General features: G+C 42.5%; 1 protein-coding gene across 1 annotated transcript; it reads left to right on the forward strand.

Moving 5' to 3' along the window:
• The first annotated feature begins 16,115 nt into the window (after positions 1–16,115).
• aig1 (androgen-induced 1 (H. sapiens)) lies at positions 16,116–49,734 on the forward strand. Its single transcript, XM_030721474.1, has 6 exons — positions 16,116–16,256; positions 22,151–22,306; positions 31,204–31,305; positions 46,206–46,321; positions 47,147–47,313; positions 49,154–49,734. Exons 1-6 carry the CDS (start codon positions 16,116–16,118, stop codon positions 49,171–49,173), a joined length of 702 nt encoding a protein of 233 aa, XP_030577334.1. The 3' UTR covers positions 49,174–49,734.
• Positions 49,735–55,754: the final 6,020 nt, after the last annotated feature.

The following is a 55,754-nucleotide window of genomic DNA, read 5'->3' on the forward strand; positions in this document are numbered from 1 at the left end:
TATATATATATATATATATATATATCTATATATCGTTCCTTAGAGATTTATCACACTGCTGGACTGCCAAGAATGCTTTGGGCACATGACTTACTGAATTCCCTTTGGCAGAAAATGAACCTGTTCCCGCATTTTTCCGCTTTCTATCACAGTCAACTGGATGTTTTGCCCCTTCCCCTACTTACAGTTTTATGTATGTACTGTATAGATGACAGTGAGGAACGGGAATGAAACCCTTTCTTTGAAGGCTTCACCTGTAAACTGTGACGGTTTCCTGCGTTCGGGCTTCTCATGCTGGCTCCAGTACTAAGTGGAGCAGTGCACAGATAAACAGGACACCTCACTATTGTTCAGCCTTGTTAGCTTTTTTTTTTGCAGCATGAGTAAGAAAGACAGACACAGTGATTTTCTTTGTGCTTAATGGCACTGATGCTGCTGGCTATTGTTATTTCAGCTGTGATCCCTCACTTGTTCATAGATTGTATGATTTTCCATCTTTCGACCTGCGTTATGAGTGCTTGAATCCCTCAATCACAGTTTTCACTGAGTATTGGCGTCGCCATTTCTGTGAAATTAAAGTATTTGATTGTAAGACAGGAGGCTCGTCGTGCTGCTGCTCAGTCTTTCAGAGAAAATTGCAGTTTATTGACTTTAATGTAAGACTGGCACCCACGGATCTTTCACATGGACAGTTTGGTCCACATAAAACCTACAGCCAAACAATAGAATATTTTTATTAATCATTCTATTTAGTCAAGCAAAATAAAGCATTCTGGTTACAGTTGTAAAAGTAAGTTAGCACACAGGCCTCAGTATGATAGCTACTGGTGGAATGGGGCATGTAATTAAACAAATATATGCTGATGTAAAAGTAAAATCATGATTTTTTGTTCTTGCACACATTTCTACAAGTCACACAGAGCCTGCTTTAAGGCTTAAGTGTCATGGTCTGCCACCAGCTGGTCTCACTGTCACTCTGGGCCAAAGTCTCCCACTCCTCAGCTGTGCACCTTATTCCATCAAGCCCCATCAAGCCCCATCAGCCGCAGTATTTCAGGACCAGCTCAACCATCCAGTCTCTGCCAGATTATCTGCTTCCTCGGAGCGACTGGACTCTTCTCCCTGCCTCGGCGTGGACTGCTTCTCCTTCCCACCTAACCTCTCCTGATGCTGGACCAAATCCCCTTTGGACTCAACTGTAGGCTCACCTCATTAGCATACCTGCCTGCTCACCCTCCCTTGGCACTTCTTCCCTTCCCTCAGTCAAAGATCAGCTAGTGAATCAGGACCTCTGCACTCTGTCAAAAAACCCAACCTTGATACCCGGACCTGCAAATCTTGATCTACCCCTGTGTCCCCTGACTTTAATCTCTGACCCCAGTGTATAAATAAAGAGCTAATGGTTTAACGATAACTCCTCCTCTGTGGTCTCTTGGTTGTGTCTAGCACGTGAGTTCAATGCCCCGAGTTCAGCCAGTTTGTGACAGAAAGTGACACTCGGGCTGGATTAAAATCTGTGGCCTATTTTATGGTCATTCTATTACATTATACTACATTTATTCACGAATGATCGGTATTATAAGCTACATTTAAATTTACCCAAGCTGTTTCTTAAATTCCTCTGTGAATTTAGTTGGAACATTAGTGTGACAGCTTGTAGAAAGTGACTGAGGGAGCAGAGAGTGTGCACCCATCCTACCTGTTCTACCAAAATCATCTATGTGCTCAATTAAAACATATTTATCAGCCTTCCTTATTTCTTCCTCGTTGTCTCGGTGGTAAAAGAGTGAAGGCCAATCACCTGGTTATGAGAACACGGAGCAAAGCATGTTAACAGGCTGGAGGAGTGCAGATATTTCTGATATGTGACATGTGTAAATGGATTATTCTCAGGAATTTATATGTTTGTAAATAAATATTTTTGTATTCCTCGCCTGAGACAGGCAGGTCATAAAAGGTTCTTGCTTTCAGGACTGGCTGGCGTTAGTGTGCATTTCACTGAGACCTGCTTTATGTCACTGAATGCCACAAGTTGGTGCTTGAATTTTATTTCAGTATTTATTTGTCAAAAACCTGGTAGCACTAAAAAGTTACGGTAGGGAATCATTTGCACTGAGTCATAATGTCACCATATCACCACTGACAGGATGAAAAGCTTCTGTTTAAACAGTAAAAATAAAAGATTTTCCTCATTTCTGACTACCCTCTAACTCATTCCATCCTAGTACCAGGCCTGTAGGTGGCCCATGCAGTGCTTGTCTTATGGTACCGTATGGTGTCTGTTTGTGTAGGTGTTTGACTAAGGAGAGACTACAGAGAGGGGTTTTCAACCCGTGCAGTCTATAGCTTGACCGTGCGTGGGCTGAAAGCTGATTGGTTGATGAACCGACCCAAACAGGGAAGGGAGCGACAGCAGAGTTCACTGGAAACAGGAGAAGCATAAAAAACATCAACAATAAAAAAAACTACAGCATGAAAGCACAGACGGTGACTGCAGTGGGCACTTCTCATTGTTTTCAACACTCGGTTTTACTTCAGCTCCTTGTATAGCTTCACTCTTCTCTGCGGCTGGCTGACAGACCAACAACACCACAAGTAAGAGTAGTCCACAGACCAGCTGTGCCACATACACTGGACACAGACGCTCTCTGCAGGTAGACGGTCTGCTAATGTACGGCCAATGGAGAACCATACTGAGCCTTTAAGGTGTGCCTGTGGTTGAATTGAGGCAGCTAGACTCAAGTCAGTGGGTCAGTGCCCTCAAATGTGGCCGTAAGAATTGCAGATGGACCAACAATGTATTGCTATGTGAGATTTGCTGTCATAGGGTGAAATGAGTGGGCATGGACAGGTCACAGGAGAGAACAGCGAAGTGTTCTGATAGGATAATATGATCCCATGACATGTTTAAGATATGATTTTGTAGAAATCTTGGTCTTTACTTCAGGACAGATTGAAACCAGCCAGTCCTGCTGCATCAAACACTCAGCTAAGCTGACCAGATCTTGGCTGTAGCTCCATATCTTGTAGCATTAAACTTATCATATTCCTAAAAATGTTGAACTGTTTTTAGGGTTTGATTATGTCAGCTTATTTTGAATTTTACAGCTACATATTCCCAATACCCCACATCACATGCAACTGCAGTTTTAGTTAGTATATTCTGGTTTTAGTTTGGAAAATAATCATAATGACCCAAAAAGAAAAAGAGACCGTCTATTTATGGTTATAATCATGTAACTTTTCATAACACTAAAATAAAAAGAAGAAAGTGAGTGCAGCAGCCGTGCAGAGACTGCATCCATGTGGTAGGCTGCACTATACTTTTAGGTGGACCTTAGTATTCACACAATACCTGCTCTAGTTCCTTTCATGTGTAAAACACGTTTAGGCAGCCCTCCTGCTAATAAATTAGGCTTGTTAAAGCCCCCCTTTTTTTGGAAGTGGCTACCTCTTTGTGCTATTAAGTTACATTAGGCTGTGCAAGTGCCTTTCAGTAGCAGGTGGCAGATTCTGTAATTGACTGGACACAGAGCACCTTGTATCTGCAGCCTCGCAGGTTTGATGCCTCTGACAGGTACAGCATGAGCCAAAGACATGGCTCTGACGTAACCATTCACTCTGATAATAAACAGGTCAGGTCTTTTGCGCAGCCCTCAGACGTCTTCAAATAGCTCCCATTTTACCTGGGAACACATAATGACACATAATGGTCTGATAATTGTCTCAATGGCATCCGTCCTTTGAGAGAAGTTACCCAAGGTGAGAGCGAGAGAGGGAGAAAGGGAAAGACGGAGCCATCGGTGGAGCAACCAGACAAACGAGGACTTTTTCTGGTTGAGGTTTCACTGGTGAGCACAGCCTGTAACACCCTTTAGTTTTATTGCAAAGGGTTTTATTTGTGGCATTATTATTTCAAGGCTTACTGTGGCAAAATCTAGATAAGACTGTTCCTGAGTCAGATTTTAGCCATCAGAAGAAGCAAGCGATTTTTTTTCCCAATGTATTTTTCAGTGTTCTGGGACTTAGTGTTTGTCTGGAGTGATGCAGGGTGTGAATCCCACCTTCCGCTCACAGTTGTGATGCCAGTTTCTTCCCTGTGATTCCAGCTACTCAAAAAACACTTGGACTCTGTACAGAATCAGTCTGAGATGCAGTGTTGTCAATATAGACTCATTTGCTAGTGACAGTAATCAATCAAGATAGGCCCGCCTTTTCATCCCCTTTGACACCAGTGGGGAACGTGACGTGAAGTTAACATGATGCTGTTGCACTTTTCTAGAGTAACTTTATGTGATTCAGTTCCAGATAATCCTTATTTAGCTTTTACAGACCCCTCAGGTTTTCCTCTGTCTGCAACAACTTGTTGTAGCCCCTCCCCCTTTAAGATCACCCTCCCATCAAGTCAATTTTCTTCTGATTGGCTGCCCCTCGCAAACAGAACACTTTAAACAGCAGGAGGGAGGGGCTTCTGTGGTCAGTACCAGAGCTTTATCTATGATGACCATATTAGTGAGAAGCCTGAGCTTTTGGCTTGCATACGCTGGCCTCGATACCTGAAGCTTTGGCCGTGTTTACTATCATCATCGACCCTCCCCACCATGGGGCGGGGGGGGGGGGGGGGGGGGGGGGGTGTCATTACTCTCTCCAAATGAAAACAATAGCTACAGTCAGCACATGTTATGAAAGCTATATGATCAAAATGTCTGATTCACATTTTTATTAGTATTCATAATTTCGCAGTCATGTGACTCGTGCAGAGAGATGGAAGGAAAAAACCTGTTCCCACAAAGTGAGCTTTAAATCTCGGGGCTCTCTGAAGGTCTTTATTTTTCTTTGGACACTGGCTACTTTTTCACTCATTTTCAGTCCAGTCCTTGTACCTGTTTGTTAAGCCACTTAACACTGAGCTGTGAATCACTGGAGCATAGAAAAGGCTCCGAACTCAAGGGGTGAACCAGTATTGTGTCTACACATAACAGTCACCTTGGCAAAGAGCCCACTTTAAACTCTATCTTTAGGAACGTTGGTGCTGGGGAAGCTGTGGCTCAGGAGGTAGAGCGGGTCATCGCCTAATTGGATGGTCAGTGGTTTGATTCCTGACTGCTCCAGTCTGCAAGCCAAAGCATCCTTGAGCAAGATACTGAACCCCACAAGTTATTCTCCAATGTGTGAATGTTAGATAGAAAGCACTTAGATGTAGGATAAGATGCTGGTGTGAATGAGGCATGTTGTATTGAGTTCTCAAGTAGGAAAGAGCTGTATAAGAACCAGTCACAGCAGCCTGTCACAGAAACACATTTGCTCCCATTTCTTTAGTAGTTAGTTAAACACCAACGATAACACAGTTTGTGAATCTGTGATACACGGTGGAGGCTCTGTAGTGGTCTGGGGCTGCCTTTCAGCCAGTGGGGTTGGAGATCTTGCCAAAATTGATGAAATTATGAACACAGAAATGTACCATCAGAGTTTGATCCACCATCTGGAAACCATCTGATCGGCAATGATCCCAAACACACTGCCAGTGCGGTAAAAGCATACCTGGATAGAAAAACACAGAGTGATGGATCGGCCTCCCCAGAGCCCGGACCTCAACGTTAATGAAGCAGTGTGGGATCATCCTGACATAGATGACATCCAAAGAAGAGCTTTGAACGTCCTTCAACAAGCCTGGAGAACCTTTACTGAAGAAATTACAATAAAGCTGCCTCAGAGAGTTCAGACTGTGGTGAAGATAAAGGTGGTCATATAAAATGTTCACTTTCAACTGTACAGACTCTGTTATTGCCTTACATACTATATTTCCATGCATGTTTGCACATGTTCTAATAAAATGGCTGCACCCATTTTCCTTGCAAAAATCTAAAGAAATGAGGGTTCGTTAAAGACGTTTGCACAGTGCTGTAAGTCGGATAAATATTGATTTCCAGTGGCAGTTTCAATGACCGAGCATTGAACTCTCAAGGGGGGATTTGGCAGATGGACTGAGAGACGTATGTTCATATACCAGCTTTGTTCTCTCTTTGCTAACAATTGTAAACAGAGTGGCTAGATGTTAGTGTGTCTGATTTAACAACTAGCCAGCATTTGGCTGAACATGCTGTACCAGGTAATAATAGCTGGCAGGCCTTGCTCTCCGTGTTGGCATTCCTATAACGATGTGACATCGCAGGAAAACCACAAATTGTTTACTGCCACACACACACACACACACACACACACACACACACACACACACACACACACACACACACACACACACACACACACACACTTCTATCTATGGACACATTTCTCTCTTGGTCCATATAAGTGCTTATTCTTGCTGTGTGTATTTGTGTGTGCCTGTGCTGGCTACAGATAAGTGGATTAACGTCTGCCATCTCCCATAAGAGGCTCATCGAGATGTGACCTCATCACCACTGACCCCGGAGTCCCCATGGCGACACCGTGGTAACTCAGCACCATGGCGACAGGGAGCTGCAGCAGCTTCTGATGTGGCAATTTACATCTGCTTTTCATACGAGGCCCAGCGGGAAGGTGCATGCAGACCTGAGGACCATACAGTGTTTTTCAGTGTGTACTGTACAGATACTGTATAAGTACAGAACTGTAGGGTTTCAGGCCACAGTACTGCACCAAGAAACACTTACTAGTTGACCTCTAACAGATGCCTTTGTATGACTCACAGCTTTAAAAATCTGTATTTCTTTCAAGCTCCCGAGCCTCAGTGAGGAGACTTTCCACATCCTACTGAATAAACTGATACACAGCAAAGAAGTGCAACATGCAGAGAAATGTCTGTAGTGTACTGTAGATGCTACTTTCCAGCATGAAAATCTTTTTTTTTTTTTTTTTATCAAAGAGCTAAATTTATGCTCAAGAAATCTTTCTGTTGACATTTCACAGCGAGCTGAAGGTTTGTAGTTTTGTTATGAAATTCTGAAGTTGAAGTTTTGTTTTAGCTTTGTTTTGGTTTCCATCATTTATGGAGAAAACAAATATCATGCTTTTATCCCACCAGATTTATGCCTGTTTTGCATTAGGGTGCATATAGAGTGCAAGCTCTGTTTCAGAATCACAACAACGACTGCCCTCACAGATTTGGGGAGAGCAAACAGAGCTGCAGCACATTCATCAGACAGAACTTTTGGTGATCTCGGTGGCTAAATGAGTTTGGGGATTCAAGACTTTCAGAACAGCTGTACGACCTTTTAAACGACCTTCTGGGTGTAAAAATAATTACAGGTTAATTTTATTTTTGAGACCATTTAGTACTGAGTGTAACGTCAGTTCAGGCAGGCCACAAAGTCAAGTTCAGCCCACAGTCACTGCTTCCTCTCCAAGCCACTTTGCAACCCAACCCAATTCCAGCTCCTCCTTTCGATGCCATGTCTGACTTATTCTACGTCATATCTGTTGTCACTGATCTCTAAGAAGTATAAGCAGAGAAGCCCAGACCTCCTCCAGCTCATCCAGGGGACACCAAGTTGTCCTCAAACTAAGATATATAATCTCTCCAGCGTCTGTCTGCTACAGCGTCTCATTCCCGTATGACCTGCCTGAAACACCTCACCTAGGAGGCATCCAGGGTGCATTGTGGTTAGAAGCCCAAACCACCTCGCCTGGTTCCTATCAGTGTGGAGGAGTAGCAGCGCTACTTCCAGTCCCTCCTGAATAACTGAGCTCTGTCTCTAAGCAAGAGACCAGCCACCCTTCAGAGGATGATCATTTCTGACACTTCAGGATCTTTTGGTCACTACCCAAGAAATCATGCTGCACAATCTCCTGCTCCACTCTCTCCTCACTCAAGAACAAAAATCCAAGATCCTTAAACTCCTCCACTTGGGGCAGCAAGTGGTCCCAGGCATTCCCCCCTTTTCCGGCTGAGAACCATGGCCTCAGACTCATCCCTGTTGCTTTGCACTCTGCTTCAAACCACCCCAGTGTGAGCGCCACATGATGAAGCCAAAGGAACCAGATAATCTGCAAAAAGCAAAGTAACTCAACAAAACCTATGCACACACTTCTTGACAGCCTGTACCTCACAGCAGTCTGTATTATTTGTAAGATAATTCCATTAATATGCTCCAAAATGCACCAAAAGTCCGAACCGGTGTTGGCACTCACACACTGACTTTTTTTTTCAGATCCTGGGGTAGCAGCTTGGTCATAATTCTCTGTGGATACACACAGGTTACTTTTGATTAAAGTTGATATAAGAATTCCTGAGTGGAGCTTCATGAAAAATGAGATCACTGCACACAACTCAGATGAAATCAGCCGTTTACAACTACTTAGCATTAGTGCCCACAGCGCCTTCTATGACACAGAGATTGATTTGGTGCCAATCCTCTCATCACACCGAGTATCAGGTAAAATAGCAAACATGGCTACAATCCCATCAGGTGAGTCATTTATCAAGCTTTAATGTACTGGTCCTAGTCCCAGACTGGAACTCTTAATCCTCTCTATTCACGGTCTGTATGTTCTGCACAGTGTAAAGAAAAACAACCGTGAACAGGGAACCTGCTGACTGGTTATGGGAAGTTGTGAATAATCCATTACATAAGTGAATACACACACACACACACACACACACACACACACACACACACACACACACACACACACACACACACACACACACATATGTAGACAGTCGGGTTGTTGCCTCCAGCTTTGTGCTTGACTTGAACTGTAACACTTTGCAAGACAAAGCACTTCTGTGACAGCTGAATGATTACTAATGCTTACTCATACAAGCATACGCACATTCACACACACACACACACAGCAGGGCCGCTCCCCTCACTACCACACCTAGTTTCTCACAGAATGACAGTGAACATTTGCCTAGCACACACACACACACACACACACACACACACACACACACACACACACACACACACACACTGGACTGTGTATCTTGCTGTCTTCTAGTCACATGCAGGCACTTGGGCACACTTACATTATATTAAGGCGTGGCCTAAGTGTTACCTGAAAGCTTGGGAGGGCAAAAGTCAAACCACCTGGGCCATATCGGTTTCAAAGGGGCATCTCAGCGGCAGTGTGATAGAGGCCACCTTACTGGAGATTGAAGGGTTAAACAGCGCCCCTTGCTGGTCAGCATTATATTGGCACACTCAACCAGTGTCTTCGTTATGAACTTGTAAAAAGGGATTAAAAATCAATGTGATTATTATTAATAATGCTTAAGATGTGAATAACGTTCTCAGCTAATATTCTATTGGCAATTATTTATTTTTCCTGATGCTTCAGTATTCATTTTATTATAATATTTTACAGTAATATAAGCATTGTAGCAATTGTTCATATTTCTTCATGTCTCACTTTCCCTTTTTTAAGCTAACCTGAAGATTTCTGATTCTTTCCCACTTTATTTTATTTTATTATGCTCTACAGCAGAATTTTGTTTTTATTTACTTTCTTGTGGTGAGCGATAGCTGGTATTTCAAAATAAAAGCCTGGAAGACTGAAGGTCTCTGCAGAATCATGCACACTGTTTGGTTATAAAAAAATCATTTTATGCCCTCAAACTTATCATACCTGCTGGCATCAAGAAACTTCAAAAATACCAGCAATATTTTTCCCCCTTTTTTTTTAATCCCCTGCTATATGTGATTACTGTACCTTCATAAAATTAATGATTTTTGGAAATGGTCCTTTAACTACAGAGGCCACTGAGGGGATGCTATTATTATCATTATACTATATGCATTCAGCTGTGAAAAACTAAGTACCCTCTTACTGCTTCCATAGGAAATAAGAGGGTAGAAGCCAGGTGCTGCTAATCAAACTCACTCGATTAACTGAATGTCAGCAAGTGTGAGCACCTCCGTAAAAGCAGACGTTTTGGAAGCTTGCTGGTCTGGAGCATTCATGTGTGTAGGAAAGACATCAACAGTGATCTTAGGGAAGTAACTGCTGCTGCCCGTCAGTCTGGGAAGGGTTATAGGCCATTTCCAAACAATTCAAAGTCCATCATTCTACAGTGAGAAAGATTAGTCACAAGTGGAAAACATTCAAGACAACTGCCAATCTTCCCGGGAGTGGATGCCCCAGAAAATTCACCCCAAGCTCAGACTGTGCAATGCTCAGAATAACTGCAGAAAAACAAACGAGCTGCATCTCAGACTCTACAGGCCTCAGTTAGCATGTTAAAAGTTAAAGTTCATGGCATTTCAATTATAATAAAGACTGAACAAGTATGGCTTATTTGGAAGGGTTGCCTTCTCTCTAAAGAGAACGTGGCAGCGTGACTTAAGTTGCATCTGAACAAACCAACAAAACTTCTGGTACAAATTTCTTTGGACAGATGAGACCAAAGTGGAGATGTTCTGCTGTAAAGCACAGCACAAGCACCATGTCTGGTGAAAACCAAACACCTTATACCAGCTGTCAGGCAGGGTGGTGCAGGGCTAATGATTTGGGTCTGGTTTGCAGCCACAGGACCTGGGCTCCTTGCAGTCATTGAGTCAACCACAAACTTCTCTGCATACCAAAGTATTCTGGAGTAAAATGTCTGACAGCTAAAGCCTGGCTTGAATGAGGTCATTTAACAGGACAATAATCCCTAGCACACCAGAAAATGGGGAAAAAAAGACAAGAATCAAAGTGTTGCAATGATCCAGTCAAAATCCAGACCTGAACCTGACTGAAATGCTGTGGCAGGAGCTTAAAAGAGCTGTGCATAAATGAATGACTGCAAACCTCAATGAACTGAAGCAAGAAGAGCGGGCCAAAATTCCTCTACAATGATGTGAGAGACTGATAAAGTCATGCAGAACTTGGTGCGGCTAGTTCTTTTTCATGGAGTGTACTTAGTTTTTTCTCATGATTGTAACCACTGCAATATGTTGACTTGCTCTTACTTTCTCCCTCTTATTCTTCAGCAGTCGGATGAATTTCCACACTGGAATATTTTGGAGAAAGAGGAAGAAAAGAAGAAGGAAAAAAAGGGAAAGAGGAAGCAAAGTAAGCAGCTAGCTCTATGGAGACCGTGCATAGCTTATAAAGTGTGTCTCCACAAGGCTGGAAACTGACATCCTGGTACAACTGACTTATTTCCACAATGGGAAACTCACATGCCCCAAACATGCTGACAGAAACAGGGCTGTCTTTGTGAGGACATGTACTGACATAGTTTCCTAGCCCCTTACTCTAAATTAAGCAGTTCACCTAAATGCCACAGCCTACCCGAGCAACCCTCCTGTAAGCCTAACCTAAATTCAAACATGAACCCTTCAGCGGGAGCTTCCTATTATTCCTCTTTAACTGGGCACCTCTGCAGCCCATCAGTTCATTCACAAGCCTTAAATGCACACACACACACACACATACACACACCAGCTTTTTCCAGGATTCTCAGGGATCTACGAGGGTCAAAGTATTCCATCCAATCATTCCGGCATTTTCCACAAAACTCTTCCAAAACCCAAAACAAGCTGTATTAAGATCTTTCTCCCACGGCAGCCATGGTTACCGGTTTGACTCGCCAGTCGGAATAAGACACTGTTTTCAGTCACTCAGCAACCGCGGCTGAGGTGCCCTTTAGCAAGACACTCTATCCTTAAACATCTCAAGTGGAGCTGTCTGGGAATCTTTTGTGTTTACAAAATGAAAAAGTTTTGAAAATTTACACCAAAACCATAAAAGCAAACGTGGAACTGTGGACAGATTTTTACCCATTCACACCTTGTTATTGCGTCCAAAGTAATCATATATGTTACATTTTAAGTGGAACTGATTATCTGGATTTGGAAGTGTCTGTCTTCATGTTATGGTCATCTAGCAATAGAAATCCCAAATCTTTCCAAATCTGGATCATCACCAAAACATTGCCTTGTTCCAAACTCTGCAGGCAGACAGCTGGATGAAATCATAATTACTCTGGCAGGACTAAATAAATGACTCGGTAGGATTCAGTAGAGGGGGGACTAGTTAGTTTGAGCTTGACCTACATTAGGGAGTAGGGATGTATTGATTCTGGCCTGTCTCTTATGAGTTCCCCAACTTAATGGAAGCACAAAATTAAATTACTGCTCTTAGAAATGTCACAAACTGAGTCTCCTCCTGCTGGGTCAGCTCAGACATCAGTCAGTCAGTTAAAGCCAGAGACGGAGTCCAAACAAGGCAGGGAATGAAAGGAACAGAAACGGCAGGTTTGATTTCCATGAGCAACCCTGTCCTAACCTTCTAGCCACAGTAGAAGGTCAGAACTCCTTCTTCTTGTGGGGTTTTATGTCTCTCTGATAAGTGGAAAATGTTTGGTGATAAAATGAAGTTTCAGCTGAAGTATTTTTATTGGGGTGGCCAGGCTCGGAGCAGGGCCCTGTACTCTTTGTCACTCAGTGTGATTGCCTCGTAGAAGTACACCACGAGGACTCCTATAAAATAACGTTTTACGTCTCCTGGAGTTTGTGCTTTTCTCACTTCTATTACTACTCAGCCCACAGCCAGTTATAGCAGATGGCTGTCTTTCCCTGATCCTGTTTCTTCCTCCCCACCATTACCAAGTGCTTGTATATAAAACTGAAGGGGGACTTTTTCACATAGGGCAAATTAGGGCTGGATCAGGTGACCCTGAACCGGCCCTTAGTTATGCTGGTATAGGCCTAGGCTGCTGGTGGGGTTCCCATAATGCAATGTTTCTTTTCATTGACCTCATTTACTCTGTTTATACTCCACTCTGTATTTAATGATTAATTATAATTAATCTCTCTCTCCCCCCTCAGCAGATGACCCCCCCCTCCCTGAGCCTGGTTCTGCTGGAGGTTTCTTCCTCTTAAAGGGAGTTTTTCCTTCCCACTGTCATCAAGTGCTGCTCATGGGGGGTCGTTTTGACCGTTGGGTTTTCTCTGTATTATTGTAGGGTCTTTACCCACAATACAAAGCGCCTTGAAGCAACTGTTTGTTGTGATTTGGTGCTATATGTCAACTGCACATCCAGCTGACAAATCTCTGTAGGTTCATTGCTGACATTGAGTTTGTCACATTGTTTTCATATTGATCCTCATCCAAAGCGTGCCTGTTTTACTCAAGGAGATACAAATTTTACAGACCCTTTGCAGATGCTCCACCAGTCCACTGAGCTCTTATTAAATTAAGTTTGGTACATTTTGTGTAGTCTTGCTGGCAGACAAACAAACAGATGGCTCTGAAAAGCAGAACTCTACCACAGCGTTTGCCCTTTGCAGAGGAAGCCAAAAAGGGAGATTTTTAGGCCTAGAAGTGTGTTCTCGTTACTGCATTCACGCAGGAGGCTGCTCAGTCACAGGCTTGACTTACGTCGCACTAAACACGCTGAAACGCATTACATGACAGTCACAAGAGACTTGTGTAAGCTCTATCTGTTCGTGTGCCCATCCATCCGTAAAACTGTAAGTGCAGAGACGGCGCAACACTTCTGCCTGAGTAGCTGTTCAGCGTCACCATGGCAACAACATCACCTCGCCGCTCGCCTGCAGAGCCTCCTCAGATACTGTACATAGTTTAAATCGGATGATTCTTATTTCAGCGATCGCTTTATTGAAAATATGCACGTTTCCCCTCCATCATCAAAACACGTTTAGATGACACACATTTAGATTTATTCTCTTTATTAAACCTTTCACGCTCTCACACTCGATATCGCAAGTGCACGACAAACATTTGAATCCAGGCCACCATCAATCTGGCAAATGGTCGGGAATACTGAAAGAACAAATTATATAATACCAGAAAATACCCTTTACTGTGTAACCACAGTTAACAAATTCATATAAATTACACTCAGTTCTGCCTACAGGTAAATGTACCTGTGGAGTTTTCTAGTGTTTATATTTATTGTAGATTAGCAAAATTAAATTTAGAGTATTTGCCAAAGAAATCTGTTGAATGTATTTTCCATGTTTAAAATATCCCACATCAGGTACATTGCTACAGTGCTCTGCATGCTGTTACTGTCAGTTGTGCTTGTGAGGAAGATGTGAAAGCATCCAAGTATGTGTCCATCAGCTGCATATTATAGATGAATTTGGGGAACAAAAACTCCACTGAGTGGCATTAATACACCGCTGCAGGAAGCTGTTTACCACTCCCTCTCCCATTGAGTCAACGAGCCCAACAATGAGAGCAGGTGATGTTAGTAAGGTACAGCTTAACAACTTGCACATATAAAACATATTCCAGCAACAGAGAATCTATATTGCACTTAAAATATGCTGTAAATAAATGAATTGTGGTGCTTCCAGCTGATTGTAAACCAAAACTCAGAACATATCAGCATAATTCAACATAATTTAACCAGGTAAAAAGAGAGCCACTTTCATGACCCTGAAATCACTGACTTTAAGCTGGATGCAGCTCACTAACCCAATCATGGTTAATCCTGTTTCTCCCACATCCATATTCTCCAACATCTTTGGAATACTGCCAAGAAATTAGACTGCAAGTGATCCCATCCAACAATTAGAGAAGTAAATTTAATGTGATGCTGGTGATTTTAAACCAATATGGACCAAAATCCCAGAGGAATGTTTCCAGCACTTTGTTCAATGTGGTCCACGAAGACTTAAGGCAGTTCTGAAGGCAGACTGGGGTCCAACCTGGTATTAACAAGGTATACTTGGTTTAATGAAGTATCCCTTCCTGCAGAGACAGGCACCTGCAATCAGCATAACAGTAAAATTGCACAGGAGTGATCATATATGGTGCACATGAAGAACAGAGGTCACAGGGTGCCGTGACACGGGCACAAAATTGGGTGGCATGGTGGTGAAGTGGTTAGTACTGCTCTTAGAGGATGAAGATTCCTGGTTCGAATCCTGGCTGGAGCCTTTCTGTGTGGAGTTCGCATGTTTCCTCCCAAAGACATGCACTTTAGGTTAATGGGTTATTCTAAAGTCACCATGGATGTGAAGAAGATAAAGTGCTTTAAGTGTGTAGAATAAACTGCTGTATGAACGTAAAGTAAAAGTATGACTTGTTGAAAGAAAATAATCCAACAATAAACACATTAAAATCCATTTATTTGGATTGGGATTAAATTAACTGACATTAAAGCAGAGATCAGAAGAGGCGTTGTGGGGGTCATAAGATTATAATGGCAACATTTCAATGAGTGTGACAAACAGTACATATCCAATAAACTCAAGGTTTGCTACCTCTGCTTTGAATACACAGACTAACTGCAATAAGCATGTTTTGTGCTCTGTTAATTAAAATTGAATTTATCTTGATAATTAAAAATGGTGATGAAGATTTTTTTATGATGCAGCAATGAGGACTGTGCTTAATGGCTGTAATGGTTATACATGGTTATATAATAAATCCTGACAGTTACAGAATTTCATGTCGTTTTCACTTACAATAAAATATAATTAAATCATGTTTATGTTATGTTTCATGTCTTAGGTATAAAACAGGATATGATATTGTGTGATAGATTTTTGCTCTAAAAATGAGTGTCGTGAATCCTGAAAGAAAATATACTCAAATTAAATTAATCAGGGATCAGTCATTATTTATTAATGTCAGAAAGGCTGTTTATACATTTTAGATTGATATGTAATTTAAAATGTATTGTAGCCACACTATGAAGGAACTGTGTAAAGGTTATATATAAAATACACTATATATTTTTATTGTTTCATTATTTTGCTTACTTATTGGCTCCTTGTTGTCTCTAGGTCCAGATTATCTTAATTTTTAAAGTTATTTTACTTTGGCTTTTAAATCAGATTGAGCTCTGATATATATTGTGTTCATTTATTGTTTATTATATTTTTGCCCAAGTGTCCTTTATTAAAAATATTCTTCAGGCAATGAAAGAAAAATAAAATAATGTTTATATGTTCCTATTTGTCCTCTTTAAAAACTAATATACTGTAAATCCCGTTACAACTGCACCGGCGGAGCAGTTCACTCCCCTCCCCCTTGCATCGTCACCATAACACGGAAGCAGTACACAGACAGCAGGGGGGCAGGAAAAGCACGGACAGACCGGGAGGTTAAGTCAGGTAAAATAAGGGTAAACAGAGACATTAGTGAGGCGGGAAAAGGCGCAGGCAGGTAAAGCTAGACGGATAAACAGATCCAAAGCGAGCATCATGGCGCTGATCCCCTCGCAGGTTCTCCGGGTCGCCATCCTGCTGTCTTATTTCTCCATCCTCTGCCACTACAAAGCCTTAGACATGCCGGCACACCAGACCTACGGAGGCAGCTGGAAGTTTCTCACCTTCATCGACCTGGTGAGATTTCACGTTTAATCTTATCTCGACCCTAAACACCGGCAAAGTTAGCGCGCAGCTCGAGGCGACGCACGCGCCGCGGATTCAGTGCGCTCCGCGGTGTGATCGCATTTAAATTCCGCCTCCCTGCTCTCTTTGTTGGGCTCGGTGATTCGTCGGCAGCGGGAGAGGGAGTGGTAAGCTGCACCGAATTTCACCAAACCGCCTCTGCAGTCTGGTTTGAAGCGTGGCTCGGTGAAGAGGTGAACCGGAACAGGTGTGTTGCGGGGCGGAAAGCTCTCCTGTGTTAAGGTTTCCCCTTTGCGGGAGCGCGCCGCGGGTGCACTGGACATTGCAAACAGCTTGCATTTGGGGGACTTTAAGAAAATGATCTGGAGGGAGAGGCTGAGAACTCATAGGGCTCCGTGTTTTAGTGTTCCACAGTGAAGCTGCTAATAATGTTTTTTAATTATCACTATAATAAACAGTCAACCCATTTCTCACTTATTGAAACAAGTTGCAGTCCAGAGCTTGGCTGTATTAAGAGAGGATACACTGAAGCCCTTTTCAGGCTGTAGACTGTATATATAAGATGGACACAGGCACCGTGATGTCACCCACTGAAGTTATCAATGAATGTGATGGATCCAGGACTTGCTTATGAGCCATTTCTGGATAATCCTCTTTTTTTGACTCATAGAATGACCATGTTTTTTAATAACAAAAAAGGATTAATGTTTCATTTAGTATGATTTGAAACTAGTGGCATTACAAAAGTGCTTACCGAGGTCACGGCGCAAGGGAGCAACTACAAGCGTCGACCCCTGGTGACCTTTAGAAACTGCTGGTTAATGCACTTTGTGTTGGTTTCACTTCTCAGATGTGGAAACTTAAATCATTATGAAAACCCACTATAGTACAGTACAAGAACAAAAATATGGAGCTGGAAATGAACATAATTCACCTGTAGGTCCAGCTTCTTTTCAAATCTTGCTAATTTAATTTATACATTTGTTCTCCACCTTATAGACTTTATATGGATGTAGCTTAGAGGAAGTGGCTTAAGCCTGCATTTTTTTTTAATGGCCAGCAGGGGGTGTCTGCTGTAGTAACACAAAGACCTCTAAATCGGCCCTCCCTCCATATTTTTGTAACTGCAGAAAACACTTTCCTGATGTGACCCATCAAAGCAAAACCCAAAGACTCACGTAGTGCCACTGCAAGGACAGTAGGGGTTCAGAAGGGCATAACATAATAAATACAACACAATGTTCATTTTCTAAATCATGGTCCCCGTTAGTGCCTGAAATAAGCATAAGTGTCTGCATCTGTGTGTTGACAATGCTCAAAGTCCTTGATGCAAAGATGGGCGCTTCCAGTGCAGAAGACACAAACATGAAAGCAGGGATTAGCAGAAGCTTGTGATTGACAGGTCATTAACCAATGAGAGTGCAGTGAGATCAGCCCACAGTCATGGCACCTGCTTTCAAAATGCTAAGATGGTGTTGGTGAAAATACGCAGCATGAGGTGGCACAGCGGGACTTGTCTAATCCGCAGTTGACATTCTGGAGGTTATTTCCATCTTTGATGTACAGTCTGTGTTTCAGACCTTTCTGTTAACATGAAAACATCGTAACATGTTGGCTGCGTGTCGGAGTGAGATCACTGCTCACTTTTCTTTCAAAATCACAGCTGTGCATCGTGAGTACGGATGTTTGTTCTTTTTGCATGCTTTTGTGCAGCTGTTGCGTCACAAGGCCAAACATTTTTTTAATTTCATTCACCAGAGACGCACAAAACACACATTAAACAGAAGATAACACAAGTACAATAAAATAAAGATGAATCTGACATTTTAAACAATTCTTTATGCTGTTGTTGTTGTTGTCTAATGTCCTAGTTTATAGATTTTTGGCATTAAAATCATTTTTTTGACACAAAAACATAGAAACTAAGGGTAGTCTCTGTTTTTGTGATTCACCAACAAGGAAGCGCTCATGTTCCTTTGTATTATCTTTAAGCTTTCTCTGCGTACCATGACCTGGGGTGTATTGTGTTGTGTAGATTGATAATATAAAGCACAGTATTGCATTGGTAGCGAGACGTCAGAAGGGCTGCCAGAGGTTAATCATCAGCCACTATTTACTGACTGTAGCGGCTCTAATAAAATCAGTTCTCCCACTGAGATCAGCTAACCGTGTCAGCTGAGTTTGATTTTCTGTGGTCACCGGTCACAGTGTGCTGGTGTTTGTTTTACTATTAAATGTAATATTTTAGTGCGCAGTGTAGTCTTTTTTTTTATTAGATATGCTTGTTGTTTTCAGACTTATTCACAATATATTATTAATTATGCATAATGTACTTCATACCATTGTTGCCTGACCAACAAAGCAATTCTTGGCTGCAACTTAAAACTGCAATAAATGAACTTGAGCTGCAGCTCACAGTGAGCTGCTTGAGCTATAGTAGCGCGTAGCTCATATTAGACGTGTTGCTGTGAGGCCAAATACAACAAGCGTTTTGTCTCAGCGCTCTTTACTGCACTTGTAAAAGCTGCTTAACGTATCAGTTGAGAAGCAGCAACAGGCCAAACATTAGTCCTCATAATCAATTTTCTTGATTCTCAAGTGCAATTAAATTAAGGAAATTATGCTGCAGTGACACACACACACACACACACACACACACACACACACACACACACACACACACACACACACACACACACACACACAGAGCTGCCATTCATCCCAAACAATGCACTCACACATGCACTCACAAAGAGGGACTTCTGTTAGGCAGTCACTGACAAACAGCAGTTGCTATAAAAAGCTAAAATATTTAGCCAGATGTTGCTTTCCTCCAGCAGTGTTTCTGTTTGAAGAGGAAGCTAGCTGACATTTCCTGTTCTGTGTGCGCTGTTTGAGTTGTTGCTGTTGTGAGGACGGGGTTTTGTGGCGGGGACGTCTCCTCCTCGTCTCTTTCTGTGACAGTGACTGAAGAACAGCTGTTTTCATCACTGTTAAACAAAATGATAGTGTTACTTTTTTTTAATAGCATTTAACTTCCAAAAATTAAAACAGCAACATTCTCAGCGAGTTCATTTAATATACTTACTCGCGTAAGTGACAGCGAGCGGTTGCTCCCAAAGCATCGTGCATCAGCAGGCAGGGTTCCTGTTGTTAGGGGATGTGTTTAGTTTCAAACCACGATCGTTTTCTAATCCTAACCAACTAATTTTTAACACCTAGACTCCAGATAAAAGTTGTTTGGAGTGCATTAACATGACCAGGTTGTTGTCTAACCAACAGGTGAAAGTGGAGGTAAAAAGTGAGGAGAAGACACAAAGTGAAAAACACAAAGGTGTGTCCTGGGTGATAACTCTGGAAATTTCATAATAGAACACTCCAGATTACTTTTCTGTAAATTAACTAGTAACCACAGCATATCCCGCTTTACCTGATGTGTCACATACCTGCATTGCTCTGCAATTTAACCTCTAAAACACTAGTTGGTGGTTTCTGTACTGTGTTGAGCGTCTTTGTGCCCTTCACACAGAGACGACTGAGCTGATCAGGGGTTGAAAAAAGCTGATCAATGTCACTTTAAATTGCTGCAACACAAAAAGAGAGAATTTGCCTGAACCGTCCGAGTCTACGTATGGATCAGCAGAGCTGAAGAAGAAGCCAGAGATAATCACACATATATCTTTGCACAGATCAGTGCGCCACGTTTCTGTAGGTGCATTTCTGGAGAGGTGCACATCAGGCAGCAGCACCGGCTCATTAAACTGGCTCAGAACTGATCACATCTGAACATATCTGAGACCGATCGGCCGTCACGTCACAGCCAATCAGCTGAACGGGTTTATTTGGCCAATCAGTAAGTGACAGCGAGTGGTTATTATTATTTGCTTATAATTAGAATAATAATAATAATCCTTAAGCTATTGTATATCTGATCAATTTATTAATTTGGCAGCCCAAAACTATAAACTTTCGGCCCTTTTAAAGGCAAAATAATCTTCTCTGAAGAGCATACCTATGTGTCTTTGTGAGCATGGGAAAGAGCTGTGTCATATTTTCCACATTAGACCTCTCCCCCCGGTTAACTGTACCACTGAAGAGCCATACACGCCAGCAGCCAGGAAACACACTATGCTGCGACATCTGGCTCTGGTGTTTGTGTGTGTGTGTGTGTGTGTGCGTGCATGCGTGCATGCATGCATGTGTGTGTGCTTTTGCTGCCACATTTCTAGCTGAGTTCTCATAGAAACCCATTATTTATGTAGCAGACAAGCTACTTTAGACATGGTAGCTGTTTTTGTATTTGCTGTCTGCACATATTTATTTAAGCTGCCCTCTGTAAGATGTCATTATTCAACAACAGAGTGATGTATATATCGAAGCACACATAACTCTGCTTTAAAGCTAAAATGCCTGTAATGATCAGCTGTCTGCACACCCACCGGGTGACACTTGATAGTCCCAGAGGGAGGTTTGAGGAGAGGAGGTGGGAGCAGATGAGGAGAAATGGTCTGTGCATCCTCTCCATCTTCCTCTGGAGAAGAAGGTCACATCCACGATTGTGAACATGTCGATGGAAGTGTTTCATTACGCAGAGACGGAGGGGAAAATATACAGAGTTGATTTTCTCTCTCACCGCAGTCCGCTTAATGCGGCTTCTTCTGACATCGAGCATTTGAAGTATGAAGTAATTTTGGATGTGGTTTTATTGAAATATTGTGCGTCTCATGGGGAATAGTTTTTGCACAGCGGCCTCAGTGTTTCCTGCTGTTGGGCGATTCTTTCATGTTGGACAGACGCTGCAGCAGGCAGTTCGAGAGCTGTTAAATTCATTTTTGCATATTAATGCAGCAATCTCCTGATAGACTGTTTTTCTAGATCAATACGTTTTAGATGAACAGCAGCAATAATAAGCAGATATAGTTGCTAGTTTCCCCACTGCACCTGATTTAAAGGGAGAGCTTTACAGGGTTTTCACATCTCATTATGACACAGACAATTCTCATATATATATATTTTATATGTTTTCTTTGCTTAATAAACTGCAGTATTTTAAATAAGGCTCTGTTTAACATGAGATCTCAAGTGCAGGATTTGTTCGGCATTTAAGTGGTTCAAGTTTGAGAACACTGTTGCTAAGTGACGGGCAATAAAATGGAAATATTCCCTTTTTGAAGGCAGCAAATGATTTTTATGTTCACTGGATCTCTGCATGAAGTTTAGAAAAAAGAGCAAACCACTAAAGTTGGAGGACGATGTGACCTCGGATGTTCAAATTCACATCTGCTAAAAATCTCTGAGGTGTTCGAATCTCGGTGACCTTGACCTCAAGCTACCCGAGGTACTTAAAAGTCGCCGATGCCCCACTGACGTAATATCTGCAGAGATCGAAACCTCCTCTGGCATTAACATCAGCATAAAAACTGTGCGCTGTGAGCTTCGTGTCGGGGTTCCTGTGGCCGAGCAGCTCCTGTAGGTGTAACGTGCAGGTGACCCGGTGTTGTTGCAAACATTTGACTCAGGTCATCTGAGTCAGACTCACTGACATGCTGGATTGGGCTCTAACTGAAGTCATAATGATGTGTAACTTGGTGCATGTGCAGTAAAAATATAACCTGTGAGGGAGAAAAGGTCGAGGCAGGTTTGAGTAAAAACCAGTATATTTTTTTGTTTTATCAGTTTTATCCGATGTTACTGGAAAAGTGAGAAAAGCAGGTTAAGGAAGAGGTAACGATTGCTTTGTCTGCAGTTCAGTCTGTCCTCTCTCGGCTCTGCCTGTAAAATCCACCGTCTAAGCGCTTTTTCTCCTCCTCTCTTCATCCCTTTGTCGTGAGAAAGTGTTTCTGCTGCTGAAGAGGTCACTGAACTCCCCCCGTTTCTCTCTGCAGGTGATCCAGGCAGTGTTTTTTGGATTGTGTGTCCTGATCGATGTGTCCAGCCTGCTGACTAAGGGAGGCGACAGCAGGGAGCAGGAGCGGCAGCTGAGAAAGCTGATTGGCCTGCGAGACTGGATGATGGCCGTCCTGGCCTTCCCTGTTGGAGCGGTGAGAGGATTAATGCATATAGTCGAGCGCGCACACAGGCAAACACACAATAGCCTGGGAAAGGATTGGCTTGCCTTGCAGGAACTGAAGGCCGGAGTAATCCATTTTCAGTACAATCAACTCTCTGTCACGCTCCCCTTTTCTTAACACCTCTCCTGCCCTTATTTTTTCCCATTCCTGAGGGTAGTGGCAGTATCCTACCAACCTGCAATTATGGAAATTGTTAGTGTCAGTGGCCTAAATATTGTCTGACATTTTCAAAATCACCTCATGTGGTGATTAATGTCAATGAGGCTTTAAACTGAGCTTTTTTTTTCTTATTTGGCCCGTGGTCGGGTTAGCCTGAGAGCCTTTAAGCTTGGTTTACTTATTATTTAAGAGCATCTGAGCTATAAAAACCCACTAATGTGTGTATCTGCAACAATGATACTGCAAAGAACAAAGGTCTACAGTACTCCTTAGAATTTAACATAAATAATTATTAATTAACTATGATTGAATATTAAATTATCCGGTATTGGGCGAGAGATTCACCAAAGGAAAAACGATAATTTTGCCTCGACCAAGCCGATACTGATCTGAGCTTCATCTTTCAGATTGATGACATGCTTAAAGCAGCAGCTGAAGAAAAGTAGTCATATTTTTGCAGTGACATTGAAATAGTTCTGCATAAAAGCCTCATCTGGACTAAAAATGATGGACAGTGCTGTGAAAAAGTATTTACCCCCTTCCTGATTTCTTAGGGTTTTTTTTCTTTTTTGCATATTTGTCACTCTTACATGTTTCAGATCATCAAACTATTTTTTAATAATAGACAGATAACCTGAGTAAACACTAACTACAATTTTTACCCTTCAGCCTAAAAAGGCTGATGCAGTATTGTTGTCATTGTACCGGGCGGTCGGGTAGTTTTCTGCTTTGTGAACATGATAACTCAAGAATCATGTGACCTAGGATGTTCAAATTCATACCATAGATGCATCTACGATGCCTCAGTCAAAGTTCATGATTCAACAATAAGACAGAAACTGGGCAAAAATGGTAACAATGGGAGAGCTCCAAGGAGAAAACCACTGCTGAGCAACAACAACACAAAGGCTCATCGCACATTTGCCAAAAACCTCTCGATGATCTCTGAGCAGTGTTAATTTCGTTGACGAAATATTTTCGTCATAATTTTTGTCGACCCTTTTTTTTTCATGATGATAACAAGACGATAACTAAATTAAAATTACCTCATAACGAAATTAATTTACACTTTCGTCATCGAATGAAAACGAGACGAAAATGCTTGGCGGGGACGAAATCCAATCAGAACTTATTTAATTTTGTGACAGGGCGGGACAAGTTAGGAAAACATCCAATCAAACGCACAGTTGCGCAAATTTGCTCTAAACCTGGGAAGACCAAACTAACCTGTGATTGGTCGTTACTTCCGATAGAACTAAGTGATGTAACCAATGTCAGCAGGGAGAAAGAGAGGAGCCGATGTATGGACACATTTGACCTTTGACGTTGTGACAAACAAAACGATGTGTAAACCATGTGGGGCGACTATCTCAGGTAAAAACACAACAAATCTTAAACGACATCTGCAACCCAGTCACCCAGATCTCCATGCAAAGGTCAGCATTTTAATGTCATGCAGGGTAAAGTGTTTTTCCCAGTTTGTATTTAGAGAAAATCTCCACACCGCGGTGGATTAGCCTTTATAATCTTAGTCCTGAACACTGCCCTGTACCTTTCAGAGCGTCCTGCTGTAAAACGCTCGGATTATCTCAGTAAGGTGGTGTTAATGATCAGGTGTGTGGGAAGCAGGTGAAACGCAAATGTTAATATTATTAATAATATTCCATAACTTTTAATAAATGTTTAATTTTGTGTAAGTGTGTATAATGACTAATTCAAGGGAACTGAAGAAAAAGCATTTACATTTTACACCCTTTACACTTTATAGTCGACTAAATCGACTGTAGATTTAGTCGACTATATTCTTACCATAATTCGTCGACTAAAACTAAAACTATTCAGATGACTAAATTATGACTAAAACTAAATCATAATTTGCTGTCAAAATTAACACTGTCCCCGAGACATCTGGAAAAATATTCTGTGGACTGACGAGACCAAAGCTGAACGTTTCGGAAGGTTTGAGTCCCGTTACGTCTAACACAGCATTTCATAAAAAGAACATCAGACCAACAGCCAAACTTGGTGGTGGTAGTGTGATGGTCTGGGGCTGCTTTGCTGTTTCAGGACAACGTGCTGTAATTGATTGAACCATGAATTCTGCTCTCTACCAGAAAATCCTGAACGAGGATGCTCGGCCATCAGTTCATTTAACGGGTTATGCAGCAGGACAATGATCCAATACACACCAGGAAGTCCATCTCTGAATGGCTTGGAAAAAAACCACCAAAGAAAATGTTTTATAAGAGTGGCTGAGTGAAAGTCCAGACTCAAATCTGTTTGACATCAAGGCCCCGTTTACACGATGCCGTTTCCACTGGAAACAGTGTCGTTTTGATGCGTATCAGCCTTTCGTTTACACGATAGCGTTTCAGAAACGATCTGCATTTACACGATTACACGTGAAACGATGAAAACGATGTAGTTCCCATGCCAGGCCACAAGTTGGCATTGGTTTTTTTCTTTGCAAAGCTTGTTTACGCAAGACGTGCATGCGTGGAGTGACACACTAGGAGGCGCGTCAAATTGTTCATTACTCACAAAACGGTAAAAACACAAGAAAAGCATAAGAAGCACTCGTGAATCCACGAGTACTCTCTATCAATTTGCGCATGTGCGGAAAACTGTGGCCATCGCAACCATAGTGCGCATGTGCGAGCCACCCGTTTTCAAATCACTCCGGTTTCAAGTGTTTACACGAGAACGCAAGCCGGTGCGTTTCTGAAACGCTCCACTCTGGACCCCGTTTCCGAAACACATCGTTTTCACTCCGTTGTCGTGTAAACGGAAGGGCGAAACGCATCAAAACGACGCCGTTTTCATTTTGAAACGGTGTCGTGTAAACGGGGCCCAAGACTCATCACCATCGGTGATCTTATTGGACTGCTACTCCTATGTTTTTTATATGACATATATGACGGTAACAGCATTGCTAGCGACACTTTACTTTTGTTGCAAATAAACTACAGCCCCTATAGTCATTATTTTTTAACCATATGAGCGTTTCTCACATACGCTCATGAACGTGTAGGTCGGTACACACAAGTATTTTGTGACAAATAAATAACTTGGCATTATAATCAGCTGCCTCTCCAGTGGACTTGAACTTCACTGGGCTTCACATGAACCAGTTCTCCATCTGCTGCACTTTCTGTTGGAGTGACTCTCAAGCTCACAGTAGATCTCCAGAGCAGGTCCAAGATAGTGGAGCTGGACTTCTTCCACCACAGGATCAGAGACTGCTAAATGATAGTTAGAAGCACCACGACAGCGGCTGGTCAGCCTGTCAGGAGGAAACACAAGATGGAAAGGGCCCTGGCTAGCTGGCTAGCAGCAACTAAACTTATATAATAAGAGTGAGAGGACTGCCAGCTGCAATTCTGTAGAGAGAAAGGACACAGATTAATTGATAGTCAGAAACTAGTGAGGTTCAAAAATGGGTGTCATTGTATGTGTGTGGACCTCCTGCAGCACATGTTCTTGAATCCCACTGTGAATAAACAGAACAGATGAGTCATTCAGAGGGACACACAGTGACCTCTCTGATCCTGTTCTTACAACTCTGGCAGACGTTTGTCTAACACGCACACTTTTATTCAAGATTTCACTTGGTAAGGTGCCCTGCAACTGCCACACGGGAAAATTTGTGTGGCTGCCTGACCATTACTGTGTCCCAGGGTTCGACACACGCACAAAATCATGAATATGCATGCTACAGACTACCAGACACTAGTCAAACACAGCTGATCTCTAACTGCCCCAAGCAACTCGAGTTCCAGTCAGGAGCAGGTTTTATCTCTCTGTCTGACACACACACACACACACACACACACACACACACACACACACACACACACACACACACACACACACACACACACACACACACACACACACACACCTGTAGAGGCTGTTAACTGGTGTGTTGCCATATATGTGAGTTGGCCTCACAGTTTAGGTTACACACATCACAATAGGTATGATTATCACAGCAGGTAATGTCTGAAACCTTGCCTGACTGGTATAGGAAGTGTGTGTGTGTGTGTGTGTGTGTGGGTGGGTGTACCTCCAGTTGTCTACCATATCCATACATGAGTATGGAGGTGCATATATTGCAGGCATCGCCTCACAGTATGATGTTGTGGAAAATTGTGGGTGTTGGTTGTTGGTGCCACACACGGGATAAAGTGCACGCATTGTTTCCCGCCATCACCGGCCCGCTGAAACAGAGATCATGGCGGTCATGGTATAAAAGGAGCTGGGGTTGGTTCAGGTGCCTTGAACTGGAACGCAGATTCATGTCAGGTAATTCCACCCTCGTCTTGCAGAACCTACTCTGGCCTTGAGCCAAACAGTGGAGGTACATTAGACTGAGAGTTGGTTAGCTTATGGTGCATTCAGGACAGCTGGGGCAGCTGATTGCTGTAACAGGATGTATCTTTGGGGAGTTTGAGGTCTACAGAAGACATGCAGAAGGTACAGCAGGTGACTCCCAGGTGTCTCCAGGAATATCTTCTTTATTCAGTGGATTATTGTGAGGATAGCGCATATGTACCTCTGGTAGGGCACAAAAAGTGAAGGCTTGCCTGATGGTGGTGCCAGAGGCCATCCTGTCACTAATACAAACCTTCAGTTCAATTGTAAGAATCATTAAAACTAAAAAATGTAAGCAGTCACATTTTAGTTTAGGCAGATTTAGGTTAAATATCAGATCAACAACATACATATTTTAAACGTACAACATTTAAATTGACTGTATATAAAAGATGGATGCAGCCACTGCGCCATCACCCATTGGTTACTAGACTCAGCATTTTGAAGCCTCAGCGTTAGCCTTTCTGGCTGCTGCCATGTTGGTTTTGTGGAGCCAGAAGACACCAAATCTGGTCGAGAGAAGCGGACTGCTAATTATCAGCTAAGGCTAGCAAGCTTGGTTAACAAGCTGAATCATAAAGATTAAGATTAAGATTAAGATAGTGTTTATTTGTCACATGCACAGTTATACACAGTACAATGCACAGTGAAATGTATTTTGTATCTGCAACCATATATACACACACATATAAATAAGAAGAATAAAAATAAAAAAAAGTAATTCACACTATACACTATACTCTATATACTATACACTATACACACTTTTATAAATTATAATATTTACATTGTGCAATAATGGTCCAGTTAGGGCTCAGAGTTGAGCAGACGGATGGCTTGTGGGTAAAAACTCTTCTTCAACCTTTCAGTCTTAGCCCTCAGGCAGCGGTAACGCCGGCCTGATGGGAGCAGGGAGAAGAGAGAGTGTCCGGGGTGGCTGGGCTGTTTTAGGATCTTCATGGCCCTCAGCCTGCACTGCTTGGTGTAAATGTCCTGCAGGTTGGGGAGGGTGGTTCTGATGGTCCGTTCAGCTGAACGAACCACCCTTTTTAGGGCCATGAAGTCCTGCTTGGTGCAGTTTCCCATCCAGGTGGTGATGCTCCCACGCATGATGCTCTCGATGGTGCAGGTGTAAAAGTTCCTGAGCACCTTGAGTGGGAGCTTGAAGTCTCTCAGCCGCCTGAGGAGGTAGAGACGCTGTCTGGCCTTCTTCACAGTGATGTTTATGTGATGAGTCCAGAACAGGTCCTGTGAGATGGTCACTCCCAGGTATTTGAAAGTGTCCACTCTTTCCACCTCAGCACCACTGATGACAAGTGGATGGTAGTCCCTCTGCTGCTTCCTGCTGAAGTCCACAATCAGTTCCTTCGTTTTGCTGACGTTGAGCAGGAGGTGGTTCTTCTGGCACCAGTTCTCCAGGCGGGAGACCTCTCTCCTGTAGGCTGTCTCCTCATTGTGGGAGATTAGTCCCACAACAGCAGTGTCGTCAGCAAACTTGATGATGACGTTGGACTCTGACGTGGCCTCGCAGTCATGGGTGTACAGTGAGTACAGCAGAGGGCTGAGCACACAGCCTTGGGGGGATCCAGTGTTGAGGGTGAGGGAGGATGAGGTGAGGTGACCCACTCGTACCACCTGTGGTCTGCTGGTCAGGAAGCTGTGAACCCACCTGCACAGGGATGGGCCCAGGCCCAGGTCCAGCAGCTTAGAGACCAGCCTGGAGGGAACTATGGTGTTGAATGCTGAGCTGTAATCTACAAACAGCACTCTCACATAGTTCCCCTTACCAGTGTCTATGTGTGAAAGGGTCTTGTGGAGAAGGAAGGATATGGCGTCATCTGTGGATCTGTCTGGCCGGTATGCAAACTGTAGTGGGTCGAGGGTGGTGGGCAGTGAGGAGGTGATGAATGTCTTGATGAGTCTCTCAAAACACTTCATCACCACAGAGGTGAGTGCTATGGGCCTGAAGTCATTGGGGCTGCTGGGGTGTGGTTTCTTTGGGACAGGGACTATGATGGACTTTTTAAAGCAGGTGGGAATCACACACAGTTTCAGTGAGAGGTTGAATATCAGTGTAAACACAGGTGCCAGCTGGTCAGCGCAGGTCTTAAGGACACGTCCACTAATACCGTCTGGTCCAGCCGCTTTCCTAGTGTTTACACGTCTAAACGCCCTCCTCACGTCGCGCTCCGTCACAGTGAGTGTCTCCGCCCCTCCGGCCGCGAGCGCAGCGGTCTGTCGGCTTCCCGACTCAAAGCGCGCAAAGAAGATGTTGAGTTCATCAGCCAGAGAAGCGTCGGCACTCACCGGGTGTGTGTGTGGTGCTTTGTAGTCCGTGATGGTGCGTAGTCCCTGCCACAGTCCCCTGGAGTCAGACTGTTGTAGTTGCTGTTCCAGTCTGCGGCCGTAGCGATGTTTTGCCTCTTTCACCGCTCTGCGGACGTTGTATGATGCAACCTTGTAGTCCTCCATGTTCCCAGAGGCGAGGCCGGAGTTGTAGGCAACGGTGCGGGACCTCAGGGCGTCGCGGACAGATTTATCCACCCACGGCTTCTGGTTGGGAAAAGTCCTGATGGTCCTCCTAAGTGAAGTGTCATCAACAACTTTCCCAATAAATCCCACAACAGTTTCCGTAAACTCCTCGATGTCTCCGCCCGCGCTGCTGCGAAACATGTCCCAGTCGGTTGAATCCAACGCACCCTGCAGAGCGGCCTCTGTTTGATCAGACCACCGTGTCACTTCTCTCACAGCAGGGGGTTCCTGCCTGAGCCGTTGTTTGTATTTCGGCATGAGAAGGACAGAGGTGTGGTCAGACTTCCCAAAAGGCGGAAGAGGCTTTGCTTTGTAGCCCTCTTTGAATGGAGAGTAGCAGTGGTCTAGGGTCCTCTCTCCTCTGGTGGGGCAGTCGATGTGTTGAATCAACTCCGGTATCAGCTTTTTCAAGTTTGCACTGTTAAAGTCCCCGGCTACGATGAGAGCTGCATCACGCTGGTTAGCCTGATAGGTGGAAATAGCCTCATGTAGCTCGGATAGTGCAGTGTTTGTGTCCGCCTGAGGTGGAATATAGACGGCGCTGAAGATGACCGAAGTGAACTCGCGGGGCAGGTAGTGGGGGCGGCATTTCAGGGTTAGGAGCTCCAGGTTAGGTGAGCATGATTGTTTCAGAGGGACAACATTCCTACTGTCACACCAGTTGTTATTAATCATTAGGCACACACCTCCTCCTCTTGATTTTCCAGACTCACTCGTTCTGTCCGTGCGATGAACACTGAAGAACTCCGACGGCTGTACGGCGTGGTCCGGTATGAGGGTGGTCAGCCATGTCTCCGTGAGACAGATGATGTTGCAGTCCCTTATGTCCCTCTGAAACTGTATCCTGGCCCTGAGTTCGTCCAGCTTGTTATCCAGTGACTGGACATTAGCCAACAGGATGCTCGGCAGTGGTGTTTGGTGCGCTCTGTGCCTCAGCCTCTCTCTTACGCCGGCTCTTTTCCCTCGGGGCCTTGTCCGTGACCTGGGTGCTCCGCGTCCTTTGTTTGAGCTGGCCCACTGGAAACGCAGTATCTCCTGGGGCCAAGCCGGGTCGGGAGAAAAAGGTGTCAGAATACAGCCAGAGTGCTGTATTCTGATATTAAAAAGAGTCTGTCTGTCATACGTGATATGACACAGAGCAGGCGGAATAAACTGTGCAGATGTAGCACACATATATGCTAACTAGTGCTAAGTACTAGAATTTCACTTTCCAAAACTGAAGCACAGAATTCTTGGTCTCTGTCTCACAGCAAGCCATAATATTTACCAGATAATCCCATTTAAAATGCTCCAAAAAGCACAAACATGATCGTTGATTATTGATTTGCTGTTGTTGCCAACCTCAAGTGGCCATTAGAGGAACTGCATTTGCACTTTGATTTCCTTTCTCAGTGCTGGAGTTTGGTGCTTGGATGATTCCCTGTTATCTGTTTTTTAAAAATCTACTGAGGCATCATTTTCTGCTTGTTTTGCGGCTCATGTCAGAAACCATTTAATTATTTGTCTTTGCAACACTTAACTACATTTTCAGAAGGAAATAGTCCCATTGAGGTACCGTCAACCAATTTAAACCCCCCCTGATGGAGTGTAATAAAATGTAAGTGGTGGATATGAGGAATGTTTCTCATCAGTGACCTGACAGCAGAACAGACGTTGTGTAGGCAGCAGTAGCTCAGAAATGTTGCTGGATACTCAAAGTCACTGTTTTTGCACACTTATCTGGCACTGATATGTTTCCCATAAGTCATGCTGCACTTTAACTGGTAACTTTATGTTTTCTTTTTTTGTGTGTGTCTCTCTAGTTTGTGGTGTTTACGTTCTGGAGCCTCTATGTGTACGACAGAGAGCTGGTCTACCCCAAACTACTGGACAACTTCATTCCTCAGTGGCTCAATCACGGCATGGTGAGCTGGATTTTCTCTACACGTGTTTAAACTGATCATGTGACTTACTGATATTACCAAACATAAGGCAGAGTTATAGAAGTATACGATAAAGGATGCAGATAAAGATATGCCATAAATGTATTAACACAGAGAGATCATCAAAGTTTGTAGGAATCTCATTAATAACGAATTGACTTTGGTAAGAGGAAAAGTTTTATTTAGCTCCTCTGTTTATGTTTTTCAGCAATATTTTTATTAATTTTTCTTAACTTTACATTCATATATGAACATAAATAATAACGAGCACTAAACATTAAATTATAGAAGTCGAGATTAAAGAAAAAAAGAATCAGTCAATGAGAAAAATATATTTTTAAAGTCAGTGAAGACAGCGTTTTTAAAAAGCATATTTAAAAATGCACTTTGCTTTGATGCTTGAGAATCTGTAGGTTTCCACATGCTGCAGCTCTGCCTTCGATTAAATAAGTCAGTTTCACCAAGAAGCCACACGTGAACCGAAGGTGATGTATCTCCGTGATACGGCTCTCATCCTCCAACCCGAGGAGTCCAGAGTCCGTTAGAGTAGACTGCTTTAAATTAACTGCAAAATGATTTGGATCTTTACCTTTTCTGCTTCGTAGGGTCTTCCCTAGAAGAGAAGAACCGTATTTCATTATTAGGCATCTAAACCTACTGATGGTGGCCTCTTTATCATAAGACGTCAGGGTCGTTTTTAAGATGTGTTAGTGGTGGTTTCAGAGGTTCAGGGCTTATAGCTGGAAGAAATAAAATGCCTCAGCTATAACTGTTTAAAAGTGCCTTTTAGGAATGTCATATTTTTGACACAGCTGACCGAGTGTAAGAAAATTAACATTCAAATAAAGGTCTCCTGTTGTCTTTACACCTTTGTTAGGCCATATTTCGAAACCATCTGCCCTTCCTGCTCTGAAATGTGTTTCCCCTTATGGCAGTGGAGGGGTGAGGGGGGATTTCCCTAATATGATGATGAGCTTTATGTAACTTTATTGGGAGGTTTGGTAGTGATCCTTGCTCAGTATTCACCCAAGCTGGGGATGCATCTTTTGAGAAGCAACTGTTAGTATAACAAACTGAAACCATATTAGCTGTTGTTAACAGGTTGATGATGATTAAGAGGTTCGGCTGAGTGACCACGAGTAGCTGATGCAAAGCCTTTCAGACAGCTAGTGGCTCAATATGCCAAACATTAAGCCTTAGTCAGTTGAACAAATCTGCACCATTTTCATTAAAGGTGGAAATGATCTTCTAAAGACCAAAACTGTTCTCTGTAGCAGGCTCTTTATTTCTGCTGACCTTTTAAACATCAGTCTGTGAGGAGTGACACAACAGTGGCCACCAGAGGAACTGCAGTTTTGGGGACTTCTTTTCCATTCAGTTCCAACTTAGGGTTCATAGGGGTCACTGGAGCCTATCCCAGCTCTGACAGTGTGAAACTGGGGGGTGCACCCAGGACAGGCGGCTTGGCCAAACAGGGCTAACGCAGAGAGGACGCCTGAGCACCCACGTAGGCTTAGGGAGAACGTGTAAACTCCACATAGACAGTCTGTGTCTGTGTGCATTTTTTATTACAGACATTACAAATGTTAGTCCTTTAAAATTTGGTCCAGACTCATCTGATTTGATACTGAGGGGGGAGTTTGTCCCCAAGTAAAGAAAATAAACTGGGCGATCCCATTTGTCTTGAGTCAGGGCTGGAACAACATTTTCTTTTCATAATTGAGGACCTCCGTGTGGAATAATAGGTTCAAAGATGTAAAATGTAAAGCATTTACAGTTACCTTTTATGCACAGTTGTAGGCAGCAAGTGCAGGACTCGTACATCCTTTCCCTGGCATGCTTTTACCTCAGGACCCTCATGGGAAGCTGCAGGATGTTTACGACAGCCTGCCGTGGAAGAAGTGGCACTAAACTGATTTATGGATCCCCATATTAGAGTTCTGCATGGCAGGACATGTAAAGTTGATCCTCCGTGTGTTATTAGTCATGTCAGTGGATCATAACTCCATAAACTTTGATAAATCTTATCATGGTGAAAGCTGATGCTGGTGAACCTCTGAATTTGAATAGAGCGGTCACTTTGATTTGTCATCTAGAGGAAGCAGGTTTAATCTAATGTTTAGAGAACGACCAGCACAGCACACCTCCTGACTGATAGCGCTGTCAGCCGCGTGTGTTGTGAGTGATAATCGGAAAATTTTTCCAGAACTCTGTCTGTGATATGCAAAACCTCACGAAACTTCCTCCAGCCAGAAAGTGATCCACAGAGGCGTGTGAGGTGATCATTCCCGTAACGGCTGCAGAAATGAAAAAGACAAAGATGGCGTGTGTGTGTGTGTGTGTGTGTGTGTGTGTGTGCACGCACGTGCAGTTTGATGTGTCGTTCTTCAGGAGGTGATGTAATAGAATGGTTGCTATGGTGCCATCACCAAAGACCAAAACAACCAGAGCAGCACCAAAGCCTTTGTGCATGTGTTTCCCTTAGACACAGAAAACGTGAGGAGGCTTTGTGTGTGTGTGTGTGTGTGTGTGTGAGTGTGTGAGAGAGTCCAGTCTGGTTGTAAATATTTTGCGGTATTCCATGGTATCGCTGTTGTTTGTTTATCCTGGCTACCACGGCAACTATATGGCCGTTCCCATTGGAGGAGGGAAGGGTTGAGTGATGTTGATCGAGGGAGAAAGAAGAGACATATTTTAATAATGTGTCTGACTCTCACAGCGAGAGGCTAATTGAAACTTAACAAAAAGAAGATTGCCTGCAGGCTTGTAACTGAACTGTTGTGATTTATCTGCTGTTTGTTAATACTCTTTATGTAATGAGTTTATGCAGACAGATTGCAGGTTGCATTCTTTTGTCATTTTAAGACCTGAGTTTGGGATTAAAGTTAAGCAGCTGACTGCTCCAGAGGGATGGGTGGGGTACAGAAATGTGAAAGAGTTATTTTGCCCTGTTGTTTTATTCAGATTCACAGTGCTTGGGAAGCTTTGGCTGGACTTACAATAATATAATAAGTAATGTTATTTCATTTCTCTGCCCTCTGCTCTGCTGGGGGTGCAGTTTCAGAGACCTGCAAAGGAGGGTGGATGGTTGGTGGTGGTATCAGGACAGGCTTATCAGCCAGGAGACCATGGTTCATTTCCTGTTTGGACCTTTGTCCTTTTTTTTTTTTAACTCTGAAAATTTATTTTGTTTTCACTTTATTTTTATATTACTTTGACTTGGTTCTCATCCTGAGATGAGGCCCGGAGACTGTGGTACCCCTCTCATTTGGACCTTGGTTTTCTGCACCTTGTCTCCCTTTTTAGTTTTGCTTTCACTCGTTGGTTCAGTTTAGGTGCTAAAACCTACTGTTTGGTTTTTTTTAACTTAATTTTTTTTTCAATTTCAACCTTAATGCATTTACAAGTACAGCTCAGAGTCTTGTTTCCCATTTTACCATTTTTAAGCTGTGCCTACATGTTTGGATAGTTGGATACTGAACAAAACAATATTGTGTACTTACAAAAATATGGAGAAAATAACGTCAGTTTTGCTGTTTGTTGCTGAGGAGGGAAAACTCTTTCAGTTAGGAACACACAGCAGAGACTCACACGCTGAGCCGAATTTAAGCAAGGAAGTAAGGAAATGTGCACAATTTAAGTAAATGCTAGAAAATAATAAATATTAAATTATATGATTGATGGGTGGGATTCTGTTCCATGTAGTGCTTGTTTATAAGAGAATTCAGTTCAATTCAGTTTTATTTATATAGCGCCAAATCACATCAGTCACCTCAAGGCACTTTATATTGTAAAGACTCTACAATAATACAGAGAAAACCAACAGTCAGAACGACCCCCTATGAGCAAGAACTTGGTGACAGTGGGAAGGAAAAACTCCCTTTAACAGGAAGAAACCTCCAGCAGAACCAGGCTCAGGGAGGGGGGGTCATCTGCTGAGGGGGGAGAGAGACACACTGTGGAACAGAGACAGAGATTAATAATAACTAATGATTAAATACAGAGTGGGGTATAAACAGAGTAAAAAGAGGTGAATAAAAAGAAACACTCAGTGCATTATGGGAACCCCCCAGCAGCCTAGGCCTATAGCAGCATAACTAAGGGATGGTTCAGGGTCACCTGATCCAGCCCTAACTATAAGCTTGATCATAAAGGAAAGTTTTAAGCCTAATCTTAAAAACAGAGAGGGTGTCTGTCTCCTGAATCCAAGCTGGGAGCTGGTTCCACAGAAGAGGGGCCTGAAAGCTGAAGGCTCTGCCTCCCATTCTACTCTTAAGTATCCGAGGAACCACAAGTAAGCCAGCAGTCTGAGAGCGAAGTGCTCTGTTGGGGTGATATGGGACTATGAGGTCTTTGAGATAAGATGGGGCCTGATTATGCAAGACCTTGTATGTGAGGAGTCAAAAATGACTCCAAGATTTCTCACAGTGTTACTGGAGACCAAAGTAATGCCATCCAGAGTAAGTATCTGGTTAGACACCATGTTTCTAAGATTTGTGGGGCGAGTACAAGAATTTCAGTTTGATCTGAATTTAGAAGCAGGAAATTAGAGTTCATCCACGCCTTAATGTCTTTAAGACATTCCTGCAGTTTAACTAATTGATGTGCGTCATCTGGTTTCATTGATAGGTAAAGCTGAGTATCATCTGCATAACAATGAAAATTGATGCAATGCTTTCTAATAATACTGCCTAAGAGAAGCATGTATAATGTAAATAGAATTGGTCCTAGCACAGAACCCTGTGGAACTCCATAATTAACTTTATGGAGAAGAAGACAAAAAACTGACTCTCATTTGTTTATTTATTCCATGTATGCTTAAAATAGTTATTGTCCCACCCCCGCTGTGGGTCAGCCTCCTCCATGTTTCCTCACAAGTGTAACAAAACCAGCAGTTTAATTGTGTGTGTGTGTGTGTGTGTGTGTGTGTGTGTGTGTTCTCTTTCTGTTACTCTTCATAAAGGCAAACACACACACACCACAATGTTTCCCTAGCAACAGTGGATTATAGTCTCACACTGGGTCTGACACCATTGACCTGTGGCACACTCAAACACACACACTTATTTTCTCCCTGTTTTGTTATTAAAGCTGAAGATCAGTTTTTTTAACATCTGGGGAGTCATTGTGGAGTTTGGGTGCACACACAGACACACACGCCACTTAACCTTCATCTCTTGTGCTCAGGCTGCATTATTATCACTCTGCGTGCTCGTCAGACTCATTTGCTGTGCCAATCTGAAAACCTATTTTTACCTTTTACATATTATTCAGAGCTACAGTGATGTCAAATGAGAGGAAATTATCAGAAACTGCTTCTCCACAGTGAGAAGGTGAGCTGCTGCTTTTTATGATATAAGGCTGAAATTTTGGGGGGAGGGGTTAGGATTGCTGCCTGATTAATGTAAGCAAACTGAATACATCCTTTTTGATTTGGGGGAATTGAAGATGCTGCTTATGCTGCAGGGTTTTTGCCAATTTCACATTTACAGTTATTTAACATGCAGTACTTAGCCAGCCGTCATTTCTTCATATTTTATAGAAAAATGGGAAATAGGTGCAGCATTTATTGAAACATACAAACATAAATTACATGAAATACAGCAAAAACAGAGTTTATACAATTCTAATGAGCTTGAAAGGCAATATTTGACCACCTTTATTCTCCAACACAGCCTGAACTCTCTCAGGCAGCTTTCTTGTATCTTCTTTAAGGAGTCTTCAGGAATAGTTCTCCGGGCTTTTTGAAGGCCATTCAAAGCTCTTCTTTAGATGTTTCTGCCTTTTGATCTGTTCTCTGTCAGGATGATCCCACACTGCTTCCACAATACTGAGATCCAGGCTCAGGGGAGGACAATCCAATCCAGATACAGTATGTTTTTACTGCATTGGCAGAGTGTTTGGAATCACTGTCATGCTGAAAAATGATGTTGATGCCAATCAGATGTTTTCCACATGGTGTTGAATAGTGGATATAATTCTGATGGTACTTTTTTTTTGCATTTATAATTCAAACACCACCGGCAGAAAGAGCCTCCACCACGTTTTACAGATGGCTGTAGACACTCACTGTTATACTCCCGACCTCCTCTTTGCACTCTGATGATTATTTGAAACCAAAGTTTCGTTTCTGATGAGACTTTGGAAAACTGTCCATGGATCTGCTGAAGTAGCATCTCTCGGATCCTGCGTCAGGTCTTGGCTGGATTATTTCCTGTTTCTTAAGGACGTGACTTTCAGATACTGTTCATCTGCTGTAGATGTATTTTTAGGCCTGCCACCTCTTCTTTTGTTGCCAGCATACAGTTTCCTCCAATTTTCCAAGGTCACACTGAACACCATGCTGAGATATATCAAATTTTCAGCTCTTTGGGAATCACCTCGTTGGTGTAAAATACTATTTCATGCCTGTCAGACTTTATTATCTTTGGTATTTTCATAGATTCAGTTAAAGAAGTGAAAACAAATTGTGTGTTTCTGTGACAGGCTGCTGGCAACTAAGTGCCAAAAGTAACAATTTACAATTGGTTCTTTGCTAAGTTGTCTGTTACGTGCAGACACAGTGCTGGTTCAATTAGGCGCCTTTTTTTTATGCTTGAATCATTCACAGGTCACTGTTGGGTTAGGGTCACAGTTCCTCACCAGATGGGTGACTTAAACTCAACCTTTTTTCCCTGGGGCCCCACTTCTCCTCTTAGGGAGTTGACTACCTTCACAGTCATCACAGGGTTTAAAGTGTTGACATTAGGGGCCAGAAAGCTGATGTAAAATTTACCAGGCGATACATGAGACAGATGTAAAAACACTCATCAAATGTAAAAAAACAAAAAACTGGCTACAAAAAGTTGAAACCCTCTTGAACGTACCTGTGCAGCTGTGCTCGGATATCACCCTGCTGGTTGGATGGTTCACCACTTTGGTGACTTTCATTTATTGGACACACGTCAAATTACTAATGACATTAACTAATAACAATCCCATCAAAGCCAACTGCACAACAGTGCTGCACTTAAATATATCCTTACAGAAGCAACAGCGTGGCTGTAAAATCTCACAGACTTGAGGTTGAACAACCAGTTACACTTTTTGAAGAGTCGTATTAATGTAAATAGTGTCAGAGTTACCTTCGGTTGATGCAGTTGAATCAACAAGTTAAGCGCATAATTTATCAAACCTTTTCAATTTGATTTGATTTAAAAGCAGGAACAGAAAATAGGCAGAGGAACCCTTAATACAGGTGTTGAATATGCAAAACATTACAAGAAAAACTAAATGTTAAATCCTGGCGGTGTGGCTGCAGGATCATTCAAGTTCAGACCTGTTTTCAGTGAGTGTGTTTTTTGATAGAAAGTGTAGCTGGATTGTCCCTCTGTGACATGATAAGCTCCTTAAGCTGGAAAACTGTTGAGAAAAATGTCAACAGGAGACTTATCTTTTTTTTTATTTCAGAGTTCAAGCAGAGTTCAGTTAGAAGCAGGGTTGAAGTAATAAGCTCTGCATCAGCTGCTTCACTCTGCTTAAACTCCAGAGCTCCAGTCGGTTGTTTTTTTTGTAAATAATTATTTAAAGGCAAGTATTTTCTGAAAACCCACAAAAGTTTATTTTTCATTCTCTTATAAAAGCTTGAAAAGGTATGAAAGGTGTCGGTCTCACTTAATAAAGAGTCGATTTGATGTTATTGTGGAGAGTTAAAAAGTTGTGTTGCTCACTCAGTATTTTTAATCATACTTTATATATTGACCCTAAACATATATAAACTCAAGGGAAACTTAAACTGGGCCAAGACTTTGATAACATCATGAAGTAAAATAAGTTTTACATATTTTTTTAAGGGCTGTAACCGGTGAATACTTTAATCATCAGTTAATCTGCTGTGAGGGATTAATGTCCACCACTGTATCTCCACAGATAAACACTAGTGGCTCAGTCCTGCTGGCCCGTGCCATAACCATGTTTGACAGATAATGTGGTATACTTCAGCTGTTGCTCTCCTTTTCCATATTTTTATCTTTGCATCCTGCTGGTATAAGCTACTCTTGGGTTCACCTATCCAAAGAATTATTCTTCCGAACCGTGCGGCCTCTTTTAGGTGTTTTCTGGCAGTCTAACCTGACCTCCTTGTTTTTGAGTGTAACCAGCATTTTGCACCTTGTTGTATTTCCATCCATGAACGTGTCTCTTGATTGTAGACTGTGACAATGATATCTCATTCGAGGTATGTGCATCATGTCCTTGGCTTGTTTAAATGTTGTGAAGTGGGTTTTTTCTGCCCATGGAAAGAATGCTATGATTTTCTGTGGTGTTCTGGCTTTTTGGTGTTGCTTAGCTGGCCAATTCCTTCTTTGGATCTCATATTTAGAGTTCCTGCAAAGTGCTGCTAAGTGCAAGTTCAGTTTAAGTCTTTTATCTGCTTAACTCACCATGGAATAACAAGGGAACAGGCCTCAACTGACCACAGTACTGTTTGTCAGTCAATTGCACAATTACCTTTGAGCCTGTGAAAATAGGGGACTGTAGTTCAAGTCCAATAACAGCAATACTGAACCTTTCTGTCAGTAAGCACTGCTGTTGGTGCTGCTGTTAGCTCCTGTTAGCTGGCATTAGTGAACCTTCGTTTGCAGTGGATCTAACATGGTTGGACTCGGACACGTAGCTCATAAATGCTCGTACAGTGTCAGAATATAATCAAACTGTTTATCGGAAGTTAAAATGTAATTTTTAGCTGGCATATTGTTCACTTATAACCAGCTGTTGTTGTTTAGCCGGCTCATCATCAGCTGCTAGAGATGGGAAGGCCACATGTCTTATCTGCTGATAATAAGTATCTGCGACAATGTCGGGAATAAACGAGCGTGCTTCTGCAGGTTTTCGTGTGATGGAGCTCTGACTTCAGTTCAGGTGAGGAGGAGGAGGATGACATTTTATCCAGATGCCGGTCGTGCTGTCTCTTTCCTTCACGTTTTCAGTTCCTTGGTGAAGGGGAACCATTCTTAGATGATAAAACATTCACATCTTGAGTCCAAAGGTGCAGACGTGAATCAAAATTAGCCTCCACAGCACGTGAACCCCTACGAGTTCTCTTCTCTGCCTTTGGTGTACTACGTATGTGGCCGGTCTCTAGCCACATAACACAAAACGTGATTAGATGGAGCTGCGATGTCCATCTCCGACACTGTATTTTTAATTGATTAATTACACACTAATCAATGTATATTTATGAGTACAACATTCTTTTTTCTATTAAATAACCCCCAAAATCGACTGACTGTACCCGAATTTAAAACCCACTGAACTCTTTACAAAAGTTATATTAACTATATTCACTAACACTTAAGTGTAATAATCTCAGCTTTGACACCTTCCTCAAGAGCCATTTAACAGCATGTAATGCTGGAGGGTCGTGTTTCTCAGATAAATTGCTTTCATTTGATTTCGGAGATGAACCCCTAACTTTGAGGTCAGATGTTTTCCTTCAAATTCCTCTCCCACAGCAAAGCTTTTTTCTGATGCGTCAGTTTCAGTGGTTCATTGATGCTGGAAGATGTTTGACCTCGTGAAGCCGCCCTCAGTCATGTGACCCCACCCGGCCCCCAACTGTGTATTTCTGTGTGAGATGGTTTGTCCCATTTTTAGCCCCAGACCACAGGATCGCACCACTGCTGTTTGCCGGCGAGGGGGGATTTTCCACGGAGGCAGAAAGCTGGCTGCTCGAGTGGAACCGCAAACCTCCTGGGGGGAGATGGACATAGAGAGAGCGAGAGAGAGGACAACAAAGGGAGAGACCCAGGAATAAAAATAGAGAGAGAGGGACGGAGGGAATAAAGGGAGCATTATTTACGAGTCCTTTCAGCAGAGACTAAACTTAAACTTGACCGGGAGACTGGAATTCCTCAGAGGCACACGGGGGGAAAAATGCAGCGTCAGGACATTTGCGTGTGTGTCTGTGTGTAGAGTATAATAAAGGAGGTGAAACCTAGAATTTAAGACCCCAGGGGAGAGAGCTATATTGTTACTATGTTAGTTTGTGCATTCTTAGCATCTCTAGTCTGACCTTTCCGAATACTTCAAGGGAAGCCTGGAAACTTATGGCCAAGGTCGGGTTTCGACACAGTGACCGGTATACAGATCAGTCCTGTTTTTACAAATACACACTCAGACTTTTAAATTTGCTGTGAAAATCCCTGCCTGGATGCAGAGGTTCATTCGCTGCCTCCAGGTTTGGAGAGCTGACTGCTGGCATCAAGAGGGCCAAAGCCACATGTGCCCCGGAGATCCAGGGACTCTTCTCCTGCTCGTGCTGCTGTGGCACCACGTGTCACTGCCTTTACCCCACATCTCAAACTGTTTATATTTGTTTGTTTTTAAATTATTGTTACTTTGTATTCATTCTTAATATACTTGAAAAACTGTCTATTACAAGGGCAACACTGGGACCTGAGGACAGAATTTCATTCCACTGCATGTAAATGTGATGCGAATGACAATAAAGAATCCTTGAAAACCACTTATAATCTTTGAGGATTGGGAAACTGTAACTAAATGTGCTAAATGATTCCCTGCAGACACAGAAACTTAAACTATTTTCGTATACGTGCACTACAGTCTTGAACTTTTTTGACCTTTTCCAAAGGAGGTGCATGTGTGGATATGAATATCTAGTGCAGATAGATTGGGAATAAAATGGTATCTTGCCTGCAAGTTTTCTAGTACAAAGAACTTGTGTTTTCCAGTTGCACATATAAGAGAACAGCACAGGTCATGTGTCCTGCACATGCTACACTGCAGCACCCTTACTTAAATCAGAGTGTTTGCAATGCTAACCTCTGAGCCTGACTGTCTGCTGCCGTGCAGCATATTTAAGGCAGGTCAGCTTTGGACAATGCCCCAGCTTGGTTCCTCTGACACTGTCTGAAGTTTATGTGTGGAAAACGCCTCAACTGTAGTTGTTCCAGAAACAGGGCGCTCTGTTACACCCATCCAGCAAGCAATAAAACTCACAGTTACAAGCTCTTTTTGTCTGCTTAAAGGTCATGTTTCCATTTAACATATGCAATAGCAATCCAGTCAGGATAGCTTTGGTCAAAAGCAGACTGCTATTCTCTGTTGTGAAACCTCCTACCCTTCTGTGTGCACTCAGTTAAAGCTGGAGGCAGCAAGACCTCCTCAGCAGAGAAGGCATCATCACAGCATATGACTTTGATTTAGTGTGACAGGGGGAGGTGGTGGGTTGCAAAGCGGCCTGCAGAGATGTAGCAAATGTGGGAAGGCTAAATTGGCTTAGAAAGTGAGCTCCGCATGAGGATGGTTAAAAAGTATCAACTTTTTTAGAATCAAATGTCTTTCTTCCTTTTTTCTTGGTGTTTCCGTCGACCGTTCCTGGATGAAAGTTTGACGGATAATCCGAGCACAGCCCAAAGGACAGCATTGGTCATGAAGCCAGAGATGATTTCTTAAAAGCTAACATGAGCCAGTGAAATCAAATTCACATTTAATTGTGATATTGAATGCATCAAAGAATGAGTACCCTGGAATATAATTAATGGTTTTTAAGTGTTACTTGTTACTTTTCCATCTGAGCTGCACTAGCAAAGGGAAGCCACTTTTACTTGAAAATTATTACTTTTGTCATATAAGTTACTTTGCTCGAATGAACCCCTTTTTATATTTGGATTTTCTTTTTGTTATTTGCCAGCTTCTCTCGATCCAGTTTCGTTGTTCGTGCGCCACATGTTAGCTTGCAGTAGACCTCGAATTGCACTGTGGCCACACTGGACAGTTTTATTCAGAAGCACTGGTTTAGATAAACATGAAAAGGCTGCATGTTTGTATTGTACTGCAGGGTACATATATAATTACCCCAAATTATTCATGATCAACCCACAAGTCCAAATGCACTTTGTGGTTCTTCAGAGGCCGCACGCTGCAGCGAGTGGGGATATGATGCCTGTTTGTAGCCTGTGTAGCTTTCAGGGACTTTAGGAATTATGTGTATTGGCTGCATTATTATATAATCATTTGCTGTTATGCAAGCCACTGATTAAAGCTTGGCAAGCCAGAAAAGTCATGCTACCATTGATGATTGAAGGAAAGATTGCCTGTGAGTGATAGCCTTGCTGTTTTTTTTTTTTTGTTTGTTTTTTTTAAGATTCATTCACTTATTTATAAGGTGGTGGCTTTGAAATATATTTATGAACTGTAAAAAAAAAAAATCCAGCAGCAGCCGTCCCTCAGCCCCGTCTCTTCTCCAGTCTGGCTGTAAAGCCGCCGGATCGGCTAATTAGGCTGGGAAAACCAAAAGTGATGTTAATCAGAGCGAGCCACTCATCGATTTGTTAACGATTGCTTGCTGTAAATGATGCAGTGTTGTTACTTTCTGGCATGTATGGCGCATAAACATCCTGCGTCTCTGACACTGAGAATGTCGTTGATTTTGCTGCACTTTTCCGTTCCTGTGCTTACATTTGTTTGTTTGAGGCAGCTGCGGCTCAGAAACGTTCGACACAGCCAGGCTTCTTTCTTCGCAGGCACTCTGAGATCATGGGTATCACGACGGTGATTAGCAGCTTTCTCTGTTAAACCAGGCTGTCAGTTTCAGGCTCTGTGCGCGCTCACATAAAACGGGGCGTTTCACACGTCATGTGACTCTTTTTCCACACAAAATGATCCCTGTGAGTGCTGCCTACTCCAATCAGAGATGTTATCAGATGATGATGATGATAGGGTGGTGATAAAAAGCTACAAAGAACATAAAAAATATAAGAGTAAAGTGCAACACTGTAGCAAATAAGATGGGAGATCATTGCTGCAGAAAGTGGTTGATCCTGGGATTTAGTGCACCGCGTGGTAAAACAAACATTTTAAATGCTCAGTGCGCTCTCGGTGCTGGTGTTTATTTCCAAGGTGACAGCTGCATACATGGATACATTTAAACAGTAAATGCTGCTGACCCACAGCCTGATGAAGGATGCAGTTTATTGGCAGATCAAAGTGAAGTGATCAATGAGAGGAATCTTATCGGTTGAACAGCTGCTCTTGGTTTATGTTCTAGTAGCTGAAATTCCAGCTGTAGGAAAGAAGTATGAAAACATTTATACATTTTCTGCATCACCAGATTAATACATGCACATTCCTGTGACAATATGACACAGTTTGTGCTGCTGTAACTTTACAGCTAGTAAGGTACGGCTTGGCAGTTTGCACATATAAAATGCATGCCCCTGGGAGAGGATCAATATTGCACTTAAAACATGCTGTAACTAAAAGAATCGGCTAAAACCTCAGCCCCGTCAGCGATCATACTGGTGCTCGAGGCAAGCTGGACTCATTGCAGCCTTCGCCTGAACGATAGGCCAGGAGAAACAACCCTCGGCATCGGCGCTGATACAGGAGTAGAAGAAGTTGAACCAGAAAGCAAAGTTTCCTCCAGAAAGCCTTTTTCAAGCTTTTGCAGCCTGTCCCTCTCCATAATCTGGGAATCTCTGAGCTCCTGTACGCACATATCATTGAAACAGTGGAAAAGAACAGCCTGAAACCTGGCTGCTGTTCATCTCATTGTAACACAAAGCCAACAAGCTCCACTGCTGGGGACTAAAGAGCTCAGCAGTTTGATTTTTCTCAGGTTAGACACACACACACACACACACACACACGCCGATCTACAGCTGTGCTCCTGAGAGAGCAAATGAAGTAAGAGGTTTAAACTCTGCTGAGACAATTACGCCTGATTCCGTGTGTGTGTGTGTGTGTGTGTGTGTGTGAGTGTGAGTGAGTGAGAGAGAGTGAATAGATGTGTGTTTGTGTGTGAGTGCCCCCTGGTGCTCACAGAGAGTAGTGCAGACCCGTGGGCTTCAACTGTGTGATAAAATGATTGAATCAGTGACGTTCGGTGGATTTTTAAAAATAAGACAGATGTTACAAGCGTGCAGGAAATGTGTGTGTGCATTTGTGTGTGTAAACAGCTGTGAGATGGTGTGTTTGTGTTACGTTAATGACAATTCTTGTGTTTGTGAGAAATGGCTTCAGAGAAAATAGCAGCACATGTCATGACCTCCATTAAATGGCACTTTTGTGTTTGGATGGATAACTGTGGTACCCAAACACACACACAGACACACACACACACACACTGACACACACTTACAGAGATAAATGAATAATTAAAAACAGACAAAGACAGTGACATTTGGGGTTAAATGTAAAAAGTGTGCAGGGATCTGTAGTTTTCCTTCTTCTGGGGCTGCAGAAACGAATCGATTTAAAGAAAATTAAATATTGATTTAATAAAAATGAAATGTATGAATTTATTTCTCTGTTGGATTTGTTGGTTGGACAAAGTTATACAGAACAGGATGAAGCCATGACCAATTTTAATGTATTTATTATAAGCCAGAAATTACTTTGATTAACTGTGTAAATAATCGAGAGGTTATTCATTAATGGAGCTATAACAGCAATCATAAATTGTTAGCTGAGGTGCTTTAACGTGCAGTACCACAAATGGCCACTAGATGGTTGTCTCTAAAAAAATTAATTTAAGTTCTTTAAAGATTCATCACATTTTTATGGTCTCCATAGTTACAGTGATAGTAAAAAGTAAAGTTAAAAAAGATGGATGGATGGAAAAAATAAAGTCAAAATTTAGCACTCACTCCAACCTTTCACTTTCCCTTCTGTATGTGTTAAAGAAAGAAATGAGGCTTGTTTGATGGGGTGGCTGCACTCCCTTTGCTCCACCTTTCAATTCCAGGAGCTCTGTTGCCTCGTTTGCTTTTCCAGCTTTCAGGTAGTTCAGCAGGAGCGAATGCAAAGAGCGTGTTTACGGTTTTCAAACTATTTTCCTTCCCTTCTTCTCTTTCTCCCTCCCTCTTGTCTGACTCTCTCAGCACACCACTGTTCTACCCTTCATCATCATCGAGATGCGGACCACCCACCATCGGTATCCCAGCAGGTTGTGGGGTCTGGCAGCGGTGTGCTGCTTCGGTGTGGGATATATCCTCTGGTAATGAATGCTTTCTCTTCTCAGCACTCCATAAATGCCATGTACGCCACACATCCTAAATAAGCAACAAGTGAAGTGGCTTGGCATTTAGCAGCATGGGAAAATTAAAGGTGCGATATGTAAGATTTATTAGTTTAAAAACAACTTACATATGTTTAGTGTTGCTGTGAGACGCTAAGCAGTCAGTGCTGACCAAAATCCATCCTCAGGATGGGCATGCACTCCACCCTGAGTTCAACTTCAGCCAGAGAAGTCTGTGATTAGCTCAGGATGCTGTGCATGTTTCAGGCAGATTGAAGAACAGAGTTAACGAATGAAACAGGAGATGCAGTGATGGCTGAAACTCGAGGCACGTGGACCGCAAAGTTAGTGGGAATAGTGTTTTTTTTAGCCTCACACTTACACTTCTGCTTACACTGCTGCAGAAGCATTTAGCTTCTGTCAGGCAGCTTGTTGTGGAGAATTTTGCTGCTGTAGCCACATGTGGAGTCATGAACACCGGCTGCAGAAATATTCGACATATTTCACATATTTGAGGTGTAGCTCAGCATTGGATTTGACCTCTTTTTGGTTAATGTCCAACACGGTTTTTTCTCAGCTTAGTTTTTTAGAAGACCAATTAAATCCAGATATGTTAATTAAATCCTTTTTTTTTTACTCTAATTTCTTTAATTCCAGCCTTGGTGAAAAGCACTATAGATTTTTTTCTTTAATAATTTGTACATTTGAAGTTTAATCCTGCAGTTATAACAGTTTAATCTTTACTGCTACAGTAACTGATATAAAATAAATATAAAATAAATAAATCCTCCTCTGCCGGCTCAGGACATGTTGGGTGCACCAGGTGACGGGCGTGTGGGTGTACCCGGTGCTGGAGCGCATCACACCGGTAGCGCGAGTCGCCTTCTTCAGTGTGATGATGGCGGTAATTGGCGTCTTCTACGTCCTCGGAGAAATCCTCAACAGCTACATCTGGGAGAAACAAAACACAGGTGTGCACACACACACACACACACACACACACACACTGCAAAAAAACCCACACACATTCTCCAGCTGTCAAACATGGAGCCAATAACTTTCTATAGTAAGTATAAAGTGAAGTAATAAGAAACAAGAGAAGAATAAAAGTGTTTGTCAGATGAACACAAACATGATTCAAACCTTGTAAGTTTCTCAGAGTCAAACTCAGCCTGCGAGCAGAGATCTGAAAACACACGAGGGCACCGTGAAGAGCAGAAAATGTTTCATTGGGAGCTGCATCGTGCTCGTTTGCTCGTCTCTCGGTGCCTTTAAAAAAGAAAAAACTAGACAAATATGATTTTTTTTTAAATTTTAATGCATATTTATAATTGTTTTGATTCTTTATGTTCTCTAAGTGCAAACATATGTAGCCAATACACAGAATTTAAAAAGTGTGCATCATAGTTTATGTCTACCACCAGCATGTGATGGCAAGTGAGGAGCTGCGGTGCTGCAGGAGGAAGTCAGGAGCTGCTGGTGAAGGTCTGGAGTTTGTTGGTGTCTCTGAGCCGTACAGGAGAACTGTCTTCACATTGGTGTTAAAAATGCGGCTCTTATTGTGGAGGGACAGCGCTCTGGAGCTCCAGATGTGGCGTGAGATGTTAAATGCGTATGTGGCCTCGTTAACGCGGCTTCGACTGTCAAACAGACTTCAGTCGACATTAAATCGAAACTGTCCCAATAACTGACCCAAAGTCACCTCCTAGAAACCTGGACTTTGTTTTTGATCAGCATCTCAGTTTCAACCAGTAAGTCAAAAGTCTGTTCCAGCCTTCCTTCATACAGATTATGAATGCAAAGGTCACAGCAGTTCTTCCAAATAATAATGTAATCCAGCATCTTATCTGTCCCCTCATTTCCTCCTGATTAGATTATTGCAGCCGTAAACATGCGTCAGTGACGCAGCAGTTTGCTCGCAGGCGCTCGACTCCAGTCCTCACAGAGTCACACCGACCTCCCGTTTGTTAAGATTTTACTAATTACTTCCGAATCCCTCCGTGTCGGCTCCAGGTCGCTCAGATCGGAGAATCAGCTTCCACCTGTGTGGCATTTGTATGTTTTATAATGTCTTTCCTTGTTTGTCTTTTCTTTACATTTGTTCATTTTCACTCACTTCGTGTGTTTTGCGACGTTTTAATGCTGCTTTTTATTGTGACGCACTTTGTAACTTTGATTTGGAAAGGTGTTACAGAAGTGAAGTTAAGATTTCCATATGTTTGATTTATTATCAAATCCAGATGCTTTTAATTTGATTCATCTGCACAAACACAGGTAGGACTGAACTTTGCTTTACAGGACCTGTCCCTGCTGCCGGAGAGGTTCTTCCTCCACTGTTGTTGTTTTTCAGCTCTATGATTTACTGATGGCAACAAAAACACATCGTTATTAAAAATGCAAAGATTACCGTGAAATAATCTGCAGAGTAGTCACGTGTGGTAATTATTTATTTACGCCTACTTAATAGCCTGTACAGAAGTTTTCAATCAAAAGTTGCCCAGAAAAATTGCTCTCTCCTTTAGCAGATTGCTCATTGCTCTGAAGGTTTTTGTCCTTCTGATGTTGGTAAATTAAAAACTTCAGTGCACTGTGCGGGTCCAAAGGTTATACTGTTAGTACTGTAGTGTACTCTTATACTGGTAGTTTTCTAAAATCTGATGGTAGTATTTGCCAAGCAGCAGTCAAACAGCTGCAGGTTCACACTCCTGACAGGTCACAGAGAACCTGCACGTCTGACTTCTTCATAATAAGCTCATGAGTTCACCTGCAGTCTTTTCACTAAATCCTGCTCTTTCTGTCTCTTTCTCAAAGAAAAGGTCAAAGGTGAGTGATCTTCATAACCAGTTTTGGAGGACTTCTGATGCCCCGCCCACCCAGGACATCACCAGAAGGAAAACTTGTCTCTGGACATGAAGAAGACACGTCCCTTTGAACTTTATCCATAACATTACCCAGTAAACAGAGGAAGGCAGATGCATCATCGTTTCAATGTAAATAATGAGGAAAAAAAGGTTATGAATGAGAACGAATCAGAGCTCATCTTCTTGGTTTTTGTTCTTCTGTTTTTTTGTTTTCCCTCAGAGGCAAAAGCTCAGCATCCGTGCTGCAGATGAAGGACAAATATGCACATACATATATCTTTTACAGATCATAGGACATAAACTCTGACATGCGGTACACACACACGTACAGTATGTAACACACGTGTGCAGGGAAAGGAAACACAATAAAAGGACTTGTTTTTCTGGAATGAGCACGTTCAGGTGAATGAATTTCCTCATTAGCTTCTACATAACTGTTGAACTGTGTTGAACATTATTATTATTCTTCATCTTGTGCATCGCACTACACGTGTGGAAGAAACTAGAGGTCAGTAAACTATCAATAAAGTCTGAGTGGAAAATGATGGGGTCATTGTTTCTTCTTTTATCCAGCAGTGGGTTCAACAGAGAAGTTACCAAAATCTGTAAGACACAGCTTCACCAGTGCCCGCTCAGCTGTGAGGCTCAGGGTTGGGTACTGAACTCGGTTATCGAATTACGTCAGTACTGCCGAGTACCAGTACACACCAGCTCGGTCGGTGCCAGAGTTCAGAGTCCATCTGGGTCACACAGGGCGGTGGTGGCGGCGGCGGGATGCAAACGACGCTCTGCAACATTTGTAGTGCAAACTGCAGAGCTGGACATGGCAACACATCTAATCTGAGCAAACAAAATATACGCGTGTCTAGAAGCTGAATATTATATTTGAGCCTGCAGCTAACTTCATCACGTCTGTCACAAACATGTAAGAAGTTGAAGCCACGGACGCTGACGGTGAAACTGTAATTTAATTAGGTAGCTGTCAGAGAAATGGGGCGTTTTTACACCGGCTGCTCTGAATGTTATTTATGGTAAACAAACACATTATACCCAATAATAATCTAACACTGCTATTTAATACTGTAGTGTGCAAACGCTGTGACGGTGGCATCGCAGACGTGGTCAGAGTGACCAAGGCAGCTGGTGTGGTGTAAATAAGTAAGATCAATATTTAAAATGTATTAAAAAAAGGTACCATTGGGCACCTGTATGGGTTCAAGTATGAAAAGTCCCCAACCCTAACTGTGCTGTGCTGAGTTTGTGATGATGGTATTTCTTAAAACTTGACTTTCCTCCTGTCAGTTAGATGTGCTGCTGCAGCGGTGGATGTATTAAACATGGCCACAGTTTCAGTACTGAGGTCAGTGTACGTCCATCTGAACTCTGTTTCATCTTCTAACCACCCACCAGAGATTTAAACCCGTCATAAGAAAACTGGCTTAAAGGAGGGAGGAGGGAGAGGTCCAGTATTAAATAAATAAAGATTATTTTGAACCCGATTGTGCAAAGTTACAAAGTTACTCTAGAAGAGTCCAAGAATAAAAATATGGAGCTAGAAATGAACAGAGTAGCTGCTGTTTTACATAATTTAGCATATTAAATATGTTGAGGCCGATAAATCTGTGATCCTTCCAGTATTGACTGATGATGCTGTTTGGATGCCGGTTGTCTTCAAATGCTTCCAGAAATTCCTGACTGAAGAATTTATAAAAATGATTTCAGATCTGCAACATGTTGATCAAAGGCAACCAACCCCCTTAAAAAAAAGTGTAATATGCCTTTTTTCTGCACAAGTGTTACTGCATACAAATGGTGCAAGCTGCCGGTCATGTTAATGTTTGGCCTCAGTGCATTACTGGCCTCATCCACACACAAGCACACAAACAGGCGCACAAGCACAAACAGGCGCACAAGCACAAACAGGCGCACAAGCACACAAACAGGCGCACAAGCACACAAACAGGCGCACAAGCACACAAACAGGCGCACAAGCACAAACAGGCGCACAAGCACACAAACAGGCGCACAAGCACAAACAGGCGCACAAGCACAAACAGGCGCACAAGCACACAAACAGGCGCACAAGCACAAACAGGCGCACAAGCACACAAACAGGCGCACAAGCACAAACAGGCGCACAAGCACAAACAGGCGCTGGGCTGAAGTGATGAGCAAAGAGAGAAAAAATTCACCCCGACTGATTTTTTTTTCAGCTCTCTGTCACAACGGAAACTTTAGACAACAATACAGACACAATGTGAGTGACACTCATTGCACCCTGTTAGCTGTAAATTACCCCCCCGAATAAACCAGAACAAAATAAATGGAGATCTGTCATCCAGATGTGCGAAGCTGAAAGCAAATATATGAAGAATGCAAGAAGGAACCGAAGCAGTTGGACCCACAATGAAAGGGGAACTAATTAAATAACGAGACAAAAATAAACGCGATGTGTGCAGAAAATTACTGAAGCAGAAAAAATAATAAAGAGGGAACAAAGAGAACATAAGTGATGCAGTGGGTTTCTCAATGCAGGACAGATGTGACAAAGAAAACAGGCATCCAGGAAGGATGAAAGAGACGTAAGGACCATAAAGTAAATACATGCAGACTGAATGAAACACAACTGACTTAAAAGACAGGAGCTCAGACCCCCCCCACATCACCCACCCACCCATGCTGAGCAGAAAGGTGGAGCGAGACCATTTCAGTTAGTTTTCTTTAGACTGTAAAGGTTAAAAGAGCGAAGCCACAAAACACATCAATGCAACACTTCCTGACAACACCAGCAACCCCACACCCTCCTCATTCTGCTTCCTCCTTGAACACACACAAACACACACACACCTCTTGTGGCAGTAATATAATGGGGAAAAAACAAAAACACCTTTACACAACGTGACATCTCATATTACACAGCTTTTTTTGGTGTTCGCCGGTGTGTGTGTGTGTGTGTGTGTGTGTCTGTGTGACTCCTCTCACTGTCGCTTTGGAAAGGAGAGTTTGACACTACACACTCTGTTCATTAGCGCCTAGCAGCCAACCCTGCACTGCTCTCTGTGTGTGTGTGTGTGTGTGTGTGTGTGTGTGTGTGCTAGCTCTTCATTAACACATCAACTCCTCCACTCTGAGGTGACACATTAAAACATTCTCGAAAATTCTGCTCCGCATTCATTAGCATACATTTGCATGCTAACGAGGAGAGGGGAGCTGGACCGATGCACGTGTTTCACACGAATACAAAGAACTACATATCTGACACATCTGTGAGCTGTCCTCAGAAAAACAGGTTCACAAGAAAACAAGCGTGGCTTTAAACTGTCAGCTGCTTCTCGTGATCAGTTTTATAATAATAATGTAAAAAAAAGAAAGTGTGCCTGTATTTTACACCAGACTGTAATAAAAATTAACTGAAAAGTGGAAGCAGAAAAAAGAAAAAACTATGAAAGAAAAGGTAGTAAGGGGGAAGGAAGGGGAACGTGAACAAAGTCGTAAAAGGAAGCAGAAAAAGGCTGAAGAAAATAAACTTAAGAAAGAAAAGAAAGAAGGAATTAGGCAGTCCATAAGATCACAGACTGTATATAAAAGATAAAATGAGGAAGTGCCTGAAACCTGCATTCTTTCTCATAGCCAGCAGGGGGAGACTCCACTAGTTGAAATTTTTTTTTTCCCCCAAATTTCAGACTATCGTGGCCCAGTTTGAAATATGAAAATCTTCAGTCACAACTCTTGATGATAACTTAATTCTCCATTAACTTTAATCTTCAAATTAAGTTATTTTCCAACTAACGACAAGTTCAGCAACAAGAACAGGTAAGAGAAGGAATGATAAAAGACATATATAATTTTTAAACCCCATTGCTTTCTTTCATTAGTTCAGATTTTTTTAATGTAAAATTTTTATGTCACTTTTAAACTAAATTACAAAGCTGCAGCCAAAGTACTTCAAGTACTTCCAAACAAAAAATCCCCCCCAAAATTCATCTATATAGAATATTTTAAGACTTAAACCAAACGTTTCATCATTTTATTCAGCCCATGAAAAGTGTCTTGTCCTAGAAGTTTATCCTACAGGAGTCATCAGCATTAAAGCTTAAAAAGGTGTAACTTCCTATACAGCATGTTTTTTGTGTGGACCACCTGCAGTGCCGTCAATGATGGCACCACTTCAGGGGGTAGTGGAAACTATGGATGTAGCTTATGGGTTGAAAAATGAAGCCAATGCAGAAGTGCATGAAACCTGCATTCTGTCTGAAGGCCACCAGATGGGGATAGTCCTGGCTGCAAAACTACTTCCTGTCCTATAGAAGCCTATGGGGAAACAGCTTTCTGGCTTAACCTCTATAAACACTTTCCTGTTGAGTTTATGTGCTCAGTCATTCATTTTGGACCACATTGGAAAAAAAAAAGTTAAGAATGTTTTGGAAATCTTGGTGTGTCCAAACTCCGGGGCTGCATCCTTCGAAGGGCGCGGTCTACGTATGCTGGGTCCTTCAGAGGCTGTGAAGGCCGGAAGAGAAATTGGATGGTCCAGCCTTCATATTTACATCAGCAGCTATTCCTGTCTTACCTCGGCCTAGCCCCCGTCACCTACCAACCGTGACAGCATGAAGCACATATGTGGAAATGAAACCGTTAAAATGGAGCCCGAACTTTGGCTCATTTTATTTTTTGGTTTATTTAACCCTTGAAGGACTGCAGCAGTTGTACCACCATTGCTGGTCTGTCCAAGGGATAAAATGAACAAATGATTCATTTTCAAATATACTGACAGCTCTGCAGTGAGACATTAACATTAAATAAAACTATACAGTCATGAGTCATTAACTTTAATCTCAGTCAAACCAATTTACTCAGGAACAAACGAAACACTGAAATAAACCAAACAACCATTAGACATCTGAGTGAATTATATCTGTGTCTAACTTCCACTCAGCAGCGAAAGCCAACGGCGGTTTGAAAACGATGTGCCGGGAGTCGGGCGTTCTCTCCAGGTACAGTGAGCCTCGACCGCCCGGTCAGCTGACAGCTGGCGAGGCGAGCTGGCTGTTAGACCAGTGGGAACGAACATCTCCCAAAACATCCAAGCACTTTTACAATTAAGTCATATCTTGATAAATTAAGCTGATATTTGAAGTTTACACATCTTCATTATCAACTACAAACAAAATGTATTTTATGTCACAGAAATGTAACTGTAATTCAGACTTTTTGCCGCTTTTGTTTGAAACTTTTCTGCAACAGCTTCAGCTTGCAATGAATCTTGGGATAGGGTAGACCACGGAGGATACACCTGACGTGTCCTTCAAATCTGGGAAAAAAGGCGGGCCCACTTGTTGGCCACGTTTGGAGGAGCGTTTGAATTTGGACAGCCTTCATCGCCTCGCTGTGACATAACTGGACTTCAAATGTGGCCTTCAAAGGATGCAACCCCTGAATTTAGATGCAACTCTGGTCATACTCTGTTCAAAATGGAGGATTTTCTGTGGAATGAACCCGTATGCTTGCTGGCTAATGAGTTGTCATAAATCATTAGCCAATAAGCGTCCAGTTTAACAGTCAGACCTGCCCTTCCTTGTCACATCTGTGTTTTTTGGCGATGGCGGAAGCAGTCGTCTCAGACTTCAGAAAGCCGTGGGTGACGTCACAGTAGCTCCGTCCATCTTTTATACTGTCTGTGGAATTAGTCATATAGAAGTCTGTAGGACTGAAAAATTACAACAATGTGGAAGTGCCAAAAACTGCAGTTCCTTAAATGGCCTCAAGAAGTGAGTCAATCTCTACAAACTCCCATGTTAAAATGTCCAACTTTAGAGCATTAAGAAGTGTAAATACAGCCTGGTATGATAAATGTTTCTGGCCTCTATGGCTCGTTTCCCCCTCATAATAACTGGATGGTGGGTTATTATTTCTTATAACTCACCCATTTTGGATTTTAAGGCTTGACGGGTACACCAATACAGGAAGCTGGAAGTGCTGTCTGTCTGCTAGGCCTCACCTCTGCTAGTGGGAGTCACTGATCTGGGCCTCCCCACCATATTAATGCCTTTGGTGCCTTTTAATGGGATTACTATGTGGCAAACCATATGTCCTACTTTGGGGTTCAAGAAGTTTGTGCTTCAGTTTTGGTGATTGAAATGCAGCATCTAATTATTCTGTAGCAGGTATCTGTGAGAGTGCTAGTGTTAGCACACCACCCCTGATCTAAATATGGTCACTTCTCGCTCCAAGAAACCAACATAGTGGCATAATAAAATAATGCGTATATGTAAAGTGAAAAGAAGGGGATTGGGAAATTAACAAAGAAAGGACGGAAGTGGGGAAGGAAGGAAGGAAGTTACCAGCCACTAAAAGGAAGGAAGGAGACAGGAAGGAAGTGGTGACAAACAAAAAAAAAAAAAAAGGCATCGAGTGAAAGAAAGTGCAAAAAAGTTTAGAATCTCTCAGTCATTTTTTTGGAGTCAGAGGAAGAAAAACAGCAGGACACACGAAACACACAAACACGCTCAGCAACGCACACGCAGAAACTTTCAGTACTTCCTAACTGCAAG

Source organism: Archocentrus centrarchus, chromosome 24 (genome assembly GCF_007364275.1).
Source record: "Archocentrus centrarchus isolate MPI-CPG fArcCen1 chromosome 24, fArcCen1, whole genome shotgun sequence".
Taxonomy (NCBI): domain Eukaryota; kingdom Metazoa; phylum Chordata; class Actinopteri; order Cichliformes; family Cichlidae; genus Archocentrus; species Archocentrus centrarchus.

What these genes read in the sequence shown, in the direction of transcription:
- aig1 (XM_030721474.1), top strand. Translation starts at nt 16,116, where the DNA reads ATGGCGCTGATCCCCTCGCAGGTTCTCCGGGTCGCCATCCTGCTGTCT. An exon ending in AGTGGCTCAATCACGGCATG is followed by an intron (nt 31,306 to 46,205) that starts GTGAGCTGGATT and finishes TGACTCTCTCAG; the next exon opens with CACACCACTGTTCTACCCTT. An exon ending in CTGGGAGAAACAAAACACAG is followed by an intron (nt 47,314 to 49,153) that starts GTGTGCACACAC and finishes TCTTTCTCAAAG; the next exon opens with AAAAGGTCAAAGGTGAGTGA.